The sequence below is a fragment of the Lasioglossum baleicum genome, chromosome 3 (assembly GCF_051020765.1).
Source record: "Lasioglossum baleicum chromosome 3, iyLasBale1, whole genome shotgun sequence".
NCBI lineage: Eukaryota > Metazoa > Arthropoda > Insecta > Hymenoptera > Halictidae > Lasioglossum > Lasioglossum baleicum.
The window spans coordinates 15,459,745-15,531,833 of NC_134931.1; the positions used below are offsets into that span (position 1 = coordinate 15,459,745).

The 72,089-nt window shown below is 42.7% G+C and overlaps 1 protein-coding gene across 1 annotated transcript; it reads left to right on the plus strand.

Annotated features, from left to right (window-relative positions):
* Positions 1-16,775: 16,775 nt before the first annotated feature.
* On the plus strand, positions 16,776-52,652 carry LOC143221769 (uncharacterized). The gene is made up of 3 exons (XM_076447257.1): positions 16,776-18,009; positions 34,935-35,362; positions 43,999-52,652. The coding sequence occupies exons 1-3, from the start codon at positions 17,871-17,873 to the stop codon at positions 44,179-44,181; spliced, it is 750 nt and encodes a 249-aa protein (XP_076303372.1). The 5' UTR covers positions 16,776-17,870; the 3' UTR covers positions 44,182-52,652.
* Positions 52,653-72,089: the final 19,437 nt, after the last annotated feature.

The window sequence follows — 72,089 nt, forward strand, 5'->3', positions numbered from 1 at the left end:
AATTCTTGAATTTTCATATTTCGAGTTTCTGTCGGGTTTTCGGGGCCACGACCCCACTGTGCAGCGTTCCGAAAATGTAGTTGTTCCACACCGTCCGAAGGCCGCATAATAAACTAATCTCCAAATCGGGATTTGTAGAAAATCGTCGAAAGGGACGAAAGGCTCGATACGCGAAACGTGTTCTTGGGAACGAAAGAGACGCCGAGCTCTAATCGTTTGTCTGGTGTCTGTCTGCCTGGCGACTGTCTGGCTCTGTGTCCCACTGTGTCCCCGTCGCGTCGGCAGACTCACAGATCCACTTTCTACTCTTTCGGCGCGATCGAAGAATCCTTGATCATGGATCGAAACAATGGTTCCAAGAATCTTACAATATATTTATTGAGCGCTTGGAAAAGTATGTTACCATCACCTGTTGTGCCAACAGTCTTTAGAATTACAAATTATAATACATAATTCATTCTTTATAAAAATGTCAGACTTTAACAAAGGACAATTTTTTTAATATTATACTGCTATGACGATTATACAGATCGCCATGACTTTTCAGACACATTTGATAATCGCAGAAACTGTTTCGAATAAATTTAATAAGATTTCATAATATGTATATAAACCAAGATCAGTTTAATTTTTATCAAATGGTCCTACACACTTTTTATTCTATTTTGTTGTGGCTGATATGAAGACAAACTCAACGATATATTATGCCATGACATTCGAGTGACCTTGAACAAAGAAAGAGAAAAGTGAATAGGTGGAACTTAAAACAGTGAAGACATCAGAAAATTCTATAGATACTATCACATTATTTCCAACCTATTAAAATTGTTAAGGTAAATACTACCATTTTATTGAATCCCTATTAGTTGTAATTGAGGATTACTCTTTCCAGCATTTGCGGATGTTATGATATAAATGTTCGTCACATTGAACTTGTCATATCTCTTACATAAATAATTTTTCCTACTAAGTAGGTTAACACTTTCTCGTAAAGAATATTAGGATGCCTAGAGTGGTGCAATAAAAAATATATCATTTCATATCTCTACGCGTCCATCAACAAAAAGCTACGTTAGAATGTGCGAGATTGAATGTAAATTGAAGTGATAATACGTGGTGACCCACCCTGTATATAAATACAATTTTAGCAGCTACTCCGCGATCGGATTTAATGTTTAGCCGGATCTCGGTTACGATAAATGGTTTATTTAAATGGAAGAGGCCAGATATCAATAGAATTGAACCGCAGAGGTATAATACACGAGACATTTCTGATGGCATGAGACAATATCACACATGCATTACTGTGCAGCCAATAATGCTTGACAAACGGGTAAATTCGGTGGTTACCATTTATGCGGTGCGTGTCGTTCGTTACCACTTTCGGCTCTCTTTATTCCCCGTTTCTGGGAAAAAAGATCCCCGGCCCGGAAATTTATCGGCCAGCATTTATAACCAACTAGAAGCGGACTGCGTTATCGGTTTTATCGTGGGCGATGTGCGACCGGGTGTCCTCCGTGAAAAATTGTCTTCTCTTTCGTGCCCCGCTTCCTCTGCGCGGACCGTCTCGCGGAACCCCGGCTGGATTAATGAGATTTTTACTGCCATGCCACCGCGCCGTGCACGAAAACGCAGAGGCGCGACCGGCCCGCAGATCCCACACGATTAGAAACGCCTTATTGCGAAATTATTCGTCGGCCGACTTCCGGCCGCGATCCATCCGCCCCCGAGGCTCCGGACGGTGGCTCAACCGGCGAACAAAAACCGGCCCGCCAGGGTCGTAGCCCTCCTTTTCATCCGAAAAGATTTTCTCGTCCAGCCGACAGCGAAACCGACGGTCATTTCCGCAACAAGTTACACGAAACCGCGTGTTACGACGCTGCGAACTTTTACGCTATACAAGGTGGTCCAGTTGAGGGGGTATTCTGGTTTTCGAGGCCGTTTTTTCCGCGAATCTTTACGATTCTTTTACAGAGCAACTCTTATACCTTTCGCATTGGCATTTTGCACACGTGTATACTGATATTTGGAGAACATGTGTGATTTTTCTCAAGTAACAGTTGTTAAAATTACATGAGTTATATATTTTTTTATAGAGCATGTTTTGAAAAACATGGGTCGACGGTCTTCCTACTGGTCGGAATAAAAAGCGTGTAGTTATGGTTCGTTCCAGAAGAAATGAATAATCCTGATTATTTGAAATAAAATGGCGACATTTTGAAGTCAAATTACCGCCAATTACTTTTAAGATGTGATTACGCTATAGATGCATAAAATCCACAGCCTAACGTTTTAATGACTAATAAAATTACAAGAGCCTGTTTATCGGACTTAAAATTGTGATTATAATGGGTGAATAAATAAGTGAATTTATTTAATAATATCTCACAAAAGGTCCTTTATGACCTCCGTGATTGTAAACCGAGGCATTATAAATGATATATTTTGACTGATTTGATATCTCGAACGTTAATTGCATGTTTTAATGGAGGGTCGAGTTTCAATGCAACCTCTTGGATCAACAGCACTTGGATCTTACGCGTGATATACCCTTACGTGATTCTAATAAAAAGTATTATAGATAATCAGTGTATAATCAAAGCGATGTAATGCAGTATAACCTCGATTATCCGAACCTCCGGTACTGAGATAAATATGTACCTCATCCAAATTGAAAGGTGAACTATATGCGACATTATTCATTGTGCAAATTAATAAAAATTTAATCTGACAGTATAACTAGTAACTGTTTCCCTGTTTAGTTTGGACACCGAGGTTCTACGTACTCTGATAATTTTGTAAACACCAAATAAAATTTTATTATAATATTTTAGGTCAATGCTTTTTTACTCAAAGTTCAACATTCTTCTATACTCTGGTATAAAAAACATAGTATTCCATTTAAAACAACAAAGCTGACCTTCAAATCTCCGAAACGCTTCCACCAATAAAAAAATAAATACACCACATAATGTACCCCTTCAAACAATGCAATTATTGTATACAGAACTTGTTCGTACAGTGGATACTTTGGAAGTTATAGAGGTGTGCAAGTTGTGTGAACCACCATGTGTACATTTGTTCAGTTTGAGTTTTCGTTTCTGTATTTTAGATATCATGAAATACCACTAATGCACAAACACCCAGAATCCAATGATAACAGATGCCCATGTAGACGCACACAAGTTTAAGAAGAATTTAGTTGTGCAGAAGTTTTGGAGGTACCCGTTAGACTGTGACAGTAGTAATGCCTGAGTGCATATTCAATAGCCAGTTTTCGCTGTTTTCTTTGTTCTGTTATTTCAAGCTAGCTCTACAGCGATGCTACCCCTTCCCTTCACGCCAATCAACAGGTAAATCATAATTATAGAACTGATGAGAGTCGTAGCATCGGAAAGACCTTGATAGCCCCGGAGCACTGTCTTCAGCACAAAGGATGAGCGAGGTGGCGCATCGCGATCCGCGAAGGTCGATGCACGTGAATTTCGTGGAGGATCGCGTGACCGGCACCCGCGGTCAGAGCGACGACGGTAATGAGGTTACGCGATGCACGTAAGTATGGTAAGAGTTCGTCGTCTCCGCATACGCTTATTCGTTTCTCGGTGTGCCGGTGAGTCATCGGCATCGTTTCCTGCTGTTGTCCGCCAGTCATAGTTCGTTCGAGTTAACTCGTTAGGTTGGTCCCCCAACTGGGCCCGAGCCGTGAACGAGGGCGAAACGGTCCCTCGGGTAAGGACCGCGTACCCGGGGCCTTAAAAAACGGCCCCCGGATTGGACGGTTGCTGGGCACGAACCTGTTCTTTCGACAAATCACGTGATTCATCTCGCTTCTGACTAACTCGCTTGATATTTCGCTGAATCCCTTCGATGCCTTTCGCCTTGATGAGTCAATGGTCTCAGATACCGGATCGTACACACAAACAATGCAATCTGGGTGTACCTGTAGCCGGGATCCACACTGCACCGGGCACACGGTGCTTACGGACGATGTCACCTGTGTTTGATCCGCGATACTAACCTGATAAGCGAATTGGTACCTTGCTGACGACATGTCATCGCCACCATGCTTATCGCGAGATTCAGGAATTTGTATAGATTAATCCGTCGACTGTTTTTCAAGCAGTGATTGCCATCGTTGTTGAATAACAGTAGTAATTCATTGGAAAAACGTCTCGTAGATTTTTCTCATTGTTAGGACAGTACTTTTTAGGTGCGTCACTAGTCTAGATAACACTGCTTATGGCTCGAAACAATGATTTACTTTGTCCCTATGAACGGATTGATAATGGAAGCCGAACAAGTGAGAAGCCGGACCAGTAAACACATCGCGATATCGTATCGTCTGGACAAACTTAGTTTTGTTGACGCAGTACATAGATAAGAATATAGGCTCAAGAAATTTATAAACCTTCATTTGAGAAATCGTTATTGAACCTCATTTCTCTCTATGCGTCATCCTATTGTATATGTACATGCGATCAATTTTTGTAAACGTGTTCTTGAACTTGTGTGCAATTGTATAGGTAACGAAATTTAAAGCATTTCAATGTACTGTTGTATTGTTTTCAACTCAGAAACAAGTGTCTGTGTAGCTCCTATGTTTTGTAATTATCACAGACAATTTTTATTTGTAAAAATACACAGTCTAGTTATAAGAAAGTTGATATTCGAAAAATTAATATGCAACGAAAATAATATTACAATCTGGTTAGCTCTTGTTTCGGTATTCTTTCATGTTCGATGCAATTACTCTGCTCCACTGATAAGCATATTATGCAACCTGTTGATAATGAGACACGTACCCACTCCAACCTCCCCTAAAAGATGAGTGCAAAGGTCAACAAGAGCACGTATGTGGATTAGAATGCGTAAAGCAAAGTCGGTGTGAGAAAAAAAAACCCCCGTATCATCTCATTACATCGTAGTGAAATTCCTTAACGATGCCATCATTCCCGCGATTGTGATTTCCTCCCCACCCTTCCACGGTACACATGCCCATAGTGCAGTGTTCGATGCTATGTATAGGGAATTCGGGACAAAATTAGTAACTCCTAAACTAACTCATTTTCGATCCAAAATGCCTAATACTTTTTTAGAGAGTGCATGAAGATCTATCCATTTAAAAAATACAATTTTTTTGAGTAGTTTAAATAATCTTAATTTTTTTATTGAATAAAAAGTTCGTTATGAATTTTTGTCATATAATTACCGAGTAACTTTTTTTAACAAATTTTGGCAGTTTATCGGAAATACGTAAAAAGTCGAAAAATCGATTATTATTCTACGTTAAGCAATTTGTACAAACCTTGCATATTTGTATGGAAAGTGAATATTACAAAGGATTTTTGTAAATCTGATTTTAATGTAAAGTTTAATGTATCCAGAAGAGTGGTATACACACAAAAGATCAGGAAGGTACTCTTTGGTACTTCGTCTTAAAGATGATAAATATTTTATATGAAAAATTATAAAATATGCCAGTGGTACGTGACCGAAAAAAATGCATTGATTTTCTGCGTTAAACTTCATGTTTAAATTTGAACGACAACTTGTTACATTCCACAAAAACTGTGGGTAGTCTTAAACAGTATATTTCGTGATTCACGACTGTGTAAATGTTATACTTTCAATTTTTGAGTTTTGTCCACCAGGGTCGAGCATCGTGCGGTGTGTCGAGATTCCAAGTTCCTCGGAAGCAGAGGAGCTCGTTGGAAGAGCGAAAGTAGGAAAAAATACGTGTGTAGCGAGGATTATCGGTTAGAGGTGACATGACTCATCGGCCTGGTATCTGCCAATCGTGGCGAAGGCGGTTATAGGTAACATCAGGATTGGCCAAGGAAGGGAGCGAAGCGTCGAGCTTCGTGCGCCGATTGGCGGCAGACAAGCCAAGGCGCGTGCCCCGCTTGAGCACCGGAGTACCCCTCCTAGCCAGTCCATAAATGTTTTCGAGATTAAACCACCAACGGATCAAATTAACAATTAGTCTGCGAACGTGCCTGCCTTAATCTACTTCGCAACGAAACTAACCCGTTGATTTAATCGAGCCACTGAACTCTTCATCAAAGTGCTTGGACTCATCCGTCTTGATTCCTGGACTAAACAATTTCGGTAAGTGTTCCAAGAAATATTTCTCTATCTCTCTTTCTCTCTCTTATCGATGTGTTGCGATAAAGTGCTCGCTCGACTGCACGCGGGATTCGGAGCATGTGCTGATACCGAAACGTCGGGATGAAGTGTTCTTGAAAAATTAACGTACAACCAAATAGCATCTGGAACGTTCAAGATAGTCGGAAAGAGCTTCAGAAACGGTGTGCTCTCAAGTTGTTAAACAATCTTAAAGTTTTAATCAGTAGCGTAGTGCTCTATTGTGGCTTATCACTGCATGGACATTACCCGGTGAAGATTTCTTTTTTCTGTAATTAAACATATTGACAGTAGACATGGTCTATTCACCACTGATGAAAAATTCGCACGCGTAACAGGTTTGAGGAAGTAGTCTTTTTGTGCGACTGAGCAAACATCGCACGGGACCATCGAAATTCCGTCAAGTGCTCTCTGTAAAAGTGCGTCACGACTATGATACGCGAAGACGCTATCGGTTCGATCCTAAGTGAGGTCATCAGGAGGATATCCGCTATGTCCGACTGTCGCGACTGACTGTCTTTTCGAAAAGTGGTCAAGCGTTTCAATATTATGCGCTCGGAATGTACCGCGCTTTATCTAAAAACGATAAACCGTTTATTAGTCTGCAAGGGCAGGTTCCCAGTTTCCGAGGTTATCGTTAGAGGCCGCCGTGTCCCACGGTTAGCCCACTGATCATACTCTTTTTGTTCTATCTAAACGAACCATATTCCTATCTATTGGACCTTGATGATACCTTACGTCGACCGGTTATCTGCGATTTCCGCGCGTGTACCTGCATATTACGCCCTCGCAGCTGGGAATGCATGCGCATGCACCTGCGAGTGCGCAATCTTACAACGCGAGCACTCGTTCCAGCTCTCGGTTCTCCTGGTTTGTCTGGATCCTCCGAACGCACCGGTTTTCTTTTTCGCCTATTTCGCTTCTCATTTTCGGTTTTTGCGTTTCTCCGGTTCGTTTCGCTGTTGTTGGGAACGTTGAACCTTGACCGGTCTCGAGGACACGGGATAATCTAAAACTCAGACGCGTACGAAAAAACTGCAACCTTGGGCTACGTCATTACGGTTTGAAGTTTACGACAAACGTGATCGATCGGTTCCCACCAAACTTTTCAAGTAATCAGAGTTCGATGAAAACAAAAATTGTAATTACTCAAAGACACTTACTGGGGAATTTATAAATGTCAAGAGACAAATTCTCGTTGCTTTAACAAAAAAATTAATTCCTTCATGTCATTAAACAAAATCTCTAACACGGTAGATGTTCAAACTGTTATCTACGTGTGTAGATTAATTAACGTGCTAGTATTAGCTTGTACACCTATATCATGAGAAGAACTCAATCTTCGGCTAACCGCAGCAAAATTAACAATAAATTTGAAACGAGAGGATTAATATAATTATAAACATTATCTATAATATCATCTACAATATCTGTCTAGTAAGAGCCACCAGATTAATCGCTGCTCGAGAGGAAGATATAAGATAATGAACCTGTTTTATACAGTCCGGAGACCTAATAATCACACGAGTAATCTAGATCTATGTTTGCTACAATTTTTCTTTATCTGGTGCCGATTCAGCGCGAAGATTAGATCATTGACTCGAAGCTTCCTGTGTAACGTAATCATGTAAACAGCCGGCATAATTTTGCATGAATTTATAATCGGTACGGCTTACTCCGACTGTAGAAAAAGTTGATATCTTTGACGGATCGCCCGACGCGATTAAAATAGATTATGCGCAGAAAGTTCTATCGTCGGCGACTGATGACCCTCCGGCCAGTGTTTTGTCACGGACTGTAAAAGTCTCGCGGAAGGCGTGTCAGACAAGCAGTTTTTGTGGTCGGTAAGCTGCGGCCACCTTGTTATCGCGTCCGCAAACACCCTCACGAATACTCCGGTCTTCGATCTACGATTCCGCGTTTACGGAGTCGACTAGCCGTGTGTCCTTCAATTGCAACCGCGATTGATATAATTGCTTCTCCGGAAAGAGAGCGATCCGCTTCCAAGTAATATTCTTACGCAACCGAGTCTGCCTCGACTCGTTCCGTGCGAGCTTTATGGCGTGTTTGACCGTGACGAGTTAACGTCCGCTGTCCTGCATCCACGGGAAAATTGGTATCGGAACCGACTGGGGATGAGCGATAAGCTGTCGCTCGAAAATAATAGCGAACATCCGTGGCTTCAAAGTAACGAACACCAAAGCGCCTCTCATGGGCTACCATCTCTGTCGTTCCGTACTCTAAAAGAAATTTTAACGGAGCAAGGAAGGTAGATGCAGAGTCGCTAGATTAAGTGTGTCCCTACTCCACCTTTCCATTCTACAACGCTATTCCCTCACGCTTCCGGCCCGGTCACGTGATGTGTTTCGTCTCTGTCATGCATGTGTCACAGTGTCACGTGACTATCCGGTATTGGCAGAGAAGGGACAACGTCTTCCCCACATCTGACGGCTCTGTGTAGGTGTTATGATTTACTTGTACTTCAACTTACACAATTATGTCTTTATAAATTTGAACTTCAATCAATTGGGCTATAATTAGCAAATCATGTAATCCAAAATACCGGATATTTAATTTTTGGATTCTAAAGATAATATGTACTCCATAAAAATCTAGAAAAACTGTAAACAGAAAACATGAAAGATAAAGTATGTACCGTAAACGATTCTCAAAGCTAGTTGACACACTTGAAGTGTGATAACAAAGAAAGAAACGTACTTATATGCTACCAGTGAGACCCGCACTTCTCCGAATTCAAGAACCCCGAGTTCTCATGGCAGCCCGGCAAGTTCCACGAGATTCCAATGTAAGAGAAGTAATTCGAGCGAGAGTATCAGCGATCGACGATCTAGGGACGTGTCGAAAGAAATGTTGGTCATCTCTGAAAATCGTAGAGAAACGATTTCCACTGACATTGAGGCTCGCAGTTATCGTGAAATCCCATCGCGTTACGTGTGCATTGTACGTACACGTGTCTCCGGGGTTTCGTGACTGACTCGTTGCACTTCTCGGAACAGCACGGCGCGCGCGGAGGGTTCTCTCGCCGCGACCACTTAGTACGCACTTGGCCGACGGTTTCGGGATTACAAAATGGCCGCATATTAGTTGTATTTCCTGGTACTCGCGCGACCTACCTATAAATCGTCGCGGGCCACAGCGAGTCCGACGCGTTCCGAGGCGTTCGCTCGTATCGTTATCGCTTTCTCCTATATCCCGGTCTCTCCTTCTCTCTTTCTCTCTCTCTCTTTCTCTCTGTTGCGGTTATCAGCGACAAGGGGGAACGTATTTGTTTGCAGACAGTCGTGCGATGTAAGTGTACTTGCACGTAAACAGAAATGCAGGAGGAGAAAAAGGAAAAGAATATGTAATTAGAGTTCTCGACACAGATAGTGATTACGTGTTCGCAAACCTCCGAGGTTGGCTTCTTCGATCTGGATCATCGATAAGACTCGCAGTTCGATAATGATAATTACACTCCGCCAATTTGTTCCTGCCCGACGATGGAGGAACCGACCGCGTGATTTGACAACGCGAAAAATCAACGGTTTTATTACCGTTTGCTCAAGATACCGGCAGAGATCGATCGTTTCCGGTTAAACTCGCACGCGATTATTTCAACGGGCTTGTTCACGAATTCTCTATAAACAACGGCCGTCCCATCGGCACAATATAGTCACTGTTGCGACAATATCGCCGATAAACCACGACAGGGGGACGAGAGGTGTAACCGGAGAGACTCAGGTTGGAGTCGTCAGACTGCGATGAAAAATACATACCTACGGTTTTCCGGTTATTGTTATTCACACTCTATTTTCCTCTCGCCCTGTTATCGTCTGTCCTTGTCTGTCGCATAAGGTCACTGGTTGCACGCGTTCACGCCGGTTTAATAATTTCCCGCGGCCGTGCTCGCGTCCGACCACCGGACATTTGCACAGTACAGGCAATAAATCTGGTTCGATGAACCGGCGAATAGGGTTAATACACCGTTAGCCCGATAAAAATGATAAGAAATGTAATTCGTAACATCGACGCGATAAGTGAGTCACCTTTAGACTGCGATTCTCAACTATGCCGCTTTTCCTTTGCTCGCTTCACTCCGAAAGTGACGCAGCTTGCTCATTAATAGACAGGATTTTATGCATTTGTAACAAAACGAGTAGGTGTAATTTAAAACAGTAGAAACATTAGTTTAAAACACAGTAGAAACATTATTTTACAATTTACTGCAATTCTGGTAGAAAATTTCTATTTTGCATAAAGATCCACTGTCTACTCATGAAGGTTCACTTAACGTCGCAGAATTCTACAATGTTCGAATTATATATTGCTCAGAAGAATTCCATTCGTGAAATATGAATTCCCGATGGAATAAATTATGACGTTTAAGTGTATATTTGTTTGTGATAGCAGGATATAATGCGCTTTTGTCTTACGTGCTCACCTTTAATCTTCTGCCAGACACAATTGATCACACCGATAAAACCGGATGTACATACTTAATACTATCGTATTTCAATAATTGTTTATCCATTTCATGAGTAATCGAATGTGGAATATTAAAATTTTAATCATTCAATCATTGATTAAAAATTACATGGAATTCATATGCTGGTACCATATTAATATATGTATTACTCCTAACGGAAGGTTAAAAAATTGCAAATGAAATGATAATAAACAACTGAAAGAATAAGATCTTATCAAATATTGATCACGCTCAACCCTGCGATGAAATTCGAAGCTGAATAATTCAACAGTATTAACCCTCAAACGACCACGCAAAATAAATTATCAACGGATGAAGTAGCTAATAATTGAGGGTTACGTAATTGATCGTAGACCAGACAAGGCCACGTAAATCACAGGAACGTTAAACGATCCATTTCAGCTGGTAAATTGAGAAAAAGCTCGGCCTCGTCCAGATGATCCTCGGCTTTTCGCGTCTCCGCTCCCCGTCACGACTTTGCCCGCAGCTTTCATTCGCAGCCTTGCATCGCGGATAGCCAATTGTTCGCGAACAACGGCAACAGTGCATCCGTAAATGCAGCAAGGGACGAGAAACTCGTTCGGACTTGTTCACGGTGACCGCGTGTCGCGCGACTAACACGAGCGATAACGCTCTTTCCCGCCGCGATAATTGCCCAGATAATTAAGGCGCTTCGTCAATCGAGAGGAAGACCTTAAACTTACAAATTCCCTTCCTCTCCGAAGCACGTACAGAATTGAATAACAGAATGTAAAGGCTGTATACTGAGCATATATCATTGTCGATCGAACCTGCGTCCGACGGTTGATATAATGACGCGTAAATTAAAGACTGCAATTAAAAAACGCTGTAAGTGCCAAAATGAAAATTCTGACGAAAATCGTCAGGGAACTTTTAGTCTTATTTCGTTACATTGGCGTCAGAACTTGCATCCTTCCTTGCGGAACAATTAATTTCTGAAAAATGGCACTCACAGCCTTTTTTAATCCCAGTCTTCGCTTCATATCCTTGTGTGCCTTTTATCGGAAATAATCGGTAACTTTCCAAAATGAGTGCTGATAAAATACCTGCATCGTGACAGATTAAAAAACGATCGAATATTATTCCTATCTCCGGCCGTGCTGTAGATAATGTCTCTCGGCGATAGGCCAGTTATTCCACCCGGGCGAGTTTCGGTACTCTAAAATGAACAGGTCGCTAATAGAATAAAAATATTTTCCTTTCATTCTGGTATGACAAAAGGATCCGTAATTTCCGATCGTCCGGGCTTCTAAAACACACTGTGGAGAATAATATCGTATACAAGAGTTCCTTTTCTTGACACATTTCTGAATGCCGTGAACGAGACGGTGCCGCGCAAGAATCACGAGCAGCAGGTTTGCCCCCGAACTAAATTTCTCTCTCGATTTCACATCGACAAAAGAGACTCACCCTGGGGCCTATTCACTGCTCTCCAAAGTAATGTGCTACCGTAGAATATCCACTTTGACAGGTTTTTAGAGGTCAGGACATGGACCGAGACCACGAGGTCTCTAACTATTGCTCCAAATTCTTTTCCGTCTTTGATTTCCAACCATTTCAAGAAACCATTTTCCGTTCTGAAGTACTCGAAGCATTTAGGTCGTGAGCCATTGTCTCGGGTTATCTGTTAATAGAGTTGGATTGTGGCGACGCGCCGCGACGGTCATACAAGCTGGAAACAAAAGTAGCGCAGGTACCTGGACCGGTGATCAGCGTGTCCGCCCACGCGAGGACACTGGTCGTTCTAAAAATATTCAATCCGGTTCGCGCATACGGTGCTACCGGTTTTAAATCTCACCGCTACCGTCCAGGAACCGATTCAATACTTTCCTCTGAAATAAAAGGAGTTGGCCCGGTCCACGAGGAAGAGGTAAGTATACGATAGGGGTGGTCGACCGTGATATTCTCAGCCTGCTAGACTCTGAGATCATTAATGTTGATCACCTCCGATCTAGTTGTCAGAAAGTCGCGAGTTCACGCTGATTGAGATCGCTGTCAGGTGGATGAAAAGTTGATCGGTAATTTGGCGGTTCAATAAGATGAGACGAAATATTAAGCCGAACTCGAGCTAGCGGTTTCTTCGAATATTGTTGAGGAACTATGGTTAATAGACTCCGGATCTTTATGTATTTATAGCAAAATTGAGTGGATGAAATTCAAAATTCGTGGAAAATTTTTAAAATTGAAGATGTCAATATATGATTTTTCCTCTTTAAAATCATTAAGGGAAGAAACAACATTCACTTTAATTTTTATTTCTTGCAAACAATACAGATAATATTTATTTTGCATAAAGATACGAAGGTTGATAAAAATAATGTAGTAAAATGTTAATGAAATCTATAATTAATATTCGTTTGTTAATGTAATTTTTCTCCATGCAGTCTACAATAACTAGATTTTTATGCAGTTATGACGAAATTAACTGGCTGAAATATAAAACTGAAAAATATAAAAAATCTAAGAAGTTTGTCATATTGTTTTCAACTTGAAAAGACTATTAAAATGCATTTTAATTTAACCATTGTTTCCCATAATCGTTGCAGTATATTTTTATTTTGCACTAAGATCCGCAGTCTAATAATGACGGTCAAAGTTCATTTTCCTTTTCGTAAAGTTCGACAAAGATGTACAACGTCTTCGTGTTTCAATGAAACATCTGTTTCTACGTACAATTTTAACGTACAAATTGTTCGCGAGCATAACACATGGATGAAGTAATTCTTCGAAAATAATTTTCGCATCTCTCGCGTTGACGTTCGATAAACTGGACTGTTACCGTTCTCTGGACGATAAGATAAGCGAGCGTGCTCCCTTATAAGAAGGAAAGGCGATAACGCACTTGCTATCGTTCGAAGAGTAGCTCAATAAGACAGTCGAACGTGTTTGGCTAGAAGGATAGTAGGAGATACAGTTGTTACACGTAAGTTGTAGCTGTGTAAACAGTACATATTGCACAATGTAATCATCTTACGTCGCAGCAAAGGATTCAGGTTATAAAAACATAAAGTATCGCTGTTATCTTAGTTACGATATTGCAGTTCGTCGAGATACTTTTACGAACGAAAATTATTCAATGGTTGTAGCGTTTATTTTATATATGTATAATCTCTTGCTTTTATCGATTACTGTTCGGAATCAAAGAAAGAGGAAAAGCTAAATTACTGTTAAATGGAAGGAAAACAGCTGTGTTGCAGAAGTAAAGTTTGGTAGGCAGACTGGACAGGCTAATTATGGTCCCAATTTCAATCTAATTGGCTAATCTTAAATTATAGGGTCGGATGGTTTGCAGTGTGAAAAAAAGTGATTCGGTGTGCGTGGAAAACCGACGTTTCAAATTATTAGGTTGTACAGAAATATGTGTCAATTTTAATTGTGAGTAACTGTGATTAAATAACAGTGTATACTTAGAGTGTACTTCGTTAATAATTGAAAAAATGTATTGAAGAGAACCGACGTTTCAAATACAGTCATTAGGTTGTAGGTAAATAGGTGCTAATTTTAATTGTGAGTCGTTGCAAATACAACTGTGAATAAATCACAGCTACTTGATGATTGTTACAGATTCTGTACTTCGTTAATAAATGAAAAAAAGGTATCGAAGAGAGAACCGAGCGTATTTATGTTGGAACCGAATAATTAATATCAGTCCACGTGCGCGCTAGTGAATTTGAGTAAAGGCATTCATCATTAAGTGCATCTGCCCAGACTGTTGCTCGCGCGAAATTGCCGCGGCCCATCACTGTCTAGTAGCTGCAGCCCCACATTAAGCATCGATCTGTCGATATCGATGTGCCAGTCTCCGCTGGGATAGACCCGACCGACTCCAGTTTCTATCGCCGGTAATGTCATCACCCTGTAACGTCATTCCCGACACAACCGTCAAGGATTCACCTGGCCTTTAACTCTCTCATCAGATATCCAATGACAATGTCTCCCCGCAGCGTTCTCGGCATTAATCTATTCTCTTCTCGCTTTGTCGCCAACCTGCCCCCGGTGAATGCAGATAGTCCTCAATCATTCGAGGAGTGACTCGCCCAGCATCGTTGAATCGATGCACCGCGCCTCGGATACCGAGTTTATGTGTTTCACACGTCCTCGGATTCATTCGACGCCGATTTGCAAGTATAAATGCTAAGGGTGGCAATGCTCCGAGGACATTGTTCGACTTCACCCGATCATACTTTTGTGTACCAAAGGATTCACCATTGCTTCGCGAGAAATATTGGTGACGATGGTTTCTGCAAAATTCTTTAATTCTTCATTCATATTAAATTATTCCAGAGAGTGATTACTAACATAATTTTTCCTGAATACAATTTGTTAAAATTGAATTTTTTGATCGATCATATTCTTCATGAGATCATCATTTCTATATTTGAGCTCTTTCTATAATGATAGAACTACCAATGGACTACCGCATTTTGATCAAACATCAAATTAAGTTGTCGTCAATCTGTTTATATTCCGACTCCCGTAAAAAGAATACACGAAAATTACACTGGCCGATATAGAAATAAAGTTTATTTCAAAGTGAAGTTATATATGTAAATAAAAACTGAAGACAGAACTTGGAATATTTTTGTACCTTAGATTATAATAATATTTCTAGATTAAAAGTTCATAACATTTGCATTTTAAAATCGGACATATGCAACGACGCAATATCGACGGTATAAAATATTCCATCGTATGTGTTTTCGATCTAGCTCCTCCATATTTTCGAAATCCCATTGTGCTCTAACGGAGTAATAACACCAATATTTATTTATGTGATTGCATTGTATGGCTAGAAGCAAGCGCGCATCGGTGCATCGTATGCATTGTGAATCAGCGCTCGCAGTAGGTGCACATTGTATGTATTCTTGTTTCTCTGCCTGTTTACCCATTCATTGGCCGCATAAAAAATTGTCACTTAGCCAAGTATTGCGAGCCCATGAACACCGTTCGCGTCCCAGAGAATTACCGCAAAATTAAACGTCCTCACGTGGTCCGCTCTGTTCAAACATGTCGGCCGCGCGCGGGTATTTTCGTACCCGTTCGTGGCGAGTAAATTAACGCGAGTCCTTATTGCGTGTTCGCCGTTGCAAAATTCACCAGTGTTGCCCCAAAAATCGATATGATCGGGTTTGTCTTGTCCGTTGTTTAAAACTAAAATGTTGTACGATATTCAATAATTCCAAAGAGTCCGTATAATTTGCCATTTTGCAACGTAAAAATTTCAGTGACAGATTAAAGACGGCAGGTCATTGACACGGGAGTCAAGAGTAAAGCGAAGACGTTTCGTAGCCAATGATAATTCCGGTTCCTAAAAACCGTAGTATCGGCGAAACTGCAACTACCCCCGTGGAGTTGCTCGCAGAAACTACGCAGTTACGCTCGTGTGTCGTTCCGTCGTGTCGTACGCGCCTCTACGAACTGCCTCGAAGTGCATGCAAGCGTGGCGTTCATTTGTGTGGGTTCCCTCTCTTTCTCTTTCTTCTGTCGAGATCTCATTGCTACATGCTACACGATTCCTCCGCAAGCGGTTTACATTAACCACTTGCGACGAACATTTTCCTGCAAATCCATTCTCCTCCTGCAACTCGATCAGTGAAAACTCAATAGAACAGGACAACATTTTAATAAGAAATTCATTAAAGTTCTTTCGTTTAGAAAAAATCTCCAACCCCTTCTCCACGCTTTTGAAATAAAGCGACCTCTTACCGCTCCTCGTCCCTTTGTACGATCACACCTCGGAATGTTTCTTCCGCGCAGTCCTATAGCCACGTCTGTATCAACAATAAAAACAAAGGGGTAGACAGGCATAAAAAATTCGATTGTTTCGATGATAGCTAATCGACGTCGGCTGCGCGCGATCCACGAAAGTTTCGATTTTCATTACATCTTTTTACCCCACTTGACCCCAAACCGGTAAATTTACAACGCTGCAACCACGCGCGAGCACAGGAGCACACACTCGCGTCGCACACGCACGTTCACCGCTGCCCCCACCGCTGCCTCTTTCTTCGTATCGTACGAGCGGTGTGCGCGCGCATCGTTCTCCCACCGGTCGGGCTAACCGGCCGCGCGATGCCGTCATGGTGGGGGAAGAGTCTGTTGCCGCTACGAACGTGCGCGCCGTGTGCTCCGAACTGAACCTACAGAATCATTACCACGCCAGACCTCGAGGAGTATAGACGTGTTTCTCGTTACCACAGCTCAGTCGAGAGTTCTCGTGTCGCTTTTTTACTTTCTACCTTGCACTCTGCACGCATGTGGATAGTCACGCGAACAGTCGAGACGCAACGTGCCCGTTTACACCGTGGTCGACCGTGTGCGTGATTACAAGAATTGAAACGAAACGAATCGAATCCATTGAAACGGGACGGGACGAGATTCACTGGTTCCATTCGCGGTTCAAGTTACGTTTTGTGCAAACTTCGCTAGTGGCGATCGGGATCGGCGCTCCTCCGCGAGCGGACTCTTCCGAGTGCAACGTGTGTCGTGCATACTGCGGGGACATTGAACTCTGTGTTACAAATCTTGCGAGACCTATTCGAACTGTCATCCTTCCGATCGAAGGACTATCGAGCAAGGGACGACACGACCTGCGTCTCTCGTTGCTTGAGTCCGAGTTCCACAAGGAGCCGTCTAGCCTGCATCCAGCACCTATGGAAATTGATCCATACGAGGATCCACCCTACAGGCGCTGCAGACGACGCGATTGAGAATTCCGGCCGCTACAGCCGAGATAGATAGAGAGCGAGAGAGCTCGGTCGTCGCGACGAAATCGTTCGCGCTCCAGATTCTCGTTCAAATTGCCGCGGAGTTTCGCGGGCCACGTGCGTATTATACAGACAATCCGTGGCGGCGATAGCTAGCTCTGGTAGCCGCGGCGACGGAACACCCGAGCGTGCGCCGTCGTAACCGAAAGTCACGTGTGTGCCACCGGAACGAGATCACGATCCGTTGTGTCAGTCAGGTTTGCGTGGCCGCGATTTTTGACTATTTTATTCGGCGATCCAAGAGAGCCTAGAACCTAGTTGCTCAACCCGTTTGTGCGTGCGAGCGAGACGACGGAAGAGAAAGAGTAGTAAATAGTAAAAGTGTTTGATATCCACGGACATATATTGGTTAGATTGCAGTGGGTTTCCGCTTGAAGTACAAACAAAAGAAAACACGAGAGTAGAAGAACAAGAAGTCTCTACCAACGCCGTCAGCCTTCTCACTAGAAGAAATGGCGATCCCGTTCTCTTTGCCGTCCGACGACGACGCGGAGGCCCAGGGCCAGCAGCTGGAACAACTGATGCTCGACCTCTACGCTGCTCTGCAACAGGTCCTCAGAAGCAGGACAGCTCAACACCCGTCGCGAAATCGTGAGTTCTACGATTTTTTAAGATACGTACACACCTGCCTCGGGGCTTTCCTACATGTCCTTGCACTGCACTCGAACTACCCGCGAACTACTACCTGATGAACGATCTGCCCAGTTGCGTCAGCCTCAGGCTTGCCTGAAGCGAGACGGGTTCGGGCAGGTTGAACACGCTCTGTCAGTAGTTACGCGTTCCTTGTACACTTTTCACGCTGCTTCTCTCTAATTCCTTCTGTCCTGTTCATACTCTTTGGGCTAGAGACGATCATGTCATGAATTTGGTCCCAACGACTTTGCAGAAAGACGCGTGAAAAGAAGGCATAGGAGGTAGCCGTGGTTGCATGAGAAACCGATGTCACCTACAGACACCTTGCTTATTCTCCGTGAGAACCTGGTAGAGGGCACCGATCCTGGTGATACGTAGTCACAGAATCGTAGTCGCACAATAACACACGCACGCAAAGAGATTGTGCCCTCGCGCGACTTCTCGATCGGTCTTCCACAACTTTCTTTATCTGCCTGATCGTTTATCTTCTTGGTGGATTGGTCGCGGAAAAATTGTAAATATCGTTGATGATATAACACAACAGATCTCGGAACCCTTTTGTTACTCGTTTATGCACTTTTTTTAAACTAATTTATTTATTTATTTAATTTATTTGTATATTTAGAGTCATTTTACACACTCTCGACGCATCTCTTTTTTTTAACTCTGTTTAACTCTATTTTCTACGTTTTTGTCTACTTGTACTTTACACCTACTCTGTAACAAGAATCGTCGATCAACTGAATAAACATTGAATACTTTGATAAAATTCTCTCTCTATCTTCTCTTCCTCATTCTCTCGTTACCGCCACTGCTTCCTACTTCTCCCGCTCGGGAATCGCGTGCTCCAGTTGCAGGCGCAACAACGTGCTGTATCGACTAGGGATGCAACACGTGGTTGTCGCGCGCAACAACGCGGTCCGCTTTTAGCGCACCTCTCGTAAATTCTTGATACGCTTGCCACGGAACACCCCACGGAACGTCCGTCCACGAAACTCGAGTGTGCTTCGAAAAATCGTAAGTTCTTCCATTCTTTAATACAGTGGAACTCCATTTGTCTAAACCGTTCTAACTCTGTAAAATATGTGAAACTCCATTTGTCTAAAGCCGTTATAACTCTGTAAAATATGTGAAACTCTCCGTTTCTAGCTGTATTTTTATCAAAGTGCTAGCCAAGTGTCACTTTCGTTATTCGAAGCAAGTGATTCGTGCAGATTACAAGTTCGTGACCGGAGATGCTTATTTCGTTGAACAAATTTCGAAACTGTGAAACTTCGGTTTCGTGTCGTAAAAAAATCAGTGAAGTGCCGAGAAAATTTCGAAATATTTGATCGAACGGTGATTCGGACGCGATAGTGTTAAGACACGGAGGTGGTTGCCTTTATAGTTTCGGTCGTCGACTCGAGTCAGTCGGTTGCACGATTTCGCTGAAAACCTCGATACACACTTGACGACGGTCGTTGTCCCGTGAGTCACCGTCGAAAAATTTCGGTCCAGCCGATCTCGCGACGTGTGTCCGACACCTTTCGCGATTTCACGTCATCTCGGACACGCAGGGAAAGGCCGAACACGCGAGTCATCGAATCTGCCTGTCATGGTTCCACGTGTAACATTCTCGAACGATGAATTAATCACGATCTTTTACTGGAAATGACTTTTTAGCAACGTCGAATACTGCGCGAGCTGTAGTTTTAATTTATATAATTTATCTGGCTTATCCTCTCATTGAGATCCATTCGATCGACTCGCTGATCGATACTTTCAAATCAAATAAGAGACACGAAACAGGTCGCGGCAAATAATATTACGTACTTTCATTCGGACATCTCGAGATGTGCTAATTGAAGCACGTCTTTTTAATCGTACCTTCATTCATCAGAAACAGCATGGCCTCTTTCATGCAGACATAACCGGGCGTCACGAGCTTATAATATTATTTTCATGCATCGATGACGTAATTAGCGAACCGATTTACGAGTCTGTAATTATTACTCGCCACCTGCTGCACGCCTCCGATCGTTTGACGAATGGTTTCCATTGAATTAGCAACGCGTGAAGGAAGGGATAACGAAAATCATAACTCGGGGGAGAGAATAGGAAGGGCAGAAAATCGTGCGAGAGGTGTAAATTGTGGTAACTTATATTCGGCGCGTAATGAAATGCAGCTTTACGAGGGTGCAGCGAGCGAAAGGGGGCGAGTATAACAGATGTAGCGTGGGTGTAGAGTCGAAAGTATGGCAGACGATGTCCGGCCGTGACCCTGCACCGCTGTTCCGAGCCTGCTTTACGGCGAAAGAGTCGACGCGGTCGCCGGTCGGTCGGATCAACACGGCGAAAGCGGTAGAAGGAGAAGAGCGGAGGACCGGAGAGAGAAAAAGAGATAAGAAGACCGATGGTCAGGCACACCGGAGTAAAACGCGCCATAAAACGCTGCGCAACGGCTCGTTCCCCGAATCTCGGACGTCGATCCTGTCCGGTTCGCGTCCACTAGAGATTGCAGTATCAACCGCAAAGCCCGTAAAGACGATTCGACTCGTTTCACGTTCGATAAGTTCTTCCAACCGACTCGAACACGCGAAACGGAAACTCCGATCGCACTGTAAGAATAGAATGACAGCTAGGGTCATTTCAATAACACCGAACCGTCCCGTCATTTGCAAATGTACTCGGCTTCACAGAGCTGGATCGCGGCACACGTACTAACTGTCGTTGGAAACGTTCTCGAACCGAAGGTCGTCGCGCTCGAATCTGTTGATTAATCCGAAGCAAATGGCGTCGAATATCGTACCGAATCCATTTCGTCGCAGTTTTACGGTAGGAGCCAGCTAACTAGCCTTTGATCTCGCCGCGGCGCGTGGAACTGTCCCGAACGAAACCGCAAATTGCATCCGGTCGTCGCCGTCTTACTCCATGATACTGTTGTGTCTTGGGGTCGCAACTTTCTTGTTGAGCATTCGGATCTTTATCTAGTTCTATCTGTGAAACTGTCGAAAGTCCCGTCAAAATAAAGAGATTCGGTTAGAGCGCCAGATGGAGCGAAATCGACGCAATAAAACATTTCGAGTTCCGACAGTCGTAAATCAGACGAGCGGACGGGGATTCGCGGGAGAATCCTCATTACGAGGTTAAATTATGCTCCGAGATCCGCGGTTCATTATTTCCCGAACGGAAATAGTTGGCGCGCGTGTCCGAGGGTCAATAACCATAGTCGCTTGCAGCGGGCGAACGAGCGCACGGTTCTCTCGAGAAGATGCAGAATCTGGCAGGCGGTGTTGCATCGAATCGGGGGTGGTTATTTATAGAAACAGCTGTGGCCAGCCCCGTTCCGAGACCTCTCCCGTGACATTTGCAGAAAACTTCCCCCTCGTCATCGCGCTCGCGTAAATCCGACCACAGTAATAACGGTTACGCTATCCGATAACACGCGTTTTCGTTTTTCTCTATCTGTCGCTTTGTACTCCACACTCCGATTCCTGTTCAGCCGTGGATAAACTCCTCGCCGGTGTTTTCGTTTCGCCACGCGATCCCCCTCTTTTTCCACGACTCGAAGTCGATAAGCGCAGTCCCGATCGTACTCTAATCGAAGGCATTTAGTTTCTCTGTAAGAGAAAGATCGAACGATAACCCCTCGTTGCTGAACTTCGTATGTATTAGGTTACTTTGTCATGGAATCCAGCTTCGTATCGACGCACCCAATTTCGGAGTAAAACGCATATGCATTTCGTTATTTCCGTTGCTGGCGCTCTTCTTGACCTTCGTCAGTTGCGCTTAACATTTTCAACTGTTGCTATAATAGTTCTTTACTTATTCTTTTCTTTTTATGTGACTTGCATGACGTCAAAAAGTGCTCAATTTTAGACTCACGTTTCCCTTGCGCTGTTTGTACAACGCAATCTAATCAGATGACCGCATTCTAACAAATTCGTAATGAAACTGTCGAAGTATTAACGACGGCGTTGCGCTTAACATTTTCAACAGTTGTTAAAATTGTGATAGTTGATATTATATTTCTTTTTTCTATGTGATGACGTCAAAAAGTGCACGTTCTATTTTAAACTTATGTTTCCCTTGCGACGTTTGTACAACGGAAATCGTACTGTCGATCAAGATGACCGCATTCTAATAATTTCGTAATAGCACTATTTCATTTCATTTCATTCGGAGTACAGAGTAGCAAGTATGGTAAAAAATCCCAGTGACTGTCCGAAATTTTCTGATATAAGATCTTTCGTTAATGCCCGACGTGATCTTTTGGCTAGTCACGATCACCTCCTGTCGCTGTCGGAAGACAGGAAGACGATCGATTCAGGTCGTTAAGAGCTAGAGCCAACGTCGTCCATAGAGCTGATGAAATATTGAAAGAAATTTGTCTTTGTCGATTGTTCGGGGTCCTTGATAGTCGATCCACTCCGTCTGCAGACCAGTGCTGATAAAAAGGAATTCTTGAAATATTCATCGGAACCTGTATCTGTTTCTTCGTTTTCACTCCTCGTTTTTCTACGTTGGTTTATCATTCGTCCCGTGTTATGCACATTTTTTAATACTGTACTAGATCATCTCTTCTAACCTTTTTCTCGCACAATTCCTCATGTTCCATGAGGTATTCAGCACAGATAGATAATGTATTATCATAATGCAGGAATCGAAAACGACGCAACAAAGACATAATTGTAGCGTTCGCAACTTGGTGAGGTCTCGTTGCCTCCAGTTCCGGCCAATTAACGTTTTCTCAGCGAGCCGATTCTTATCCGCGACATTGCGTTCGTTTTAATTAGAACCGCAACCGCGTTGACGCGACGCGGTTTTCCGGATTTCGGAATTGACCGATAAGAACAAATTCAGGTCATCTGCGCATTGTGAATCTGTAGAAATTTCTGGAAAAGTGTGAAATATATATTTCATGCTTTCTGGGCAACCAAAATTATATGTAAGTTCAAAAAACTTAAATATTTTAAATTATTTCTGTAAATTTTCAATGTACCAGGATCTGGAATGTTTTGTATATACAACAACTATTAAAGTAACTGCAGCAATGATTACTTGGGTATCGGATTGCTCGCGCGTCTGTGAGTGTAAATTTTCAAAAAAATGAGGATCTCGAAGATTTCGCGATACTTTCATATGTACATACAAAAATGGTTAAAGTAACTGCAGCAATGATTATTTATTTCCCTTTTCTTATTTGCCGCTTCTAATCGAGAAATTTGTTTATCATAATTTGCAGACTTTTCAACCATTATTCTTTTCGCACTATGTCCGCCCTGTTTTGCTTTGAGAAAAACCAAATTAGATCCATCCATTCATTTATAAAAAATATTGTTATTCAGTTATTTGTGGTTGACTTCATTTCCCAGTAGTTTGAACACATTTTGATCTCATTTCCAGTAGTGCATCGCGATAAAGCACGAGTGCTGTTAAGGATCGGAAGGCGTTGCATTTATTAATGTGTTTCAGTCTGTGCATCAGAGGGTTAAATTCACTCCCTTTTAATTTGCTCGCAGAGCTGTACATTTGCATAAGGTCATTAGTATCCATCAGATGAGTGAGTTTGTCCTGTTTTGCGCGTTTTTACGGTCCCATGGTCGCGTTTCTCGTGACCAGGCGTGCTCGGACACGCGACTCCGCACACGAAATTCGGCAGATCTTATCCGTGCCACCCTTTCTTTCGATTACGACGGTCCCGTGGCTGCTTATCGAAGCTCGTCATCGTGATTTTATCGAGCGTGAAGCACGACCGAGGTCCGTCTTCGCGTGCTGTTCCGCTCCGTTCTGTGTCCCAAAGTACGCGTGAATACTTCGAAACGCTTCGTAGCCTCTCTAATCGTTCAGCATTCTGAAATTCTGTTATCTATGGTCCTGCAACGCTTCGATTCGAATGATAATGACAATGTTGTTTACGCTGCTGTTCCATCAACTGCGCACGCACACACACCACAATTTCTAATTCCCCGGAGAGAAGGAGCAAGCCTTGTATTCGTATTCAACGCGAATATACTAGGACCCCGTAGAACCAGTTCTTCGATTCTCGCACGTCTCGATGGCCGATACCTTGCTGCGCGAAATGTATCGATAACTCTCGTGGATCCGGGGGAAGGAACTGAGATAGCGGCTCGGCAAATCTGTTCGTTCGATTGTAAAAGTCAGGCACAGTAAAAACGACAGAGCACATCAGGCTTTTTATTATTTCTCCTTGTTTTGCATCGGCCGCAGCAAAACGGATTTTCCAGCGATACCCGTGTCCCTATCATCGGATTCAAATCGAGCTCGGTCAAGTTCAAGGAATCGATTTCCGCTGGACGTTCTCCACGATTATTAACCGTGATCCCGCGGCAGAGGAAAGAGAGGAAAAGGAGCGCGAGAGAGGAGGCACAACGTGCTCGTAATTATAATCGTCGAATAACGGTGGCGAGACGTGACCGACTTGCACGGAGCCGCGCCATGCCTTGTAAAACGTGTAACAAGCGGCCCGCCGGCTAACGATGTAATCAACGATGTGTAGTTTCTATGCGATTATGCCGGTAACGGAAGCCGTGCATCGGGCCTGTCGCTCGATGTAAATAGAGCCGTCGGATGAGTTGCCCCGAACAGGATTGCGGCGCAGCGGATCGATTGTCGAAAGCTGGTTCTCTCGATATTTGCCATAACATTGTCAAGTTTGTGCACGGACGTCATTTCTACAATCCCCGGCAGAAAGTATACGAACGCATTAAAAAATCGTATAATTTTCTTCAGATTAAGCCAGATCAATTGAGATTTCTTGACATGTTAGACGATTTAGTTTATCAAGCAGCGGCTGAACTCAGGCATTCTGACCGTCGGTCGAAGCCGAAACAAGTATACTTTACTGCTTTTCAATTTTTTGAAAATTTCGTCTGCCCGTTACTTAGCAACCTAAGTCTTCTAACATGTCAAGAAATCTCATTTGATTTGAATTAATTTGAAGAAAATCATGCGATCTTAAGTGCGTTCGATATTATTACCCCTTGCATCCAATACTACTAATTCGGTGCAAGAAAGGCAATGGACTGATCTATTTACCAGTGCTGTCCTTTACTGATTTCAAGTTTGAAATATAATACATTTAGCGTTTTGAAGGCGAAACTGAATTGTTACGCGTTTTCTTCATATGTATCTCGTTACGATAATAATTAACGGCTGGAACTAATTACAATGTAAATAGTCGTGCTTAGAGCCACTTCACGCGCGAATACGCATTTGCAAACGCGTATGAGATACATGCACAGAATTAGTTTTTATGGATTGTACACTTGTACGTGTATAATGTAAATATAAATCATCGATACTAGTACAAGCGATTGCACACACGTATCCCTGTGTGAAAGGGCTCTTATTGGCCAATAGTTCTTGTGTTTGCAACACGGAATTGAGCAACCCAGAATAAGATTCATAGAAAACAATCTTCGCCTTAACTTAATTAACACTAAATTTATCACTGCCGGTCAGACCGGTTTTATATTTTTCATTTTACAATTATTGAAATTATAACGTGGTTTGCATGGAAATTGATTCGATAAATTTTTTTATCCAACTACATATTGTGATAAAAATTGCACAAAATCTCGTCATTTTTAATATTAGTGTAATATTAACTTCTGAATGAGATCTTTGGCAATAAGACAGTAGCATAAACATTTTTCTCCATGCTTGAATCATGACTTCACGCTTAAGATTTATCTCTGAATGATGGTAGAGTTAGTTGAAATTGTAGAAATCACTTAACTCGCGGTTGTATTTGTATCTCTAAGTATATTTATTATCTTACACACGCGGTTCTCTTTATACTTAACCACAACTCCATGCGGCTTGCTCGCTCGTGACGCCAATCGTACAAAAGATGGCGACACCCATCGGCATCTCTGTAGAATATAAATGTGCTAGATACATCGTGCACTTATTTATTATGTACTCTTGATTGGCTGGTTCGAATGTGCATTCTCTTGGAATAGGAGCACGAATCAGAAATTTCAGCACGGTAGTTTCGGGTCACGATTGGCAACACGATTGGTTCCGCAGCGACGATCAAATCTGCCGGACAGCGGAATCGCGGATCACGTACGCGACTCACGGAGCGTAATCAATCGGTCGAGCGAGCCTCGCAACAGTTTCACGAGACAAACTTCTACACCGCAAAATCCGATTTAAGGCCGGTCGCGGACTGGAAACCCGGTGGACAGAATTTATTGGGTAATCAGATAGTCGTAGGAAATCGATGGCCGGCTACGCCATGGCTCAACCTTGTTCCCCACATTTTTACCATTTCCCCGTTGTGCCGGTATCGCGATAACGTATCTGCTCGAGCGGTTTCCACGCGGACCAATTACCCTGTGAAACAATCGCCACAGGATTTTCTGCAAGACAGCGAGCTGGAATTGCAGCCGTGCTCGCCCCGGGTGAAGAAAGAACAAAATGGCGCGTTCTCGATGCCTGATTGTCCCCTGACGTGTTTCCGTGGCCACGTGTAGTCGTATCGGTGCGGGCCGGGTTTTACGAGATTTCCGCGAACCTCACGAAAGTGGCCGATTTCGAGGCTTCAGAGTAAGACGCAAAATCCACGGGTTTTGTCCAATGTTACCTGAACACGATCCTCCACACTCCCGTGAAAGCACAACGTGTATTTACGACCACGGTTCCATCGAATAGGCACCAGCTAACCGGCAATATTTCCTATAAGTACAGTGCTTGGCGGAGTTTTATACGCGCAAGTTGCAAAGGTTATATTTTTTTTTTTACTTCGAGAGACTTGTTTATCGTCTGTATATTTCAATCGTAGAAGGCACGGAGACGTAAAGACAACCACGTTTAGTCGGCTTGTCTCTCTGTCTCTCTCTCTCTCTCTGTCTACGCACAAACGTTCCTTTCGGAATAAAACTTGTCGGACTTCGTAATCCTCGTCTACTAATCTTCCGGAGACTATTACCTGTCATGTAAATTCACCATTTTATCGAAGCAATAGTGGATTTCATAAATTGCATTTTGTAACAAATTTCTGGATCAATTCGCAAATGAAGGAGGAGCAATCATTCGGAACATTTACTGAAATAACGCAAAATTTGATTGATGGAAACAGATTATTATTTATTATTTATTATTTAAATAAAAGTATTATTTGTTGGACGTATTTGTTGGCTTTATAATTATCTCGAACTAAAAGCATCAAATAATATCGTCATTCACTACTTCTAAACTTAATTATGAAAGAAATAACAATATGGAAAAAGTAATTATAGATATATGACAGGTTCTAAATTTTTCAGTTTACATTTAATGAGATTGCAAAGATGCATTTATAGGAAGTTTATTCAACACATTTAGTCGGTAAAAGCCGCTAAAAATCTGACTAAATGTACTCTTTCCGTTAAGTACTATTGGAGTCGGTGTTTTTTACAAGTCATAATTTTTTTAATACCGTAAATACTTCATTATCATTCAATAAGTTATCCTGTTGCATCAGGATGTTATTAGAAAACGAATTCTTCAAATGCACACGAAGTTCGTCAAATCTTGAGGCAGCAATAACGATGCAGGGAATCGCGACACCGTGTCTGGCTTCGGGTCCTAACCATAGCAAACATGATTCGTAATCTGCAGCGAAGCTGAACCGATCCAGAACCGGCGCGGCGATCTTTCATCCGAACGACGTAGTTGGCCCGGCTCTGTCGCCCGTGCCCCCATTGTCCCGGAAAAGTGGCAAAAGCGAGCGAGGATAAAAACCGCTGCACTCGACTGCAACGAGAACGTACTCGCACGCGCGCGCATTGTCCGTATCGGAGCGATACACCGCGAGTAGCTACGTGCGCGCGCGCGCGCGTTGTCCGTGTAGGAGCGACACACCGCGAGTATTTACGTGCGCACGTGCAGCGAGTTCCATGCACGTTTTGCGCGTGTGTTGCGGCTTCGGCGGCCTTGAGAGGGGTTCTTTGTGCAGTTCAGCGTTCACTGCAGCTCACGAGTGTGTCGTGGTGCTCACGTATGATCGCACCTACACACCGTCGACACCGGTGTCCGCGGGCACAGGGTTGACGTTACATATACTGTAACAAGTTGCGTGTTGCACTTACGTACAAAGGGCGCTCCATGTGACTCACGTGCTTGCCAACAGTGCTTGGCTCGATCTGCCTGTGTCCTCCTCCACGCTCCTAGGTTTCCCGTATTCGTTTCTTTGACATACGCACGTCTATTCAATCTTACTTATGATAAAATGAGACGACGCTTTTTTTTTTACTAATTACTTAGTATAAACACACAATTACGATCGCACTTTTCGTCCTTTACAATACCTATTCTTATACCTCCGTACTCTACTCAACCACGGTTTCCACCTCCGCGGTTCTCGCCCGGAGACTCCGGGTTTTAGAAAGTAAGATAATAATAAATTGTCTTGCTTTGTATTGTTTTTCAAATTTTTAAGAGTGTCCCATCTATTGGGGAATGTCTATAATCTGAATATCACTTCGAGAACAAATAACTTGGAAGATTTCGCAGAGTCGAGAAGATTCCTTGAACTTCACTGCTTTGTTTGGTGCAGCCATATGATTGTTTTTTTTATATGATTGAAGTTCTTAGCTTTAAAAATGTATATTTTACAGTTTTTTCAATTGTTTATGTCCAAAAGATTTCCACACTTGTTCTCCGGATATTCGGAAGCGAACCTTACTTTCTGCTTCTTACATCTCCGGATTCGAATGTGTGACACTCCGGTATTCATATGGTGATATAGTGGCAACCCTATACTCGCCACTTTCCATCGTTTCTCGATCTTTCTAGAATCTACTCGAACCTCATCCATCCTCACTTCCTAATCGATTGGATATCCAACATTCGATACACATTGTCTTCTCGTATGGAGCATCGTCGAAATTTGCATCTCGTTCTGTTCATGGCACGCGTTTTTCTCTCGTGTTGCTCGTTTTTATCCGTGTTCCCTCCCCACTCTTGCACCGACTCTCTTGTTCCTGTTTTTGCCTCCATCGTCTCCTCTCTTTTCTTTGCTTCCGGCTCCGTGCTCTATCTCCATGCAGCACTATTTTTTGTCCTCGCGTGTTCTTTTCTTCATCGTGTATCTTTAGTTTTTTCTCGCTTAAACACTTTTCTTCTTCTTTTGTTTCTGCCCCTCTCTTTCATCTTCCTTTCCTCCAAGCTTCACGTTCTTTGTATATCCGTTCTCCCCTCGTACACTTGTTCTCGCTGGTCTTGCTTGCACTCTTCCCACTCCTAAACCCGTTCCCCCTTCATCCTTCCGAAGTCGCTCGTTCCCGGGCTCGTCTTTCGACGGAGCATAACATCGGTTGGATGCACGCAGCCGAAGTACATGCACGGCACCGCGAAGAGTGCATGCGGGTGTTGGCCACGTGCGCACCGCACTTTTTGCTCGGGAATCGTGGCTTTTATAGGTTGCGAGCGCACGCCGCGTCGCTTGACCTTTATCTTCTTTTTGGGATGGCTGCTCGTTCCCCATCCGTCTCACCGTTCATCAAAACACTTACAACAGGTGTCACAGTGTGGATTCCGTGAAGTTTGATGGAACATAGACTATACACAGAATGAAATATGTTCAACATTTTCTCGGCGACCATCGTTCGTATCTGGAGGGCTCGGAAGCCAACCAGTGTATGCCGCCGAGCGTAAAAAGCTGAGCTAATTAACCTTTTAACTGGGGATGACGAGCGAACAACTCGTCAGTCGTGTCGGCTAAATACCACCTGTCGAAAATTGCCAATTTTCTTAATTCGACAAATAATTCGTTCACGCTTTATTGTGTCACAACACCAACATTAGTATAAACCATATAATTTTGTACGTTGACTTTGTGACAAAATTTTTGTTTTTGTCTCCAATCGTTAGGGAACTTTCAGTCTTAAAAACAATTTTTGATAAAAATGCCACTTACAACCTTTTTTAATTCCAGTCTTCAATTCTATCCAGCCATTCAAAAATCAAAATATTGGCTTGATTGCTTTGTCTGTTGAAAGTTTCCAGGAAAAATGGGACTTATCCCGATGTACTTCTGAGTCATTCATTTCGGAGCTGGAAATAACCCTAAAAATTGTTAATTGTAGTATCCGGTTTCATATGAACACATTCATTCGTTTAAAAAATATTGACATGTACAGGTTTCCAACTTTGCGAACTACTTCAATCTATTAAACATGACTGATTGACACTGAAACAAGATATACGTCGAGTAGTCCAAGTTTTGCATTAGGTAGGGAATATTTATTCAAATCGGAAACGGCGGGCTACATTTCACATTAGACGCAGTTCGCAATTCCGTGATAAGAGGTCGGGTGAGTTGTCTTGGAAACCCTGAGATTCCGGGTCAAATAGAAATCTAAAGACACCGGCGTCCGGAATGGAGCAGAATCAGGCTCGTCGTTTATCACGTCAGTTACGCTCGTAAACAGGCAAGCCGTATGCATGTAGGATTTGATTAGGGTAATAATTAGTCTGGCTGATAATTCTATAAATCTCTTTCGGTGAAGGTCCGTTCTCACGCGGCCGTGGCGCAGCTCGGGTAGTGACATTTCGCGAGGAAAAGTGGACGTAGAAAGCGCGAACGGCATCGGGGGGGCGTCTCGATATCTTCGGATAAACCGTCAGGCTGTTTTGCAAGCGCGGTGAAAAGCGGCAACCGCGGGCTCCTACGGCCCTCTCCAGCTTCTCGCTTTTACGCCGCGCCAAGCCGCTCGAAGCCAAGCCGAGCCGAGATTTCGCGATCCGCGTGCACGGCTAATCGAATCGAGTAGGCGACGATCTGTAGCCCGATGCGCACGCGCTCAAGTTGCACAAGTGAAAGAGCCTCGCAGCCGCTTTTGTGCCTCCGTGGACGTGTTTACTCGAAATGTCAAGGATGCAACCGCGTGCACTCGCTCGCGCGCCGCCGGAGACAATGGCGGCCCCAGGCGCGGGGAATTGTTATTTTGTCACGCATCGGCTTCGATCGAGCCGCGAAAATCCCGCGAGAGTAAATGTTTCCGCCGATATATATGCTTATAACTGCGAATGCGTTTATGACAAAAATGAGTAGTTGCAATTTCAAACAATAGTAAAAGATCAAAAGAGTTTAACAATGTCGACGTACTGCTTTCGACATATAAAAATGATCAATGAGCAAAATAAATTTTTAATTAGTTCCTATAGATTGCAATTGATGTATAACAATTTCATTTTACTTATAACTAATGAGACAGCATTTTATACAGAGAAACTAGTTTTCGACTTCAGATCGCAGATTTACACTTACACTACGGACTACATTCATGCGCAGCATTCTTTGCAGCGTAAACAAATTTTCTTTGATTTTAATCTCGGCCATTGTTTTCCGAATCGACAGTTAGTCTTCTCAACTATTTATAGAACTCTTATAATCGGAGTATCATTTCGTATAGAACAATCGGTTTCAGCACTCATTTTGATTTATCTCTAACAGGCTGCAGAGTGAAACGCGATTCATCACTATTCCCGATGCTGACTCAATTAAAATTAAAGCAAAGGCCTGTGGCGAGATAGAAGGTGTTAACCGACTAATGCTTTTAATCGCAGTCAACTTACGTACGGGCGCAGATAATGGAATTGAAGGATGAGTCAGTGATACAGCCGTCATTATTCATATTATTGCTACGTAATACGATAGAGTTTAATGCGATGCATTCCAAATTTTTTAACGGGAATCGAAAAATCTCGATTCATCGGTGATCAATATTCGATGTATGTCATGAGCTTCTTATTGTGACGTTATAAAATGGGACAGACAACCGATTCTAGGATATCCATTGAAAGTCCGACGTTTCAGCTTTTTTATTTTACAATTGAAGACTGAAATTAAAAAAGACTTTCATTCTTTCCATTTTTCTGATGTTTTAATATTTTTTTCCTCAATGTGCTATTTTTTCACAAATTGTAATTTTTTTAAGTGTCTCCGCAGTAAATTGCATTCTTACAAGTTTTACATGGATTTTCCTCAAAATTCTCATTTTGGCCCGTACAGGCGTTTTTAATTCCAGTCATCAATTATCGAAACTACGGTGGCACAAACCGAAATAAAATTGTATTTAGTTTGTTGTCAATATACAGTCGTTGGGGAGCATATAGCCTACAATAGATTTTTCTTCTTTAAGAAATCAACCTTTTTTCAGTTACTCGCACTCCACATTTTACTTAACTAAATGAAATTTTATATGACTCCAGCATAAACAAATTTTGTTCCACAAAATAACCACTTTAATGCAAAATAGATATTTGAAAGCGTAGTCGACACCTTTGTTTATGCTTGAAACACTAAATTTAAAGTATCCCATTGTAATTAAGAAATTCGAATCACTGTGACCGTGTAAACTAAATCGTGGTGGAAGGGGTTAATTAATTAATTAATAAATGTATGAACTACAACACGTGTTCCTTCCGCGTGTACTTTTATTACCGTTCTCGTAGAGAATTACGCAGCCGTAATTTCGCGTGGTCGGCATAAAACGCGGCGCATCTGTGATAGCCAGCAGCCTCGGGACTTATCGAAGGAAAAAATGCTTCTTCGTGGTTCTATGAGAGATAAAAGCGTGCGCACGAGACAGGCAGTCTGCTGCGACTCGTTGATACGAAACGCTCGCCTTGGCGGCTAGATACCGCACGGGGTTCGAGCAGAACGTTTATACTTGTTTTGATCGCGGAGGAACGCGCTGGATATGACTGTGTTCTCGAGCAGCTCCAATTGGCGAGCGGGGAAACGCGTGACGTGGTGCGTGCCACGGGCATTTGCGTGTTACAGCGTCGAATACGTGTCGAAACCGCGGGACGAAGTCTGTCCGGGATCAGCCGTTGTAAATTTCAGACAATCATTAGCCAACAATGTCGCTCGTTGCCATTACAGGGCACTAGAGGCCGTTGTCTACCCAGTGGCATTAAACCTTATAAGCGGCCGTCTCAGCGTGTGCGTAGACCGTAGCATTTCCATTGTGTGACGCAACCGAGAGCTGGCCTCTCCGCGGCGATTAATTATCGATGGCGAATCCAGATACGCTCGATGCGAATCGCTTGGATACGTATTTCGTTGATCCGCGGTCCGCGCGCGCATAGCATGTATACATATTCGCGGCTGCTTTTTTCTCGGGAGAGAGAGAGAGAAGATCGCTCGAAGCGATCGAAATGCTGATGAATCGCGGCGAATTTGCTCTTTAGAGATGATCGAGGAAACCCGTCGGACGCATGCAACACGGTATCGTATGTCACGGGATTTCGTCAGAGCACGCGTAGAAATCACAAGCGAATAAAATCGAATCCCTGTGACATTTTTCTAGTCTATAGACGCGGCGTTGGCAGTTTTGTGTTCAGGTGAAAGTTTGCAATCATTCTTGGCCGTCGTGTGCGCGTATCCCGTCGGAGTTTTTAGATACTGGTCGCTGGAGAAAGACTTTGATTAGTGGAGATAAATCGAATATTGCGATCGGTGAAGGTGAACCTCTATTTTGCCGTATTCGAGCTCCTGTTTGTTCCATTTTGATCGAGCAGGTTCCATACGCACGCGTTTCTCTTCGAGCCACTGGTCAAATTCAATGAAAATCTTATTAGAAATTACGGGGAACTACCAATTTCACGAAATACGATCTGCTAGAATTCTTGTGCCTCTCCGCGCCGTTGTTACAACGAGAAAGATCAGAACTTTTTTCATCATTGTTCCAGATTTAAATTATACGTGTAATCTTTGTGCTGTTTATTATAACGTATAATCCTGGGTGAAGTTTTTACCAGTTGAACAAAGTGCTCGGAGAATGGAACAGGAACAAAACAATTCAACTGCGGCTGCCATCGATAAGTAGTGACGTAGCAAAAATAGTAAATATTGACCATTTTTCTCTGAATTAAATATTTCCTGTGTACAAGTATTTAAAAAGAATAAAAGAACGTATAACATTTCCTCGATTAATGTTTCGTTTTCGAGAAAATCGAGTTTGTGAATACGAAGTAGAAATGGTTGGTCATGATCAGACGCGTCAGACGATTCCTATCCAACAGCAAGCGTCATATTATTCGTTTGCTTTTGCTTATTTTTGCAAATAGAATCACACCGTGCTTCTATCACCCGTCTTGGGACATCCTGTACACGCTTACTCATCGTTTTCCTTTCGAATCACAAATATTTGTTTTTAGAGGACCGGCACATACCATGAACACGCAGTCGTAGTTGAAGGTTTAAAAATGACAACTAAAATTGAAGTGACAAAAATGATTTGCCATATAGATATTATGACAAAGCGAAAGGATTTATTTATTGAATTAAGAAAAACGTGAAAAATTTTGATGATGTGATACAGGTTTCGCACTCCAAATTAATCCTCTTGTACATCATATTCACTTTTTCGCACTCCCAATTAACTCTTTTACAAATCAAATTCACAAAATTAACATAAAAACATTTATTCGTATTTGCTTCGTAGTAGAACCATATGTAATAGATACATATTCATCTAATCATTATGGCAATCTGTAGGAGTGATGGTTGCAACAGAATGATTAATAACATTCACTAAATAAATGTCCAAGGGTTGAAACATCTGCCAAACTATTTTTTGAACAGAATTTAATTTTTGAGGAAACTTTTGGTTGAAATAATAAACTGTGTCCTGTCCGACAAGGAGTATTACTTCTCTTTTAAGCCATCTACGAGATGAATCTTATTTGCAAAAGGATTAATTTAGAGTGCAAAACCTATATCGAACACGAATAGAAGATTAATTATTATTTAGACAGTACGGGGTCCCACGTGAAGGTCACTGTGTAATGACAATTAATACGATAGGAATGAAACTCGTTGATACTGTGTGGTGTGTGCAGAGTTGTTGAGAAACTGAGAAATTCTTTGTTCTGTTTCGCAGATCGATTGCCGCGACGAGCCGGCGATGGTTTCGGATCCAGAGAACACGGGGTGGTCTTGGTCGACTCCGACTTGTCCCGTCTCCCGCTGCCAGACCTAGTGTTGTCTGCGGTCGAGCAGGTCGAGCAGCTACCGGTCGCGGCGCCCCAGGTGACCATGTCCGCGCCAAGCAGCCCGACGAGGGACGCTGCCTTCCAGTTTCCGGAGTGCAGCAGCGATGAGGCACCGGTGCCCAGCCCGAGGCCACGGCCGCGAAGACGCAGGCTCGCCTCGGAGGGTGGCGGCGCCGTAAAGAAGGGGCCCATCGGCGAGCCGACCTGCAACAATTGCTGCGGCCACTTCAGCCAGGCCTTCAACGAGAGCCAGTGGGCGAGCGTGGGTGCCAACCTCAGGAACATCGCCGACGACTTCCACGCATCCAAGACCAAGGTCAGTGCACGGTCGATGCTTCGCGTCAACATGCTCTTGATCGATCAATTGCCTCGAGCTTACTTTCTCAATATCGTTTGGATCAATGAGTATCCGCATGCTTCAATTTTAATATTCCTTCAGTCGTTGCACTTTCGTCATTCAACGGTCAAACTAAAACTAGTATAATACATCGTTGTTGGCTGCATTTGCGGAATGTGCTCACAACGATTTATCATCGCGCATGTGTTGGCACACAATTTTTTATTAAATCTTTATAATCTTTTTTTCGAAACTCAACTTACATTGCATTTACAAAAGTTATCTATCTAATACGATTGGCACTGAGCGGGGCAAAATTAAGAAAGGTAGCGTTAATTGCTGTTGTCGATTAACATTGACCCCTAACCCCTTGAAAGGTCAACTCGGATGCAACCACCTGGTTCAATTTAATATGTTGGTTTGCAGTCTAAAATTAGTCTAAATTTGTCTCTAAAAGTAGCCTAAAATTTGTATCTACCCTAATTTGTTCCCAAACAAAACAATGTTGTTCCATTTTGAAACATTCTGTATACTCGTACATTCTTGTGAACGACATTTTTAAATTCCTTTCATAAGCAGCACGCATTGTTAACCAGAGAAATACAGTTCTGGAGACTAAACGTTTATGCTAATTTCTACATTTATGAACAATTTTAGAATTTCATTTCCCCCTCTCATAATGGTCTGGAAGCTATGTTAAACTCTATTAAGCATCCAACTTTACCGTTTCTGTCTTATAAATATATTTTACGATAATCTGCAGCCTACTTGTTGGGAATTATATTTTCGTTTCGCGCAAAACGCGATGCAATTTGGCTGGAACACCTGGTTTTGAAAAAACTTTGGGAACGCTAGAGAGGCAGCAACGTCAATTTATAGTGGCGGGAATTGAGTACTAAAATCTCGGGGATGCGAGGGAATTTCGGAAGCGCGCGTTCGCGGCATAAAATCCAGTAAATAGAGAATGATTTTGTTTTCGTTCTCCCTTCGTCGAGTTTCACCGTAAAACTCTCCGGGAACGAATATCGCAGCTCGCGTGCCATTACATTTTTCAAGCCGCGCGCTCCGAGCCGGCGTATCGCAAAGTGTTTACGACGAGAAGAGTACAGGTGTAAGGTACGCGGCGTAAAAATAATTGCGTAGCATGCCCGCTTCACGCAGCCGCCTGTCACTATTCCCGTCGTCCCCCACGATGCCTTTTATTCGTCGTAAAGCCGCCCTTGTATCGTGGTTGTTATAAAACCCGGTCGAAATACGCAGATGCCGCGCGGAGAGGAGAGGCGCGTCTCGCTCCCTACGCCGAGCATTTTACGCCTTTAATTTCTAAATTAATTTCACACCGACCTGGCGCGGCGTACCCAGAATTCTCGGGTGCCCGGTGGCGTCGTATTTTCCCCGGAACAATTCCGAGACACAACCGGTTCATATTTCATGCGATTTAGTCGGATCGATCGAAAATTCCATCGTATTTGTTCGCAGCCAATTCCGAACAATCGATTTCGCCGGAAGACTCTGCCCACTCCAGCGCGTCCCGGTCTGCGATACCGACGATTTAATGGTCTCACGAATGATTCAGTATCTCTCGTTTCGCGGCAACGCTCTCTGCGTTTCTCTCTCCGCGGAAAGAGAGAAATTGGCGGCTGGAGTGGGTCAGCCGGGGCCATAAACGCGAATTTAGTTATATCGACGGCAGCGTCGTTGTCCCACGAGCGCAATAAATATCCGCACGCCACCGTTAAGACGTCTAGTATCACTTCCACCGTGTACAACCCCCTGGTTACCCCCTCAGCCGGCCACTTCATCACTGGCCTCCCGATCACGAGGAACGCTCGATCAAATATGTATCGGCGAGCGAAGCGGTACGCCACTGATTTTACGACACGCGGTTTTTTTGTTGTTTGCCCGGCTGTATAGAAAACAGAGGGAGGAGGAGGCGAACGACAGAGGAAAGAAAGGGAATGCCTGATTCTATTTTCATAGCGTCGAGACTACGATTCGTTACGTCAGTGTCGTAAAGGGATTACGAAAACGTCGATGACAGAAGAAAAACGGACGCAGCTGTGGCTCTCTGCAGTGGCACTGGATGGCAGGAGTATATTGACAGAGCTGAGGTCAAGATGCTCCTTTCCGTGCCGTTTCTTCGAGAGACAACTAGACGGAGAGGGAAGAAGATAATAACATCGAGGGATACGCGTCTCGGTATAACGTGTTGTGCTAATGATCGAGTCGTAAGATTCAATGCGGCGGTAATAGACACTTAACCGGTGAAGAAACAGAACTAATCCCCGTCGCAATCGCTCACAATAGTATCGGCGTCGGCCGGAGCGGGAAGGATAGTTTCTTCCAGGACGATTATTACGGTCGGTCGTTCTTTTCACTGTGCGTCGACGACAAAAGAGGAGAGTCCTTTCACGGTTTTACGAGATTCCCCGTGATTTGCCGTGCCCGATTGAAAGAAAGAAGCCGAACGAGCGGTTTGCGGAGTAAGAATGGAGAGACGGAAAGAGAGGAGAGAGAGAGAGAGTGTCGAGGGTGGAACAAGGAGGAGAAAATGTGCGCGCGATGGTAGGGCGTTCCTCTCTTTTATCCCGTCTCGACTTTATTCGGTTTAAAGATCCTCGCCAGCGTGATACCCAATCCTGGAACGTCTAATTATTGCTAGTTAAGTGGTGGTAATTGAAGGGGGCGAACGGACCCGTGAAATTGAAGAAATCTCCGCGTCTTCTCGGGGCCGCCGGCTGGTCGTCGGAGATCGGATGCCGATCAGTTCCACGATTCGGTAACCCGAGGATCGACTTGTTGATAATACGAATCGCGGCGAATTCTCGGCGGGATTGTCTCTCAGGGTTTCTCCTCTGTTTGCTCTCCTACCCTCATGGGGGGATCGACGTGTCGAATTAATCCGATGACGCTAGCCCGTTCCGTCGGGGCGTCTTGTTTCGCTGTGTTCCGGATGTAGACGTGGTTTTGTCTCTTATCGCCGGCTCCTTTTCCCATTCAGTTTTATATATTTGCGGAGCTTGATACGTGCCTTTGGAAGCGTTACGCGCGCCGCGCCGGCCGATCGTAAGACAGGGGAGATCGTAAACCTGAAACTTGGTCTTAGAGTCACTTTATACGGAATAGAAACTGAAGACGATATTACTGTACAGTCCTTTACTGCCAGTTTTATGCCAGTCGTCCTGGCGGCGTTCTACCCCGACACTAATTCCACCGCCTCGGAATCGCGTGTTTCGAGTATTTCGAAATTCGCTCGCGGAAAGCCTATCCGTGTCTGTGTATAACGACCGGACCCTTTATTCATCACGAAACTTTCCCGAAAACAATTCCGGAGCGCTGCTCGTTAATATTTCATGATCCCCCCCCCCCCACCCCCCGCCCCCATCCTCGAAATCAACGACATGGGGAAAACTTTTGCCCCTTGTCTCTGTCCTCATCACAGGCAACAACAGGTGTTTCCGGCCGCATTTCGCCTCCAATTGAGTATCCGCGCGTCGCCTGTCGCGCAAACTGCTTTTACCGGATGTTGTCACGGTATAGCCGGCGTTCCCCGCGGTTTTGTCATAACGTAAACTTCTGGGATCGCGGCGGAGGCTGAGCTGATTGGAGAACACGTCGTCATGCGAAAGTTACGAGCGCGAACCCCGTCTTTCTCCATTCGTCATGGGAAGCCACCGCTTTACATATGCATGGAGAGTAAGCGAGCATGTAACGGCTAAGTGGTTACATCCCCTTACGTGAAAGTTAAATGGGCATGGCAGCACGAGCCGTGGCCACGGGCCGAGTAAATTATCTTCAATTATCTCGTGCAATCGCAGCCCTCCTTCGCTCTGACTTTTTACTCATAGCGAGCCGTTTCTCATTGATCTTTCTTGCGCTTTAGACATCTTCCGCAATTCCGCGAACATTAAATGCCCCCATTAGTTTGCACTTTTCCTGTAGAACGTGTAACTCTGGATTTCAAACTTCCAATTCTGCGCATTCTCAAATATTTTTCTGTTGATCCACGGTCCTCCGTAATTACGTAAATTTGCTTACTGCAACTTGCAAATACGTATACATAAAAAGACGAAAAAAGTGTTATAGAAAGTTTGTCAGGAAACGGTTTTGTTGCAGAATTATAAACAAATAAATATGTAACAGTTACAACAGTTTGAAATGAGCGTTCAAAAGTGCTTTTTATCATATCATATTATTTTATAATTATATGAAACATACATAGTTGCTCGTTCCGTACATACAATATTTATTTGTTTATAACTCTGTAACAAAGCGTTCCCTGTAAAACGTTACATAACATTTTTGTCTCTGTGTAAACCCCAACAGTTTGGCTGTTTAAGTTCGGGACACGCTGTACATTGTTTTGTCTAACTCTTGAAAATATCGCTTTATAGATGGTTGATAAAGACCAACTTTAAAGGTTTCGTACATTCTAGCGTCCTCGAAGTAACTCGAAAGTGTATCGGTACGACTGCAGTTGGAGAGAAGGTTGAACGCCCATAGAGGTTATTACACATCGAGTCGATGCTCCTTCCGAGAAACCGAGCGCAGATAAACTTGCCAGCGGAGGTTAGAAAATTGCTCGCCCCACGGACAGGATAAAATATTCGTTCGAGCTGGTGCAACAGATTTCCACGAACAGGGAGTAATTTACGCGGCGCGCGGCTAATGAAACGTTCCGCCGACATTTATCAGTTATTTAAACGCTCGGCCGACGCGCAAATTGATACATTAAACCCCGGTCGCTCGGTAGCATAACGGATCTCTCGGCGAAGAACCTCTTCTCCTGTTCTTTGCCTCGAGTCGGTCACAAGAAAGTCCGATCGTTCGTTCGACAGCACGCGATCCAGATTTCCTCTGTCCAGTGTTTACGTCTTATTTCCACCTACCGCGAATCCCTGCCAATCGTACCCTCGGATTTTATCGTCGGTTGCGGTTCCACGGTGCGTTGCGCACTTGCTACCTGGCTGGGCTCACGGTGTCCCGACCGCAGACCCGCGTTTTCCAATGGCTTTTTCTTACGTTGCTCGATGAAACGTCGACCCGATCGGCCGTTTCCACGGCGAGCAGTGCAATTACGTTGCACAATAATCCCCCTGGCTTCCAGTAGTCGCGAGCTAGCCTGCCTCGCTTCCACGCAAACATGCAGAGCCATTTATTTATCCTTCGCGTCGTTGCACCGAGCCGCGCTGCGCCAGGCCCAACACACCTGGGCTAGCCGTGTAATGGTTATCGCGAGAAGTGCGCGTAATTGCCGCGATTTTTCCTCGGAGCTCGTAACTTTTGATACAAATAAGTCATAGTATTGCTCCCTAACAACTGTCCTCTCTATACTGTGCTATCTTGTTATCGGTACAAGTTATTTTCAAGAGTATTGGTCAAAAGCTTCCATAGTTTCCTAAAGTATTAAGTCGCAGCAAAGGGCCTATCATCATAGATATATTTCCTACTCGCGTTATCTAGAAAAGCTCTGATTAATCGGGATGTTGATCAAATTTTCGGGTGTCCGGTCTCGGATCCGCATAAATCTCCTAAGCGCGTCTGGACGCAGCGATTTGCGTCGTAATTTCCTGCTGTGCGTCTGGACGTACAAATTAGCGTTCGTGACGACTGGAGTATAAAAGGCCCCAGGATCGCAAAACAAAAAAAGATTCCACATTCAGGGGTTTGATTTGAGAAGACCAGTTTCAAAGTGATGGCCGACCTGCCGCGGCAGGTTCGATTAAATTTGCAGCGTACTTTCCGAATCTCCGATGCCCTTCCGGAACCGCGTGAATTAGGGTTGCCGGCGATGCGTAAGGGCGAGCCAACACGGCGCGGCGCTAATCCTCCCATTAGTCACCGACGCGGCGTAACGCGTTACCAAACGAGAACAGAAACGCAACTGGGACGTAGAAGAGGACAAATAGACAAGAAGGAAAAAGACCGAGAAGAGGCATAGTCTTGTTCTTGAGCAATCCGCCGGCGCGAATAATTAAAGTTTACAGTTCCGACGCGCTAGTCGCCGCGCCCCGGCAACGTAATCCTCGCGACCTGGACGCGAATAAATTTCGCGTTTACTGTCGACGAAGCGCGAGCGAAACCTCTCCGTTGCTCAAGCGGGCGTTCTCTTCCGGGCCCCGAGCAGTAAAACCCGACCGCCAGCTTTTCATACGCCTAATGTCGGCGGAGAGAAAGTACACGCGCAGCGAGTACACTGCGGTCGCAGGTGGCTCGATAAACACTCGAGACGCGTGACACCTTAACAGACTTCAGGCATCACGCCCAGGTCTTGTCCGGAAAATAGATAAACCGAAGAACTGATCACAACCGCTAGAAAGAGGAAGAGAAACAGACAGAGTATTTTGTTTTCGATATCCTTCAGTTTGTTGATGTTCAAGCAGTGAATGGAATTATTAATGGTTTATAAACGAACCGTGTATTCGACAAAACATATTGCATGTAACACAAACGATGTTCAATCAACGGCTGACCAATTCTCAGCATGAAAATTTCTGAGTCACATGGCTTTGAGTCCAGTTCGCGAGTACTTCATCAAAGCAGAAAAGAACATTTAAAGAACATGTTTGTATAGTTTAACTTGATGGAAGCTTATTTGAAGATGTGCGCCTGCAGACTGAAAATGAACCTCTAAGTTTGTGTAACATACTGCCCGAAATATTCTGACAATGTCTTACAGCGTTTATTTTCACGAAGGTGGTTTCTGGGAGGTTTGATTTCGGCATGACGATCGACAATGATGGACGTTAAAGTACGGCGCATATTCAAATCAGCGATGCATCGAATATCAGTGGTGGTCGTAGCCCCTTAGCGGCAAAAGTAGGAGGCGCCGCAACAGAATCTCACAGGAGAATTCGACGAGTGAAGAAACAAGAACGTGAGGAAGAGGAGAGAAGGGACACTATATTAATTGACGAGGAGGACTCCCACGAGGAGAGTCCATAGTCCATAATTCTTTCTTAATGTGACGCTTTCCTCTGGCTCGTCTTGCTTCACCCTCGAGCATATCCGCGTAATCTCTTCTCCCTCATCGTGGCCCGCCAGGCCGAGTGTTTTTCTCGTCTCTGTATACAGAACGACCGGAGAAGGAAATACGAGCGGTGTCGGTGTGGAGGCGTGGGGCAGATCGAACCCGACGATGACCAGATATTATGACCACCCCATAAAAGCTTCTCGCTCGGAGATTGAGCTTTCCCCGTTTCTCGGGCGTTTATTATTGCACGTCCGGCCACCACGAGTGGATTAAGACGAAACGAGGATCGGAAGTCGCGCGGTCCCCGTGACCCCGGGGGTGTGATCGAGGAAACAAAGGAGAGAGGGGACCTCGTATACTGATTGCTAGCGAAAGGACACACACGCGCGTCGAATATGGGGAAACCGAAATGATCGCTAGCGGGAAATATTAATCGGGAGCAGTTTATGGCTTAGGGATCGATTCCGATTCCCGATCTCGGACCGATTAATATTTTAACGAGGCGGACTTGATTCAATCCTCCTCGAGGAATGAATAATTCCGAGAACAATTGGGATCGTTGACGGTATCGATAGTCTTCGTCGAGCTGGATTCTATCCTTAATGAGTAATTGGATAATGAATCGCATGCCGAAGTTATAATGGAAACCTTTTGTGGAGGGTGTTGATCGGAGGGGCGGGGTTGACGGTCGATTCTTCGAGAGTCCGCGAACCGTGAGGATCCATGGAATTCTTCAAAGTAGAAATTAATTGACAATTAACCGGCATTAATGCGCTGCCATCGGATTTGTGTTTCGCGCGAATGGAACGAGTCCCGGGAGAGGCGGCGGTGGACTTTAATCGCGTCGCTCCACCCCTCGAGGGTATCGTCTGCTCGTGTAAACTCGAAGGGATAAGGGAACTCGATAAAAAGAGACCGTGATGCTTTCTCTACGCTGGAGGCTCAGCCGCAAGGAGTGTCGAATCGACGGTAATTCCGTCCAATTAGAACACTCCCAATTAGGAGTCAGGCTCTCCGCGTCTTCTTTCTACGTGCCCTTTTTTACCCCTGAGTCCTGACTTCTCCAGCAAGCAGCGCAACAATTTCGCCTTAAAGACATCTTCGAGGAAAAACGGAAATGCTTGAACTCTGCTGGGACGTCTTCCCATTCAATTAAGAATTTGTTACGTTAATAAACGCGTATTACCACTACATGCAGCCTGGTCTACATTCAATTGTAAAATACTGATGTAATACACAGTAATGTTAATTGCTATTAACAAACATTTTCAGCGGCGTATTGTCTTTTCATGTAATTTTAATTCCTCTTAATACCGTCTTGATACTCTAACGAGAGATTTAGAACGATCAACATTGTGATGCATGTTTCTGATCCTTTAAAGTATCTCTTTCTTTCATATAATGCAAACTGTATTTGGAATAGTGGTACACTATAAAAATGGACCCCATATGAAATTAGATAAAAGAGATAGAATAAAATATTGCTTAAATAATTTTCTAAGTTTAGAGCTAGCTACCGCCACAATTCCAGATACCCAGCCTACTAATCACCGACCTGTGCGTATCATTGCACAAAATCAGAACAGTCGGAAGTGGAGTAGGCATATACTGACGGACGGCTTGTCTGCATTGCGTGTTTCAGGCCGCCGAGATCGAGAAGTCAAGACTGCCGGCGCTGAATCCAGGTTTCGCAGGCGGCAACAACAACAACACCGGTTCCACGGACAGTATTCTTTCGTTGCTGATCCCGGCGCCGTTGCGCGAGACTCTGTGGACGACGGTAGCCCTGTACCTCGGATGGAGGCTGGTCTCCCGCCTTCGATAGATGTTACGGTCTCGTCCTATCGTCGTCGCCGGCGACGAAGGCGATGCCAGAACTCGAAGAATGATCATCGACGCTTGGAACGGCACCAGGGATAGCCATGACGACCGAGCGTCGTCACCCGGTGAACCGGCAACTGGTCCTTCCAGCCCGTCGGGGATTCCTCTTCAGGGTTACGACGCTCCTGGAAGTTCTTCCAAGATCGATGCCACGGCTAGGAGAATTGCAGAGAGAACGAGCGTCCGTGCACCATTCTGCGGAGCTGCGAACAAGGTCAGCCGACCGATGGGGAGCCGGAATAGTAGGCTCCGCGTGGACGGTCCCCGTAGGACGTCCTACCGCAACAATCAACACGATCTGCATTACGATTACGTATTTTCTATGTACACGTGTATTTGACGCCTCGCGATCGAGATTGCACTTGAACCGTTTCGGTGATTGGCCCAAATCGTCCAGGACCCTTCGTGGAAGAACGAAGGATCCGCCAGAGACGATCGGAGAAATGAGTAATGATCAATGAGTAGTAGACGAAGGCGGCGAGGATGGGAACTTGTCGGTTCCTCACTGGTCGCGGAGTCAGAGCTACCCGAAGGCAATTACCGTTTGATGTTTCCTATATCTAGCAGTTCGATGATCAAAATGATCGCACGTTCCCGTAGCTCTGACTTGATCGACGATCGAGGAGCCGCGCGATTTCGCGATTCTCGCCGACGCGCTCCGACAGATCTCGGGGTCTCATCTAGATTCACTGATTCTCGAGAGATCCCGGCCGTGATCATGACGATCCGCGCCAGACGTTGGCTCCGAGCGTTCCAGGTGCAATCTCGCTCGTCGCGCGGCGGACATGATCGAACAGACTGTTTTTGTTCGACCGTGCCGATCGTTCGCCTTCCAGCCTCACGTCATGGTGAAGGTAAGAGGGCCGAAACGAGCTCGCCTTGCTAGTAGAACAGAATCGAGGTTCGTGACGGCGAGCGGATCGTGACACGGGTCTAGGTGAGGGTGACGGGGAGCTAAGGACGAGATCCAAAGAGGACTTAACCCAATAATCAAATGATGATCTCATTACGGATATAAAATAAAGAGAATTAAATAAAGTAGTGTGATTACGGGAACGGAACAGGCAGGCGCGGGTTTATCATTTCGCTTTCGTTTTCTGTTTTTGTCTCTGTTTCGTTGATTCTCTCTCTCTCTCCTTTTCTTTCTCTCTGTCTCTCTGTCTCTTTTCTCTCTCTGTTGTTTCGAAACACTTGTCTGTTCCGTTCCCGTCGGTAGGAAGTATATCGACGTGCTTGTAGATAACGCGGTTACCTAGCCGATACAGGCAGGACAGAACTCTATCTGGGATATAATGACAAACGTCGCCATGTCGTCTTAAGAAACGGTCGTCGGTCGTCGAGCGGATGTTGGACACCGGGAGATCGGCGCGTGATTTTAGCAAAATTTGCACGAAATTGTTTGAACCGTTGAGTGTGCGTGTGTGTGTATTCTTTGTTTCCCGTAGGGAGGAAATAATAGCGCGTCGTGACCGTTTTCGGACAGAAACAGCCGTATCCGACGGGTTGATCGGCTCGACGAACGGGATCGTCGGACGTCCATGGCGACGATAGAATGTCGTCTGTATATAGAAAGTATCTCTAGAGGGAGAAGTCTCTCAGTGTATTCCAAAAAGCTAAAATGACGAAAAAGAGAACACGATGATTATTAAAGCGCGATATTGAGCAGGTAGGGGAAACGAGCGAGGACACGATAACGCGAGAGGGGAGCAACATATTTGTATTTGTATAGAGGATTTAAACTAAAATAATAAAATTCAGTGATAAGTCGACGTTTATAATTAAAGTAGATAATCGATAGGCCGAGGATCGCAGCATCTTAATTGGCTAGCTGCGACTCCCGTGGACAGTTTTCGAATGATCTCCGGTAGCTTAGCTCTTAGTGGCGCCCTCGTCCACGATGGACGCCTTCTACGACACGCCGGAACTGGGCTTTTCTAACCCTTCCTCCAGCGTGTCGTTCTCTCTCTCTTTCTCTTTTTTTCTCTCTCTCTCTCTCTCTAACTCTGTCCTTCATTTCTACCTCCCGAGACCCCTTCTCCGGATTGCTCTTTGAATTTCGCACGGTTTCTGGTGCTGCTTCTTTCATCGGTCTTCATTTCGATCATTGCCATCGCGCTCCATTACAAAATCGTTGGTCATCTTTATCTCTTCTCTCTTCGGCACATTGATCGACCATCACCATCACCGTTCATCAACGTTTCTTCTGGTTTCATTGTTTGTCACTCGTCGATCCTTGCAAATCTGTAGTTAAACGTTTAGCGTATTCTAGGTCTCATTGTTTGTGTTCGCGGTTCGGCGCCGAAATTCTCGCGCGACCGAGACGTTACTTCGTTCGTAAGTGTTCGAAGAGGAATTTTATAAATAAAGGATAGTTAACAATCCCTGTCAGGGCACGGCCGCCCGGCGAGCTCGACAGGGTAGAACCAAAATCATCACAAGGCTGTCGATACGATAGTATATTCCCGTGGACCGTTCTATTTGTCTCTCTATCTGTCTCTGTACTCCCGAGTAAAGACTTCTCTGTGTTTTTATTATTATTATTATTATTATTATTATTATTATAAACTATTAATAACTTCTTCTTTTGTTTTACTACGATTGCTATTATTATTATTTTTTACTTCTTTTTTTTTTGTTTGTTTGACTCTTTCTCTTCCACCCTTAAGGTAACAGATAAGGTTTTTCGTCACATACTACGTCGAAGTATTCCAGTGTGTAGAAAGTATAGTATTTATTTATAGGTAACAAAGAGAAACGCATATTTGTCCACCGTCTAACGGGAAAACGATTTTTCTGACGTGAGACGCGAATACTGCCATTCGTCTTTAAAGCTAAACAATCGCGCGAGGTGTGTTGTAGGTGAAGCCCTTGACCCTGTTCGAATGCTTTCCTTCGAAGAGGCATGCCAACCCTTTTTCGAAAGTCAATACCGTAGGTGTCCTCGTCCGCGAGGAACGATCCCGTAGGAACAAGCGTTAGAGGTCCCATAGTTCAGGAGGGTGAAAAACAAATCTAGAACATTCGATGTTACAGGTAACAGAGTAACAAAAAGGGGAAAAGTTTACGAATCGTTTCATCGACAACGCTAATCCGAACCGTTCGGCCGATGAACTATTACATAGATTCTTTGATGTTCTCGTAATAGTAACTTAACTATTAGGCTATTCTTTATCGAGACACTTCAGAAATCAACGACATTTCTGGGGAGCACAAGTTCTGCGGTGAGCCATTCCTCCTATTCGTTCTGCCGATCTTCAAATTCGAGTAGCCGAGACTAGCCCTTTATCGTTCGCCCCTCGTTGTTCGGCTAATGTAAAATTCGAATCGAGATTAGGATAGTTTAAAGCAGAGTATAAATTGTATTTTAATCGTATTTCGTAAGGTTCTAGGGAAACGTTGACAATTTCAGCCTAGCGAGGTTGTCGCTATGGTCGTCTCAGTACAAGCCGGAACGTGGTCAATTTGGCAACGCTCAGTCCGGTTTGAAGTGATTTGAAGTTGCCGCGGTTATATCACGGCCGTCTCTATATGCCACTGCGTATATGCAGTAGTTTGATCGGACCAGCTGATCCGACTGATGTCTGTATGCGGTGTTGCCACATTACATGTTCCAGCCTGCACTAGAGTTGTGTTACAAAGTCACCGGAAAACAAAATTTGAACCGTTTCCGCAATGTTAATTCTGAACAATTGAATGTCGCAAGAATCTGTCAGCAAATCGAACAAATCTGAGTATTGCATGGAATCACGCCAAGTTGAAATTGTCGATCGTTTCGCGTGTCCCCGAGTTCTGTCGAGTTCCGCCTCCTCGTTCGACAGAAGATCCTTCGTGTGGGTTCAGCAGCAACTTGTCTCCGGCTTTCGTCACTTAGAATCTCTACTATGTTTTCGATCAAGTTTTCTTCTCTTCTCTCTGTTTACCCGAGGAGGGGGTAGACGCGAGAGCGAGCAGGATCGTCGTACAATTGTGATGTAATAAGATAGTAATTGCCATTAATCGGCGCGGCGCGGAGCCGGCCGGACTTAGGGCTCACGCGCGCGAAAGTTAAATATTATTAAAAATAGCATTCCGACCAAAGGAAAGAGGAGAGAAAAGTTTGTTAAATGGAACGCACGCGAGCGAGCGAGTGCGCGCGCGCGCGCGCGAATTCGCAGAGAGAGATAGAACAAAATGTTTCTGGATCTCTCTTTCTTTTTCTCATTCTCGTCTGCGCGTGACGAAGTATACAAACGAGTCAACGAAAGACAAAGGAAATATACGCACGCGAAACAAAATAGAGCACCGACACAAAACAAGAACAAATTTTTGTCCCGTGTACATTATCCTGTAGTGAGTTTCAACAAAAACGCAAAACAGAAGCTATCCATTAGAACCGACGCGACGATAGAAGCTACAAAACTTAACGGAACCGTAAAGAATCGCACGACGTTTACGACAAACAAGAAAGAATAATACCGTGACCACTGAGAAACGCTTTTGTACATAGTCGCTTGTTGTTCGTGGGGCCGTACCATAACCTTCTACGGTTTCTATATTCCCCGCCCTGCCGCACCCTTTGTTGTTTTCGTGTTCTTTTTTTTTTTAATTTTTTACGTCTGTAGTCCCCTCCGTTTTAATTCTCTTTTGTTTTTTTTTTTACCACGCTTTAGATACGGTAAAACTCAGTAGGAGCATTTTGTACGTAGCGTAGTAGTCAGCCATATTTGAGAACGTATTAATTATATAAATAAACATGGATAAAAATATATTAATAATGGAAAACACCTATATATATATACATATATATATATATTTTAAAGTGGTATATTTGGATATATATATATATTATCGAAATACTATTTCGAGACCTACCGTGAGATATAAAATTATGATGGTAGTGTTGTATATCTCGAAAGGGCGAGCCTGTGGATAAAGTGAATTAGTATGACGGAGATGTTTCTCGCTTGGAGACGATGACTTTTCCATTGATGAGATTGACGAAGATCGGAGAACGGCAGCTGCGAGGCTGACACGTGAAAGAAAAAGCTGTAACTGTGACTATGTGGATCGTGGGGGGCAGGCTGTGTTGCAATTTCTCATCTTTCGATCGCATCCATCCCGCTCGAGGTATCGATGGCTCTCGTTGCCATCGACCAAGGGCTAACCAGACAAAATACCGTCAGCAAAAAGCGGAGATAGAACAAGTTTCGTACCGAGATATAGATTCAGACAGAAGTTCTCAGTCAATCGAGTCGCAACCTTCCTGCTGGTCATCGAGAAAAACCACGGAAATAGAATATCCAATGATCGTAATGGAAAAGAAAAAGTAGCATTCAGCCGTAGGATCACGAATAACTAACGTAAAGCAGCCCGCCCGTCCGAGATCCCCGCGCGTCAAAGCGTCACTGTGATCTCGTAATTATTAATGAAATATCTGATTATTGTAACGAATAATCGTATTGAATATTATAATGTATCCTCCGTGACCCCCTTCCAGTCCCTCTCCTACACCCATTCCCGAATGACCTTTCTCCTCGGAGAGTAAGAGAGAGAAAAAGACCCCCCGGCAGACGCAGCACGTTCGTTTCTCGCATCGGGATCGAGCGTCCTGAATCTCTCGATTTTTTCTTTTCGCACCGTCTCGTGTCATCTCGAGTCCATCCTCCCTCTGCTCCCTAACTTCCTTTTGTTTTCTTGTCCCCTCCCTTTCCTCATCACCCAAGAAAACGAACCATTTAGCTCGTAATCGTATATTAAGTATATTGTAACGAAACTTTCGAATGATCTCTCAGAGGTGTGCGCGTTCAGCGAGAGTTGCTCGATCAATGACCTCTGTTTCTCTCTCTCCGTGTTTCTCTTACTTTTTGTTTTTTCTTCAACCTCCACCACCTCCTCCTCCTTCTCCCCTTCTTCCTCTACTCCCTCTTCTTCTTCTTCGTCTTCTTCTTTCTCCTGGTCCTTCTTCTTCGTTTTTCACCGTCCCCCTGCCCTTGAACTCGTTCAGGTCGAGAAACAGACGACATTGGCGCATGCTCGCTCGCTCGCGATCGCACCCTCGATCTTATTTTTCTTCGTTTTCTATTTTTTCGGATTTTTTCTTCATTTTTTGGTGTCTCCTTTCTCGAGGAAGAAAGTGTGACTCGAACGTCGAAGAAAAGGAAAGCGAAGTCACCGTTCGACGCGGATAAAAGCTACGTTCCCAGCGAACGATCTACGTTAGATTCGACTGCAACGAGGATCGATTGCCGCGCGACGCTTTGTCGATATCGGTTTCATTCGTCATTATTATTTCTACTATACATTGCTATATCGCGTCGAAAACTGCAATCGAGGTTCGCGACAAACCACCCCCTCTGACGATCGACTAGTCTTTATCGGACCAATCAACTGAGATTTTTATATCGTTTCCTCTTCCTTCATTTTGTATTTGTTTTTTTCTTGATACTTTCTCTGGCATCGACGTTCCTTTTGTCCCGGAACTCTCGACTTCTCTTTCGTTCCCGCGTGCATCGAATTCGTTTGACGCTCTTCACCGTCACACACGTCCACTCTCGTTCATTTCCACGTTCGCGAAAACAAATCGCACTAGACAAATAAATATTCAGATGGGATGCGCAGCGTTCTTCTTTTTTTCGCAAAGAGAAAGATAGTTAAGATAATTTTTCGTCGCGAGGACGCTTCGGCATCGAGCGATGCGACGTCGAGCTCGAATGCGTTATTTTTTTATACATTCTTTTTTTACCCACCCAGTAAGATTTTTCTATCGAACGATCGAATTAACATAGCCACACACCGTAGACGATAATCTTGATCTTTCCGACAGTATTTAAACCGGGGCTGGTCGCTCTGAGATTGATCTTCGCCGTGGCCCCGGTTCAAATAACAATATAAGAAGAGAAACGAATGTATTTGTATGTATTTAACGAAAAGAGGGAAAGGACGGAGAAAAAAAAACGTGCATAAAAAATCTGATAACACACTCTACACACACACACACACACATGCCTATTCTACACTTTGTACACGTACACGCGATACGAGGACACAACACATGAATGTTATTGTCGACGTATAATTGACGTATAAATAACGCGTAAGATCTAACGGCAGAGGATAACTAAGGAAAATAACGAATAAATAAATAAATAAATAAATAAATAAATAAATATGAAATATAGGGAGAGGTTTTATTTGCTCAGACTGTCTAAGTTTTGCCATAGGAAAACGAGAAAGGGAAGGAAATGCGAAGGAGAAATTGTATCGACTGTTCGCGCGTTTTTTATCTGAATGTGTACTGCTGGTCGTGCGTCTAGAGTAACGTTTTTTAAGGAACTGCGATGTTTTTGTCCGTCGTTCCAGCCACTGTATTCCAGGTGCCAACCGGTTGCAAAAAGCCACAAGAATCTCGTTCGTCCGAGCGGAGTGCGTCGTGTCGCGAGCCGAATTCGCGACCGACGGTATTTCGTTTCGATACTCCGTTTTCGATCTCTCGGCGTGACTCTATCGGCGCTTCTAATCATTTATTTGATCGGCCTACAATCCGTTTATTTATCGTGTAACTTGTGTTCGAAATAAACAGAAAACAGACAAAATCGATAACAGAGTGCCTCGACACTTACTTCAATACAGGCTCTTCCAGAAATGTACTTCCTTCAAAGAACTGATTCCTGAACGAAAAATTCCTTTAGCGAAAAACACGGGCCAATCAGAGCGCGACTACTGGCATTGGTCGAGTTGGAATTTGTTCTCTGTAGCCGTGCGCTGATTGGTCCGTGTTTTTCGTTAATAACTCGAGAACAGAGCCGCGGAGAACATTTTCGCAAAAGAAAAAGTTACTTGAAATCACTTGCAAAGAGATACATTTTTGGGACACCCTGTCTTCCGACAAACCTACTTTGCATTCTTAGTGTTTCGGTAATAGTCGACGAGTCACGTGCGAGAGACCGCATCCACCTGTTAATATTCGACTGTGTGTAACCGTCTTTGATGTGCTCCACTTAACAAAAGTAAGACACGATGTTCGTAGTCCGTAAACTTGCATATTAAGCCGCTAAAAATCGAAGAAAAGCAAGAAAAAAAACGTATATAAGAAGTAACGTTACCTATAGCCAAATGTCCCGTGGACCATATAGACCGCCGCGATCTGTTCGTAACGATTAATTGCGAGAGAGAAAGAGAGATATAGAGAGAGTGAGAGAGAGAGCGAGCGCGGATACGGATCCACTCGTGTGTGCGTATGCGGAGAGTGCATGGGCGTCGAGAGAATTGCAGAGAGAGAGAGAGAGAGAGACGAAGGTAGAAATCGAACACGACACGAGCGTTCGAGAAATCTCGCGAAACGAAACTAGGGGAGGAACGAGCAATTTGACTAGTAGAAAGTGAAAAAAAATTAACAGATAAAGAGGCGAAAGAGAGAACAAAGAAAGGGGATGTGACGTCTCTCAAGCCGTTTGTAAAGCTCGCAGCCAACTTGTGATAGAGCCTGGACTCGTAGCAAAAGGAGAAGAAGAAGAAAAAGAAAAAGTAAACTTTGTTCGCGCTTGTTTTTCTTTCCGTTTTTTTTTCTGCTCTCGGAAAAGTTAGCGAAAATAGACGTAACGCAGAGAGGGTGAGCGACGTATCGCAGAAAGAAACACGGACGAAAAATAAAAGGGAACGAAAACAGCACAGCAAACGAAAGAAACAGAGAGAAATATATATGTAGGACAACCTGTCGCGGTGTTATGCTTATATAGAGGCGTTGTTGTTAGCGACGCGGAACGAACGAGCAACAAATGTGTGTATAGGATAAATATATATATATATATATTTTGAAATGAAAATTTCGTCCAGCTGACCAATCCAAAGAAGCGACCAAATAAACGTGGAGGGAAACGAGATATGCGAGCCGTTGCACAACGCTTGAGGTGCTTTTAAACGATTTTTCTACTTGTAAACGTGTGCGCGCGTGAGGACTTCTTTCTCTCTTTCCTTTTTATTTTGTCTTCTCGTCGCGTTGTTCGCTTTTCGACGATAGTTCCGTTGTGAGAGAGTGATTGGACAGAAAATGTACGGCGGTCACGTGATATGTTATTTACAAGCGTATTGTATCTGTATTATGTAACAGCCCCCCCTTAGGATCAGATCTTAAGCGAGAATTACGCGGTACCGTTAATTTATTTTCTTTTTTGTTTTCTTTTCCTCTTTTTTTTTGTTCGTGTCTCCCCTACTCTCGCCCTCTATTCTCCGACGTTCTTGATTTCGTTCTCATTCGTTCGTCCCTCTCTTTCTTCGAAATCGTGATCTCCTTCCGTTTCTCTTCCTTGTCTTTCATTGTTTCTCTCTCTCTCTCTCTCTCTCTCTCTCTCTCTCTCTCACTCTCGTATCTTCTCGATCTAAGCGGCAGTTTCGAGAAGAAAGGATCATCGAGAGGAAGATTCCGGGAAGAAAAACGAACAACGAATTCCTTTCGATTTCTCTCGGGTCAACTCGCTCCCTACCATTCTTCCGCGCTTCTCCTCCCCCGACTTCGCTTTCCTTCCTTCGAATTTCCGTCGAGGTTCTTTACTTCTAAACGAACGTACGGCCGCGAATCCGCGCGTTGCTCATTCGCCCCTCGGCGAATCTCCGTCTCTTCGATCAATTTGCGCGCAAATCGATGTCAAACGAACGAAAACGCCAAGGGCGACGCGCGAAACGGGGTGCCCGATCATACGATGCTGTGTTATTTAAGTCACTACAGACCATACGTTATTGATTACTTTTGATTTTAGTTTATGACAATTTTTTTATGTTATTAATTTTATTGAGTACGATTTTAAGTGCTACGCGAATGTGTATTATTATTATTATTATCTATTATCTATTATATAATTGAATTATTATCTTATTATTATTATTATTATTATATAATCTTAACATTCTGTAATTATTATCACTCCCTATGGTCGATTACTTTTACGAATTGTTCTCGCGTCCACTGCCCGACCGCCGGTCGACGCCGCGCCTCGAAGTCGTCGCGGCGCCCTTTCCCACCGCCATTTTTCTTTATGTTTCTCTATCTCTCTCTCTCTCTCTCTTTTTTCATTTTTTTCACGTTTGTAATTGTTTCCTCTTCTTGTTTCGCTGTTTCTCGCGTACGAGCCTCTCTTTCTCTCTCTCTTTTCATCGGGATCTGCGCATCGACGCTCTTCGTAAGGCGTAGCGTCGACCATTGGGAGTTCGCAAAGGGACGGGGGCATCTCTCGCTACCCGCATGTCTTTCATTGTACAGATTTTTTCACTTTTATATAGTTATCGATATATCGTAACGTTATGCAACGTCGATTGCGGCGGTGTCATTATGTGTCGCCGTACCATAATTGTACTTGATTTTTTTTATTGAATAAATGTGGAACACGCCGAAAGTATAATGGACGTTCGGGTGATTCTTCGAGCGCAGTTCGGTTTTCTATTTACCCATTCTGTACTAATCCTCCATATCCTTATTGTTAAGTTGTTCGGAAAGTCATTTCGGTCTCCGTGTACCGAGTAAATACAGATATAAAAACAGCTGCATAATTTTCTTTTAAATAGTAATTTCAAAAGAAGATATTACAGTATATTGATTCTAAATGTGTGTGTGTGTGTGTGTGTTCGTTAAATTATGAACGATATTGCTGTCGTTTTTAAACAATTTATTGAATAATTCTCAGCTCTGTTGATCGTCTATATATAAAATGCTATTAAAACATTGCCGGTAAGTAAAGTGTCAAGTTCTTATATATGAGCTGTCATGTTTTCTTTTTCAGATCTGATAATTGAGCATTTCATTCTATTTGATTCATCGAAGAATCTTGACACAGAAATATTGAAGGAAATAAATGAGAATTAATAATATCGAATAAAAATACTGTTGATTGTTACCGTATTATATAGTTAAAGGTATCAGTGTTAATGAACTTGCTTCGCGAGATAAGATTTTCACAAATAAATCATTTCTTTTGATGGTCGGTATGAATGCAGTCTAACGTTTCCAACAACAACAGAAAGGTGAGTAATAGAGGTTAAAAATAGATTAAACGTAACATATTAAATCCTGAAACGATATGAATGATTAAGATTCCATCTTCGTCCGATAGAAAGAAGATTGCATGTCCAATTGTGTAAAGAGTTCAACAAACACATCTTGCATCATCACATTCATCATACAACGCACGAAGGTGCATATGTATCCAGTCACTTTTGAATCGTAATTCTACGTCGAAAACTGAATGAATGAAATTTGCAATCCGTTAGTAATGCAAAAGTTTGAGCAATCTTTATTAATACGGTGCTGACTGATTTTTCAAGGTAACAATTTATAGAGTATGTACATATGTATGTATTACGTTTTTCTTATGCACTTACAAGTATCACTTTCGCCAATCGTAGCCTGCAATTACAATGTATTTACATATTACTTCTATCGAATACGCAATTGGTGCAATTTACATAATTGATAGAAACCCCTTTTTATCTTTGATTACGTGTATAACTATGTTCAACATTCTACCTATCTTAATGGGCCCTAGTTTCAAATTGGTACAAAGATAAAAGGCTATGTAGATTGAATGGTCCAATTTCAAAACTGCTTCATTGGAAATGCAAGACCGAGTTGAGATCGGATTGGAGATTCAAATAAAAATACCTACATTATTTATAAATAACAAAGCGGTGTGTGCAGTGCATGCTACGTTTCAAGAAAACGAATACGAGGGCTAATTATTAGTAATACCATTTTAATTTCTGAACATTCCATTGAATCTGTATATTTGAAATCAACTGACAATATTCTTAATCTTCACTCTGCGTACAAACTCTTAACCCTCGTAACATAAGATCTAATAATACATAAATAGTAAGGTGGGGTCTTTTAGACCCCGAAAATGAATTTCATATGTAAATAGTCTCGTTTTTAATCAATTTGGGATAAAGAATAACACAGGATAAAAAGTAAGCAAACAGACTTAATTTTATTCATGTAAAAATTCTTTTCAAAAATCTGAAGCTGGGGTTTCTGAAACCCCACATTACCTTGCGAAGATTAAGAATGCTATGTGTGATATGTTGCACATATAATTTAAAAAATCTTTATGTTTAAATTATTAGATTTACTATTTTTTTTATTTATACACACGCAGAATTTTTATGTATTGAATTATATTTTTTAGTCTTTTCCTACCCACCGTCATGAAAATCGATAAATTTTCACAAGTACGTATGCAGTCAAAGTTTTTTTCTGTACACATGGTGCACTGAAAACATGAATGAAGTTCAATTACACCCTACTACGCGGTTAACGTTAGAATTTATGTACACAGAATGAAGGTTAAACAGTTCGGGCTAGTGGAGGTTAAGCATTCCACCCTATAAGACCTCGACGATCGGCGAAAATTCACGGCGCTTGACATCTAGAAGCTCGTGTTCTAGATCTTTATGCACTATCGCGTCTCATTAAACTCGAACTGTACTCGTAATTCCGATAAAATCGGAGGTTTCTGCTGTTTTATCGAAACTGGGAACGCTCACGGAACATTTTGCAAAGTGTGTTCGATGACTCGGAGTCTTCTCTGCCGCGCTGAAAACCACTGTTCGAAAACCGGAAGCGGTCGATCTCGAAGAATACGATCGTGATGGGAGAAGACTGTGCACGATCACGTCGGTCAGGATGATTGACGGTCGCCTATTAATTTATTTCCATAATCTTTGACCGCGTCTGATCGGTTGGCGGTTTAGCTAATCTGTATCGATCAGCTCGGAGTGGTTCCGGTGTTTAGAATCGGCCTAATGGGTTTCCTGAGACGTGCCATCTGCGGAGCTCATTACTATGGGATGCGACCGCAAACCAATCAACCCCCGATGCTTGTCTGACACGACGCCCACCCCGGGTCTCGTGGCGGCCGTAAGACGCTGTCGCGTGCTCGGGTCATAGATTAGACGCTGGCAATCGGTCTGCAACAAACGTCCACTGTGTCATACCGCGATAATAAGAACGAATTGTCGTAGCTGGCACGCAGCACCGCGTCGCGTCGGTAGCCAACGAGAATAACCAAGCGACAGAAATAGTACCGTCAGTCACGAAAGTTTATTCACACCTCGTAAGGTTGACATTTATTATAACAAGACCAATGTATACAGGGTGCAGAAAAAGTAATGATCATCTATCCTCGGAGAGTGAATCTCTGTCACTGGATCGGTGGACATTTGCAAAAGAAACTAGCCGCAAGATAGATTATTATATCAATGAAAATTGTTGTTGAAGTTTGCTTTTACAATCAACTTTGTTTTTACATCTACTCATCGAGGAGAGAAAAATTTTGAAAGGAACCATAGGTCACCAACAAATAGTTCTATTTTATTGAAAGCTTAAGTGGAACTCCCCATAGGAGTTATATAGCTATACATTAGGATTAACATACGGTCTGGTATTAGTTTGTGGTTATTAATAGTGTAGGTACAGCAGAATATAACGCATTAAGTACATAGATGACATGCCTGAATATTCGGTAAAATTAAGATATAACCTGATAAAGTTTCTGCACAATTTGATTCTGCAAAAGCCTACTGTGCTACGGTCCACCTGACTTTAATACGATCAAGGCTGATCCATTTAAACAAAAGAAATCGAAAGTCATCTGTGTTACGTGCCGTATCGCTTCTTAATATTATTGCTGCGATCACAAAGGCCCGACTACTAGCGATATACCTGAAAATGACGTCATAGCAAGTTGCACAGCTAAACTGAACCCAAGTTGTTGCTTCTAATGCTCATGAAAAGTTTGTTTATAAATAGCAATAAAATTGACAAGCATGACATTGGTGTTTCCAAGTGCGTTAACACGGAGAAAAACTTATACGGTGTCCGAACCTTTACGACAGTCCCTTATTCTTTAAGTATAAAAAAATTTATAAAAAAAATTAAACCAACTTCGAAAAAACAGACTAAAGAATGCACTAAAAAGTATGAAATAATTTCTATTTAATTTATGTAAATACACACGAACTTTAATACAATACAATCTTTTCGGAGGCGGCGAAAAATTGAAAATTTTCCAAATGACAGATGTTGCTGATTATAATTTCATTAGAATATGATGGACTTGGAAATGAGTAGGTGGGAAGAGAAGATACATTAATATGTGAAAGCATGTAGAAGAATTTAAGGATTATCGTCATTTCCAGTGTCGAAAATTTGCAATTTTGCACCGCCTCCGGAAAGATTGTATTGTATTAAAGTTCGTGTGTGTATTCATATAAATTAAATGGAAATTATTTAATACTTTCTACGTTGCATTTTTTTAGTGCGTTTTTCGAAGTCTGTCTAATTTGTTTTATAAAATTTTTTTATTTCACACTTTTTAGTGGAACGAACAGAATTTGTAGAACACCGTAGGATGGTTTTTCGGTCTTATTGGTTATTTGCAATAAAAACCGCGAAGAACGAAAAAATGCAAAATTTGTTTTCGAGGGACCACCCAGGGGACATACTCTACAAGATGCAAAAGGTTTCGTTCCGATTGGTCCATCCATCTCGGCGTAATCGGTGAACATACGTAGAAAAAACGCGAAAAAAGGCACATATAGATCGAATTGAGTAATCTCCTCCTTTTTCGAAGTCGGTTAAAAACTGAAGAACGTTAATAAATTCGATTTTTTTTTAAGATCTAGAAATGAATGAAGAAAAGTTGTATAGGCATTGGTAGACGAAATTGGTGTTTGGCGACCTCCGTTTCGAAGATCAAGTGCACCATGGGTATCGTCTGAAATTCCGAAATATATACCTCGAGGTCCAGGTAACGACAGAACCTTCGTCCATCAGTTGTCCGTCACAGTAACTATAAAAGTGGGTGGAAGGTATCGACGAGCTCGGGCGTGGGTGGGAGGCGGATGTCGACGAGAATGACGAGTAGAAACGAGGAGGGTCCGCGGCCGGTTAAACCAAGTGCACATGTCGCCAAAGCGCGCGTGTCACCGCGCTCCGCTATGGTATATCTGGCGTGCATCCATATGCAGATCCCCATTGATATGACAACATTTACATACTGCATATTCGCTCTGGGCCATATACTCGCTCGCCAATTCCCCATTGTTGGCTTTCGGCCACCAGTGCGTTTGATTGACATTATTGGTCGCGCCGCTGACACCAGATTACATTTCTATTTGCATACATTCGCGGACCAGTTTGATCCCGCGCGATCAGTTCCTGCACTCTTCCCCTTCTTCAACCGACCTGCTGTTTTTTTTTTTGGTGGTATCTACCACCCTCGGAAACGACGATTTCCGGGTTGGCTCGGTCTTTTCACCAATTGGGACCGTTGGGAGGACATTAGGCGGCTATATTTCGGTTGGTTCATTTAAATTGAACGGAACACTCGCTGTAATTTTTGGAATAACAATTATTTTCACTTATCGATACGACACGACCATGTAGTTTAGACACGGCAAGTCGGAACACTTCACGAAAAATAATATTAACCCTTAGCACTCGAATGGTGACTATGACAAGGGAAGGACCCCAAGTGTCCGACTTCGATTTTGATAATTTTTTGTGAGATGATGGTATATGGATCCCTAATTATGTATGCAAAATATTAGATGTAGTTACTCAATAGTCTTAAAGATATAAACAATTAATTGTCCCAAGTCGGACACTTGGGGTCCTTCCCTTGTGTGTGTGTGTAAGAGAGAGAGGCGCCACTAAAAATTGCTGTACCATTATTCAAAATATTGTTTACATGATTGTATTGTATGAGGTATTATACCAATTTCATATCCATAAAATTTCAAGAGAATCATAGGGATTGGAAATATTCTGTCGGAAAAAATGTTAAAATAGCTCCGAGTGCAAAGGGTTAATAACAGGAATTTTAACATTACAGTTTTCGTTCGATATGAGACGACGAAATTCAAAGAAATTCGGTCCTGACAATCTATCAAAGAAAATTGATTTGATTAAAAAATCAATGCACTCTATGATCACTTATCAGAAGATTAATAACCAGAGTCAACAGATTAAGACTTGTCTCCCCATTCTACTTATTCCTCCACGCTTCCGCCGCGGCACGGTCATGTGACGCGTTTCGTCTCTATCTTGCATGTGTCACAATGTCACCTGCCGAATCCGGTACTGGCAGTGAGAGGGTAACTTTTTCCCCTGAATTCGTGACAATTCCCCTGATCTAAACGACTCTAATAATAACACAAGTTTGCTGACCACAAACGTTAATAGATGTTTACAATTTATACGGTGCACCGGATTCTTGTGAGCCACAACAATCAACTGATAATGGAAATATTTTAATTTTCAAATGAAAATATCCCCGAATGTGCAAAAGGCTTGAATGTTAAAAAATACTACTGTCCGGCATTAGGTGACGTCCGACGTTAGGGGATCTCCCCCTGCAAACTTACTCCCGCGTCCCATCAGAAATTGCCATCCGCAGCAACGGATCGTCTCCGATCCTCCCGCCGTAGCCATCATGATCATCATCATTATCATCATCATCATCATCATCTGCCTTCTGGTTATTAATATTACCGTGCGGGCGTGCACGGGGTTTTAAATCGCGGTTCTAATAGACGGTGTAAATGGAACACGCAATAACGTGTAATCCGGCACGGTGGAGCGATCGGAGCGCGTGTCGCCGCACTGGTATCGCGCGCGCGGAATATCCATCCGCGAAATGAAGCGGGATCCCTGCGGCCGCGGTTTCTTTCGCGGCGAGGAGCGAGGACAGAGGACAGAGGACAGGGGAACGGCGAAGGAAACAATGAGCGAGCGTGCGGGAAATTGGGGGCGCGTGGCGGGCGTTAGCGGCCTCGGTTAGCCCTTTATCGGTGACCCTCTGGCCCGTGAATTATGGACGCACGCCCGGCATTGTCCGCGAGGCCGCGGTCGACGCGACGATGCGGCGACGCGGATATTAAATGGGGAAAGCGAGACTAGTCCGCGAATTGCGGAGGCCAGCCAGCCGGAAAATGAGCCACGCTCGGTTCGACGGCTCGGAATTTAAGAATGGGCCCCGGTTCCCGTTAATTGTTCCTCGACCGGGGTTCCGGGTTGTGTGGCGCGCTCGCTCGCCCACTCGCGAGAACATCGCACGGCTCGTTGACTCGCGTGGGAGATATGCTTTTTGTTATCCGATCGGGCCTCGTTCCGCGTGTTTGCGGTGTCGTTCCTTTATTTTTCTCTTGTTAGACGACGCTATCCATAAAGCCGACCGAGGGCTCAATTGAATCGCGTCATTCCGAAATATGCGAACTGCGGTCAATGCAGGGAACACCGTGCTAATCGATGTATAATTTCCCCGTCTACCTTCACGATCATTTGTCGCACCGTGTGAATTTCGCGAGCACTAAACTTATACTATCCCTGACAACAATTATTCGAACAAACAACTCGAGCGTCTACCATTGTTGTTATTATTATACGTATTTCCAACGTGGAAAATGTGATAGTTCTATTACCGAGACAGGCAGGTGCAATGGGAAACATTCATCGTGTACAGGCAGGTGAGTTAATAAAAAATACCACGTAAAATAACTCATTATTTATTGGCTTTATCAACAAATGTTTGAAATGAAATTTACTGTATCTGAAAGAGCTCATTAGAAAAACACAGTTCGCTATTTTAATGCCTAATTTTTTGCGAGATATCAACGGTGACATTGAGTTTTTCCTTGTGTTTGTAGCCCTTTAGGCGGTAGACTCGTTTCCAGGATTGCAAGGGTGCGGGATTCGCATTCGCATTTCTCGATAATACAAACGCGGGGTTTTTCACTAGTCATAAACGCTAGATAAATGTACGATCTAGGGCGCTATCGCCCTCAAAAGTCCTATTTCTTCGTGTACGAGGCAGTTGTATACATCCGAGTAATGCAAATTACGCTGCCGAATAATGAATACCAAGATTTTTAAGGTATTTTTTATTCTAGTTTCGGATTAGGCACTAGAGGCTTTCGTAGTCCTCGCAAAATTTTAATTCTATGACGTGTGCCATTCTGCATACTGATTGGTATGTTGTAAAAATTCAATGATTTGTATATTCTAAAAATTTAATAATTTGTATGTTCTAAAAATTCAATGACTTGTATATTCTAAAAATTCAGTGATTAGTAATTTCAACATTGCCGATCTACATAACTAGTGTTAATTCTGATAGTGTGGTAACGTTGATGAAATGTAACATTCATTGAATTGCTCAAGTCTGAATATTTCTTCGTAGCGTATCGGTGATTGAGGATTACGAAAGCTTCACCAGATTTGAAATTACAATATTATTATGAGTGAATCACTTTATCGATTGAAATGAGAGTGTCAATAAGAAAGCTATGCAATAAAATGATTAATGGGGAAAAAACGGGAGAGTGAAATAGTAACTGGAAAGAGTGGGGAGGGAAGTGTAGGGAAAGGATGATTGTATTCCACAAAATATATTATGCGTCACTATAAATTTATTATTACTAACCACTCTCTCTCGGCCAAATTGCTTAGTATCTTGGTACAAAAGATTTAAAAAATTCAAGAATGTTGCAATGTTGCTTTTAATGTAACAAAATCGTTAAGAGATGAAATCAATTCTTATGTAATTCTTGCTTCCCACAATTAATGCAAAACATTTTTATTTTGCATACAGATCCGGAGTCTACTAATTATATTAAATATAACTTTCAAACTTTGTAGTAATTTACATTTGTGGAACTTATACTTATAGTAACATCTGTTTTAACTAAAAAATAAGAAATTAAATAAATAGAGGAAGAACCAAATACATATAAAAACCGGTTTCATTTACATTTTTCTTTCTCTCATGATGTCGAGTCACACTCGACAAAGGAGTGCAAATGGTTAACAGACGTTAGTACAACCTCTTTTTCCATTACACGCTCGATGGGAAGAGTATAAAGATTTTGTTCATAACAGAGATGATCGTTTGGGAAGCTGGGACGTGATCGTAAAAAGATACTGCGATGAAATTGTGCCATTCCTGAAATTTTCAAACGATCCTGTAAGTCCGTCTGAGTCAGCGGGGCTCTTCGGCTGGATTTCTGTGGAAAACCCGGCCGCGTACCGAGAAAATCGACTAGTTTATCGGAGCTTTTCCGATAAATCGAGCGGACGCAGCGGCACACTTCGCTGCACCGTTGTTTGCGATGTTGAAGATACACACGTGTACTCGCTCGAAGAATCGCGTGACTCATGACGCGGCCTTATCGCGTTCACGGAAGCCATTTGCGCGTTCCTTCGCGCCTGTCAATCCGATCGGTCTTTTTATCTATTCCATTTTTAATAACAGCTTGTTAAAGTTTGATTTCCTTCCCACACGTTTCTCTTGGCCATTTGTCTTTCTTTTTAACGAACGTTTACGTTCACAATTTACATTGGTTAAATCGTGCAATACAGAAACCTGGCAATGGCAGGCAGCGTCGCAATTGATATCCGCAACAAAAGAAGGGGAGATCAAAGTTTGTTCGCGATCTAAAGGTACGTTTTATCGTAGATGTTACTCACTATATTTTAATGGTACGGCACGTTCGACACGTTGAGTCATTGTTCGATTCGCCGGCAACGTGACCAAGTTTCCTAGTTCCCGAGCGACGACGCAGAACGATTCCACCTGACGTCCGCGGGAAATTTGTAACGATTCGTAGCGCCAAGTGTACTGTAAACGGCGACCACGATAAACCTACGATTTACTGTTCCTTCGAACGTGCGCATCGGCGTTGAGCGTGCTTTCTAAACAATAGAAAAGTCACGTTCCTCGCGAGGAAACGGTAACAATCCCTGTGAGTAAGCAATACTCACATATCTTGCGTCACAATCGAGGAAAAAACTCACTAAAACGTACGACTCGCGGAAACGACAACTTGTACCTTCCCTTGGCATTCGGGAAAGATCTAACACCGCAGTATTTTCGCTGTGAGTAAACCAGCTTCGTGATCACGTTGCTACGAAACATTGCAATTGTGAATTTTAATAAACGAGACTTTGTTAGAATCTTTTTTTAAAATGGTCATTCAATTAATCTGTTACATTCAATTTTCGAAAGTGTAGTCCATTGGAGCCCCTTAGAATGTACAATACATCACTCAAGTGTGACACCCGGAATATCTTCTTTAAAATTTTGATAAAGTAAAAAATAAAAAGTTTCCATGTGTAATTTAAACGTTCTTCCCCTTTCGTAGTTTTCAAGGTTGTCGATGTTTCTTTTAACCCTTTGCACTCGGAGCTATTTTTACTCGAAAATTAAACATTTCATCAGACCTAGAATATTTCCATTCCATATGATTTTTTTCTTTTTACAGACATGAAAGTGACATAATACACCTCATACAATACTTAAATGTTTAGCAATTGATTTGATATCAACATATTTAATAGTGCAAACAATATTTTGGATAATGGTATAGCAATTTAAAATAACTACATATATTTTCGTGTTGCATCGCATAACTCATAAAAAATGCATTGAAATATGTACTATGACCTTGAACTCCAAAAAGATTAAGGTCAAACTTAAATTTCGTTTGTAAAGAGTATGCAGGCTTCGCGAAGAATGCTAACACCGGTAAACCTGTAGAAAGTGTCTTTTGTAGCAGAAATTAATTATATAATTAAATATTCTTTTTCATTGACTTTGATTATATGCAGATAAGACCTTATTCCTCCAAATCGGGTGATAGACATTCAGTTTTGTTTCCTATACTTCTTTCAAAATTTTATCCGCACCACCGAATATGTTATTGCCATAAGAAAACAAAGGAAAGTATTTGTAATAACCACCTTGAAACCGGGAATGATGGTAAAAACAAAACTACAAAATGTAGATGACAATCTTGAAACTGAAGAACGTGAATGAAGAAACTTGAAATTCATTGTCAGTTACGTTGATCGCACAATGCTCTGCTTACTTCTATCAGTAAATCTATTTTGATAAGAGTTGCGTGTGTTTGAAATTATGGTTCAAAAGCGAACATTTCATACGAAAAAACCTAATAAAAATATTGAGGGTCGTGTGCGTAATTTCATAGAGGCGATGGGTACTGCTTCGAGAATTTCTCCAAGTAAGGATGAGGAAATTTCGAGGCTGTACATCTGAACCTAAACAGCAAGTCTGAAAATATTTAGAATCTCCCCGTAGATTACAGTTTATTTTCTCCATGAATTTTCAACTTTGCTTCTGTCGACCGTGGAATATGTTTGTCATCTGCTCACTTTGAGGAAGGGCAAGAGACTATGAAAGCGAGAGGTGACGCGACGTGACGTGGGAGCGCACCTCTGGCAGCGTTGAAAAATTCACGTGACACAAACGACGGAAGCGAGTCGTCCCTGTTGGGCCGTCGCACTTTTTCGCAACCCGTAACGACAACCTGTCCCGGCGGCAGCTGATTTACCGCGCGCCGAGAGAAATGAATCACATTATCGGTCGACCGGCCGGCTGCCGCGACGATAGTCGTCGCGAGGGAGCAGAGGACAGCGAAAAAAGCGATAAAGCCACGGCGACAGGCAGTCTAGCGCGATACCGAGTGCGAACACAAGCATACGCCGAGCGGAGACCGGGTAAGCGGCTTGCATGGCTTTCGGTTCTCGGTTAGCGCGCGCGAGCTCGAGCTCGAGCCCGAGCGCGTGCCGCCGCCACGCCACTTCGCGCCAAGCCGCCGTATCGCCACACCACCACGCGCTGTACGGCTCGCGCTCTGAAACCGTGTTACACCTGTGTGTGCCCTGCTCTCGAAACGTTCACTCGGCCACTTGGTGTCGAGCGGGGCTCTCCTCCGTCCGGCTTTCCTCTCGATCGAGTGCTTCTGCCGGTGAAATGTACCGGCCATCAAACGAGTTCGATGTATCGACGCTTGCGAGCTGGGGGGATGATTTATGGCAGCTCGGCGAACCGATACCGCCCGAACAAACTGCACCAATCAAAACCTGTGGCCTGTGGGGCACCATGAGATTTTAAGAAGATTCTTTTCTTTCTTTTTCATCTTCGTACTATCTGTAGAATTTTTGATTTCCGATAGTGTTGCTCGAGATGTCTAACATTTTCTTCTACCTTCAAGCCTAACAGAGCTATTTAGGTATTCTGTTTCTCGTGATTCACCTAGCAATCCAAAGAAATAAATTCATTAAATAATTCCTTATGGATGCATCTTTACAATGTCAATTATGATACGAGAATATAAATAAAATACAATTGGTCAAATTGCAGGGTAAAACAAAAATGGAGGGTACTACATATAAAAGAACTACGATAGAAAACTAAGATAATTAAGTCGTTTAAAACTCAGTTATATTTAAATAAGCACCACCGTATAAAAAGATACTAATTTATTAACAGATACCATACAAATAAACTGAAGTACAAAAGAAAACTACACCGTTGCGGTTTAAATAAAATGATATTGCCATTTAAATAATAGATAGAAAACGCAGCAACGAATTGGAAGAAATTAGTTGAGTAATGTTAGATACTCTACAGTGGGAAATCTGAAAAATTCTGTCTCTAATTTAATTGTAGGATGCCAAAGAAAATTTTTCTGAGATGCAGTAAGAGTGTATGGTGCAATAATCGAGCTCGCGCAATAATCGTTGCGTAACATCACAGATATAATACTTCACGGTCTATTACAAGACATTGGCACAGCTGTGAAGACCTGGAAGCATGAATAACCAAGTGCACAGTGAATCGTGTTTGTTTACCGTCAGCTAAGAACGCTCTCAATAATTCCTTCGAACGATGAACTGTTTTCAAAATGATTACTCTTCTAGTCATTCGTCTCTACTCAATCATTATATACGTACGACGTATTTCCCTCGCACAAAATGGAAAAATATCAAACGTATCTATTTGTTTGCATTTTTTATAATTTTTATCAGGGAGTTCGTACCGCAACTAATGCCAGACAGCAAATACGAGAAAGTGGACACACGAAGACACACAAGCTATTCAAGCTAAAAATAATTGAAAATTTTTAGTTGGTTTTGAACCTATCTGCATTCACCGACTTCGGTTCGGGAGATTGAAGATTTCTTAAATTCTATGTGACTTTGATCGTGGAATTGGAACGTAGAAATCGAAGTTGGGTAAACTCTTTACAAATGATTTGATATTTTAATTCAACTTTAAATAAACAAAATATATTCTATGTAACAAAATTCAGATACATTGAGTTATTGAGTTATTATTGTAGTATTCAATTTGTCCTCTTGGCCAGATCATATTACTCTGCGCATCCTCCTAGATCGGGGAACAACAATCCATTGCTCATCGATTCCTTTGTCCATTTATTTTACGTAGTGTCTTTCCTAGTCTCCTCTAGACTATCTTCGCACTCCTCAATGATGATCAGGTTTCAACGGATGCTTCGCTCAATTATTCGCTCGCATAATGCTTTGAATTGTTTCATTTGTTCAATAAAATAGATTTCGCTTTATTCTTAATTAGTTCAATGTAGGTTTAAATTCACGTTGAGTTTTAAGTTTGAAATAAATGACATGGGATAGCGATTCCATGTAGTCAACTGCAAAATATATCTTATGAGTTTTCTTAATTCTCTATCGCACGCAATGTCGATATTAATTATTAATTATAGCATTTGATCTTTTTTATTTCTCGTACAACATTATTAATTTAATTCAGAAAATATATGTTATACATAATTGATTTCATCAATTATTAATATTGGCTAAACCACCGGACGTGACACTAAATATATACCTCGCTATACGGCGCGGCGCGGCGCCTCTTTATACGGCATTTCGCTATAACGGCCTTTTTTAATCATGGCACTGTTTCGATTTACGTCCTACAATATTTCGTTATAACGGCCAAAAACACGCTGTACCTCTGTCTACTCGCACCGCGAGAGTTCCACATTTTCCCTTTCAGAAACGACCATTGAATTTGGAGATTGATACTGATAAAAATAAAATGAGAAGCCGAAAATCTGTCACGCTAGCGACTAAACTAGAAGTTTTACGTCGTATTGAAGCTGGTGAGAAAATTGTTTAAAGTAAGGCCATGGAACTAGCAAAGACCACCATTCAAACTATTCCCGATAGAAAAGAAGAAATTCAAAAAAAAATGTAAAAATTATTAGATATGTGGATTGAAGAAAAGGGAATGAAAAATTGGAGCGGATCCAATTGAATTTGTATGATTTTGTATGTAAATAATTGATTCGTTATACGGCTTTTCGCTTTACGGCTCACTTTTCCGAGACGTATCTAGGCCGTATAGCGAGGTATAGGTGTATAGCTTTTGCATTTATAAACACTTCATGTGTAAGCTATCATGCATGTGTCACAATGTCGCGTGAATAATCCAGAGGAGGGGTAACTTTTTCCCCCGAGTCAGTTCCCCTGATCTCGCGACACCGGCTTCAATAAAAATTTCTTAAGCGGTAACACAGTTGACTAATAAGAGGAACGATGTCGTTGTTGTCTTCAGCCCCCAATTATTTTATCTGGCATCATGGATCACGCGTCTCTCCGTTGCAGACAAAATCCGTGAAGCGTCTAACGCACACGGGCGTCACGCATAATTGCTCGAGGCAACGGGACAAACGAGCAACCGAACCCCTTGCTCGCCTTCGCTTTTTACCACGGCAATTAATATCACTTGATATCCCGGCCAAGTCGCGGCCGACGCGCATAAATTCGACGCTCGAATAATTTCCTACATAACTCAACCCTTTCCGTCGTAACTCATCGGTTCCAGCGTGTTGCCGGACGAGTCGTTTTACGATCACTTCCTGGCATGCTGATGACGGCTACCGATGCAAATTCGGTGCGTCCTCCTTCGAACCGGACCACACGATCCAATAACGAGATCATTTTCTATAGTCATCTAGTGGCTGTAATCCCGTGGCTAAATTGAGATGTCCGTTCATCTGTTCTATTTCGGAATTTTTATCGACGTTTACAATGAACCACAGCAATAGTCGGACACTTTTAAAAGGACAATAACTTTTTTAATATCAGATCATACGACTTGGAAGAGTTCGACCAATTATTAGGTTGGCAACTAAGTTCGCGAACTCCACATTTTGAAATTTTCGGAGCGTATATAATTTATACAAGTTGACCAAACACATCTTTTAAATTTTCCTTACTAGCCCAGCTAAAAAAGTCGTAAAAATCAATGTTTACTATTGTTTTTCACAATTCCGACTAAATGCATTTTTTCAACATATTTCTTAGACGTCATTTACTAAACTAATTCTTCTAGCCTTACAGAGAAATCCAAGTCGTTTGGTCCATTCATAAAAAAGTTATTTTGATTTCAAGTGTGTGTGACCAGTTTTGCTCCTCACTGTATGTATTTTTCAAGCACGAGTATTTTATATCAAATTAATCGCAAAACTCAGAGGTTCCCAATTTAAGAAGAATGGTCACTGAATGAGGTTATAATGATACAATAAAAGAATTGCAAAACAAAAGATCGCGAATGTAGTTGCCAACCTAATAGTTTACTACAAGACGTGAAAAACGTTTTTGACAAAATTGCAATTGCTCGAAATTACAGAGAAAATGCTAGAAGTTGTTGTCTACAACCTTTTTATGGGGACTGATATTGAAAATTTAAAATATACATTTTATAGATCTATGTCAATTATACATGTTCTGAAAATTTCATCAAAATCTGTCAACGTTGCAAAATAACTGTAAATTAATTTGGTAATGTTTCGGTTGTTCAAAGGTGAACGCACCTTAATCGGGTATTCACACGAAAAGCAAAACCAATGTGAATTCCAGTGAAAGATATTCTTGTGGGGAGTGCTTTATTTTAAAACGAAGATCTCTGACTTTTATAAAGACCCTGCAAGATACCAGTTTATTAGAGTATACAGATTATTATTTTCTGCTGCGTAATTTCCTCGTCCATAAGCGATTCCGAGAAGATCAAGAAGCAATTATCTGACCAGCAAGATCGTAATTAAAATTTAAAATGTGGAATTCGTTTTCTGAAGTACTATTTGCTTTCGTCCCGATACCACCTACGACTTCCATCGCGTTCTCTCGTTCGCGATAACGTCGTCGACGGAAACGGGATTCTCGATGCGAAAGACTGCGAACGAATTAACCAGCGGCTAATCGGTCGAACCGAATAAAACCACGATTCTAAAAGCACGCGATAGCACGTGCCAAGGATGGCAAGCGCTCTACTCACATTCGACTCGAATAAGCCGATTATACTTCGTGGTCTGTTGAGCTCCGACCATCTTTCGCTCCCATTCTCGTCCCTTCTCGACCACCTTTATGCGCTATCTGTTGACAGTAGCACTTAATTAGCGACCGTTATGAATTATCAGCGAATGCTACGCGAACGAATGTGTTTATGCACGAGACGTCGGAAAGTTGTGACTCCTCGGAATATTAATAGCTGCACTGCTCGTATTCCGCTAAGATATTCCGAACTAATAATAGAATAATCGTGAAATAATAGTAAAGCACGGAGTACGCGATAATTGCACAATTTTTAGAAATTCTAGACACATAAGCGAAGCTACATCGTGATTCCTGCTTATGCAATTCTTTCATTTTTTTATATCTTATTCTTGTCTACTAACTTAATTGATTACTTAGCATAAACTGTTCGAAATTTGGAATTATTTCGAGTAAAGTAACTTAACCCTCATACGCTCCTCACAAATGGTTGCATCAAAGATTCTGGTACAATAATGATTCACCTATTTTGGCTGTACACTTTAGATGAACAAATCGCAAGAATAGAGACATAACTAAACAATTCAGTATACTCACAATAATGATTTAAAGAAAGCTATGAAATTTCCATTTCTCGAAATAGTACAGATATCTTTGATCCTTCAAAAAAATATTTTTGGATGCGGCCATACAATTTATACTTATTCTTCTGCAGGTCCCACAATTTTTTCTGTAGTTCTATAATCTTTTCTTTCTTTTTGCTACACCTACAATTATTCTTATACAGGTCCCATAATTTTTTCAGTGGTTCTATGATGTTTTTGTGGTCCATCCAATTTTCTAATATGTCATATACTTGTGTTTACGTTTATATTTAAAATAAATTGAGGATATAAACTCATAAATAGTAAAAGTGAATATAGTCGATCTGAAAATAACAAGTCCTGACAGTGTCAATGCAGTAAACACTATCATTTTGTAACGAGTTAATAATAAAAGAAATATAAATTTCGGAAATTACGTTGAGGCTAAGTGAATATTAAACTGTATTATTACGAGCTACACTCAAATTACAAATGTGATTAACTAAAAGGTGCGATTTGCTTTTAATACTTCTAGCAGTGTCGCCAGATGAGGAGGAGCACGAATTGAGGGGAAACAGTTACTACTTCGATATCATGTTCCTCTAATACAAAACTCAATTTTCGGAGTTTTCGAAAGACGGTCGAAAATTGCCGAAAATTTTCGAAAATGTCGAAAATTGAGTTTTGTATTAGGAGCACATGATGTCCAAGGAGGTAGCACGAAATGCAGCAGTATAAGTCAACGACAAGTCAGACGGTCGAGAATTGGCGGGAGTGTTCGGAGATCTCGAAAATTGAGAAAGTATTAGGAGCACACGATATTGAAGGGGGTGGCACGAAATTCAGTAGTGCAACTCAACGACAAGTCAGACGGTCGAAAATTTTCGAAAAATTCAGTAGTGCAGTAGACAGTCGAAAACTTCGAAAAATTTTCACAAACCTCGAAAATTGAGAAAGTATTAGGAAAATATGATATCAAAGGAGGTGGCACCTAATTTTCCTGTCACCTCTTTTGCTATCATATTCTCCTAATACAAAACTTCATTTTTGTCGAATTTGAAAATTTTTCGGTATCCAAAATTTTCGTGTATGTTGATCTAATACCGCTATCGAATATTCATGTAC

What these genes read in the sequence shown, in the direction of transcription:
- LOC143221769 (XM_076447257.1), top strand. Translation starts at nt 17,871, where the DNA reads ATGGCGATCCCGTTCTCTTTGCCGTCCGACGACGACGCGGAGGCCCAG. An exon ending in TCAACACCCGTCGCGAAATC is followed by an intron (nt 18,010 to 34,934) that starts GTGAGTTCTACG and finishes TCTGTTTCGCAG; the next exon opens with ATCGATTGCCGCGACGAGCC. An exon ending in TCCACGCATCCAAGACCAAG is followed by an intron (nt 35,363 to 43,998) that starts GTCAGTGCACGG and finishes TGCGTGTTTCAG; the next exon opens with GCCGCCGAGATCGAGAAGTC.